The sequence below is a fragment of the Ischnura elegans genome, chromosome 6, assembly GCF_921293095.1.
Source record: "Ischnura elegans chromosome 6, ioIscEleg1.1, whole genome shotgun sequence".
NCBI lineage: Eukaryota > Metazoa > Arthropoda > Insecta > Odonata > Coenagrionidae > Ischnura > Ischnura elegans.
The window spans coordinates 95549111-95621199 of NC_060251.1; the positions used below are offsets into that span (position 1 = coordinate 95549111).

At 42.7% G+C, this 72089-nt stretch overlaps 1 protein-coding gene across 1 annotated transcript; it reads left to right on the forward strand.

The window, feature by feature from the left end:
* The first annotated feature begins 26410 nt into the window (after positions 1-26410).
* On the forward strand, positions 26411-27505 carry LOC124161423 (putative nuclease HARBI1). Its single transcript, XM_046537738.1, has 2 exons — positions 26411-26605; positions 26972-27505. The coding sequence occupies exons 1-2, from the start codon at positions 26411-26413 to the stop codon at positions 27503-27505; spliced, it is 729 nt and encodes a 242-aa protein (XP_046393694.1).
* Positions 27506-72089: the final 44584 nt, after the last annotated feature.

Sequence of the window (72089 nt, forward strand, 5' to 3'; positions counted from 1 at the left end):
ATCAGTACGTTTGTGCATGGATGCAAGGGCAGTAAATGAAATTATTAAGCCAGATTATGCCACATCCAGAACACCGCAGGAGTTGCAGAGTGTTTCTCGGGTTTTCCACCGGTTGATGTCGTCCATGTCTCCCGACGTTTCGATCCGCGACTTGCTGATCATCCTCAGGGGATCTTCCGAATGCCACAGGTTGATTCTTTTTGTGCTTCTTCATTCCACCCTTTTGGGCACTCTGAAGATGGTGCCGAGTTAGTGTCCTGCCTTCCAGGACTGGGATTGTTTATTTCCGGGTTTGTGGAATATTTACAGCATCTCCCGTAGAAGACACTGGTCGACGGTAGCGGTCCCATGGGTTGGGAGTCGCTACTGCCAGGGAAGCAATATCTGTTATTTGGGATGTCCTCGTCGTCTCGTAGAATCTTCTCGCTTCTTCCTGCATACGTTGTCCGATTGGTGACTCCCCCGTTGCTAGGTATAGGGCCTCGTTGCCAGCGAATCTCGGGAATTTCGTTATTTGGCGCAGTATATTCCTGATGGTCTTGTCGAGTTGTTTGGTTGGACCTTTCAGTGCCAGTCCAGACCAAATTGGGGAGGCATATGTTATGCAAGGAAGTAAGACGGCTTTGAATAGTCTCAACTTTAGGTATTGAGGAATGGCGTTTGAATTCAGCAATGGTCTGAGGTATGCTGCATTTTTTGTGAGTTTTTGACGCAGTTCTAGCAGGTGGTCCTTGAATTGCAGCCTTTTATCCAGCTTGACGCCAAGGTAGGTGGCAGAGGAGCTCCACTCTATTTTTTGGCCTCTTAGAGATGTTGGTGTTGCAGGTTTATGAGCTTTCCTCTTCGCGCGTTCAAACAGGACTGCCGTTGTTTTTCCTGGATTTAAATCGATTCGCCACTTAGCGTACCAGTTGGAGACTCGGTTTAGGGCTGATTGTAGATATGTGGCAGCAAAATTTACTCCGAATGCCGTTCTTCGAAAATTTTTCAGTATATATGCACTCCATCCGAGGTCAGGTGTAACCTGATTGGTTCAGGCGTATTGTGGTTTTCCCGCCATTTTTGTTGTATATGTATAATGGACTTCAATATTGGTCTGCAAACATAGTTGAGTTGAGTTCAGTTGAGTTGAGTTAGTTGAGTTCAACAGTTAGTTCAGCGATCTTCTGCGCGCTCCGCGGCAATTGATGTTCTTCCGAAAATTGGATGAAAAATGAATTGAATGAATTAAAAAAGAAGAAACAGCATTACCATCTCCTATCAACCCATAGAGAACCCTTTTTTTTCCTTTTTTTTCCAACCTTCACCTTCACCCGAAGCCTTCACCTTCACCCGAAGACTCCTTCACTCTTCACCTGAAGACCTTATCCTGCCTGCAATCCAGCTGATCATCAAATCATCCTAACTACCGTCCCGGTAGCTTTCTTTATTTTTTATTATTTTTATACAATAATCTTACGTGAATAACATTACTTGCACTCCCAAACAATTACACGTCCCTCAGCGGCGACGTGACAGAGCCCCGGGGGGAGGCGAGCAATACTGGACGCTCGTTCCCTCCCTTCGGGTGGTGTCTGTTTGCGTCTTTCCCTGGGAAGTCTCGCCCAATACCTCAGGCACGGGTAGCGCAAGCACGCCCATTGCACGTCTGGGGGACTTGGGTGGGTCCCCTCGCTAGGTCCCCATGCCCTCCCGATCCCCCGCACCACACCCGAACACGCACACTCGGAAGCAGAGACAACCCGTCAAGAATTCCTCCCCAACAGTGAAAATGACCTCTCCAGCGACGCCACTTGAAGTTCCTTCAGCCCTCTTCAGGGCCGTTCCATCGCCGACCTCCGCCCGAAGTTCTCCACCTGCTCCAGCTCCCTCTACTAGCTCCCAGAGTCCAGTTCCGGCCCCCTTAAGGACCTCTCCATCATCCAACGCTACCCCTGCAGCTCCTGTCGCCGCCAATCCACATCAAGAGAACGCCATTCCTTCCCTGATGTCTGTCAACACCGCTCCTGCTCCATCAGCCGTCAATAAGCCTGCTCAGCCCGTTCCTGCGGCCCAAAGCTCTGCTTCCGTGTGCACACACGCCGCCACTACCGCCACCTACGTTGCGCCCATGCAAAATAACGAATTTGAGGTAGTTCAGAATAAACGTTGTCGCCATATGGCCACCGGTAACCTTTCCTCCCCGCCGCCAATTAAGATCAGTAATCGTTATACTTTAATTTCCACTCCAGCTTCTGCCCCCGTAGCCAATCAGCCTTCTCAAACTCCCGAGGACATGGAAACTTCCGCGCCCTCCCGCCGAGTTCGTCTTCCGCCCTTCAGGCTCGCCAGCACCGAAAACTGGCCAACTTTGTATAGCCGCATAAAAAATGCTTGCACCTTCCCCCCGGCCGCCCATTCAACAGGACCTAATTCAGCCATTATTAAGTGTTCCACCCCTGACGACTTCCGTGCAACTGACCGAATCCTGAAGGAATTAAACATTCCTTACGTAACCTACGCAATATCAGACGAAAAACAAAAGGAGTATGCCGTCACCGGCATACTCCAATCAGTCACGACAGAAGACGTAAAGACTGAACTGGAAAATTTAGGCTTCCCTGTCGTTCACGTCGAACGAATATTTTCTACTCGACCCAGTAACTACGAGCGACAGCTCGGACATAATGCCGTACCAAAATACCCGACCAGAACCTGCCGGGTCTCATTGGCCCCTCATGCCGACCTTCAAAAATTCACTTCCCTTCACCTAATTGCCGGACTAAGCGTCCGTATTTTTCCCTTCCGTAAACCCCTTCAACCTGTTCAATGCCATAGGTGCCAACGCCTTGGGCACACAAAAAACCACTGCCAGCTCCCTCCAAACTGTGTCAGATGCGGTGCTGACCACATTACCGGACAGTGTACAAAGCCCCAAGGAGCCGATCCCACTTGTTACCTCTGCCAAGGCGGCCACACCGCTAGCTACCGTGGCTGCCCCATTCATAAAGACGCCAGGAAAGCACTAATTGCTGCAAAATTCCCCTCTAGGCCCGATTTTCCTACCCAACGTCCAAACTCAATTCATAATTCCCGCAGCTTTGCCTCCGCAGTCGCTAATTCACCTCAGCCAATCACAAGCCCCGAAGACCCAAGTCACTCCGAAATGGTACGATACCCCGAATACCCTCAAAATTCTCATTTTCCGCCGCTTATGTATCAAAAACCCAACCAACTGCCGATGCCCGACAATGCCACCGCCCCGTCAGCCGACCCCGACACCGTGGAACTGCTCCGTTGGTGCCGGGGAATATTCTCACAGCTCCGCCACTGCAATTCCGTGCAGGAAAAGAAGATTTTCATTCTTGAGCAGCTACTTACCCTCACCGCTACACCATGAACAATACGACACACTGCATACCTACACTCAAGTTACTCTCGTGGAACTGTCAAGGCATCACGAACAAGAAAAACGAACTCCTGCAATATGCATTTGATAACAAGATACACGTAATTTTATTGCAGGAAACACACTTGAAACCACATAATACACTATCTAACGCCCATTATAACATACACCGCCTTGACAGGGACACGCGGGGAGGGGGGGTAGCTGTCTTAGTTCATAAATCGCTTAATTATTCCATTCTCAACGTCCCCGTCCTAAATTCCCTTGAGGCCCTTGGAATCGCACTTGACACCCAACACGGTAAACTTGACATCTTTTCAATATATCAACCTGCCACCAAAAAGCTCAGCAGCGACGACCTTGAGGAACTTTTTTCCATGTATTCGAGCGGCCTTTTCATAGGCGACTGGAATTCCAAAACTCCTTCATTTAATTCGTACGCTACGAACAAAAACGGCAAAACCCTACTTAAATTTATTACCGGCAAACCATTCTCCGTTCTTGCTCCGACTTCCCCCACTCATTATTGCTCTTCCCATAGATATGCTGCCGACATTCTTGACTTTGCCGTTTGCAATAACCTTCCCATTACTTCAACTCCTAATGTTATTCATTCGTTTACTTCCGACCACTTTCCAATACTGTTTCACATTCCCATTCAGCCACGTAAAATAATTCCTCCTGCCAAAATTTTCACTAACTGGTCTCGTTTCGCTAATTCCCTCACCATTAATCTAGATTCAATTCCTTTCCTTGATTCCCCCTCCACGCACGACCTTGACCAGAGAGCTTCACTCATCAGTTCCACTTTAACCCGGGTTAAAGATTCCGTCACTCGATCCATTCCAGTCTCCGCGAGCGCGCCCAGTCACTTCGACCAATCAATCGTAGAGCTGATTAAGCGTCGTAATGCCGCACGTAGGCGATGGCAACGTTCCAGAGATCCGTATGACAAGCTGCGCTACCAACATCTTTGCGCAGGCGTTCGTAAGGAAATCTCAAAACACTCTTCCGAGCGTTGGAACACACACGTATCAACACTTACATTCGAAGACAACACCCTTTGGAAAACATCAAAGTCCCTCAGACGCACAGTTAAAGTAATTTCTCCCCCAATCAAACACGATAACAAATACATTTACGATCCGCAACACAAAACCGAAATCCAGGCGGACCATTTGCAGCAAACCATGGCACTAGATCCTTCTCATTCTCCCCTCGAACGACAAATTGCCTTGGTTTTAAGTACTTTTTCCCTCCCAAAACCTAATTTTGATATTACCTCTTCTTCCGAAATTGAATCCATTATTAATAAATTCCCCAAACACAAAGCCCCCGGTTTAGATGGCATCACCAATCTTTTATTGAAAAACAGTTGTAAAGTTCCCCGCTTCAGTCTTCTCCTTGCTGATCTATTTAATAATTGCTTCAAATCCTCCCATTTTCCGGCCGCCTGGAAAGTAGGCAAAGTAATTCTTATTCCAAAACCCGGAAAAAATCCCACCATCCCAGGAAATTCACGACCAATCACATTACTTTCCAACATTTCCAAAATTTTTGAAAGCATCATACTATCGAAATTAGAATTACACATTCAACAAAATAACACATTACGCCCTGAGCAATTTGGTTTCAGGAAACGCCACTCTTGCACTCACCAAATCCTTCGCCTCGTTGAACAAGTTACACGCGGATTTAACCTTCGACGCCCTACAGATGCGGTTTTTCTGGACGTTGCCAGAGCCTTTGATCGCGTTTGGCATGACGCGCTCATCTACAAAATGTATCTTAATCAGTTCCCGATGTCTCTGATCGCGCTCGTCAGAAGTTACCTCCGAGGCCGCTCGTTTAAAATCTCCGACTTCAATATCTTGTCGTCGGAAAGACCAGCGCGAGCTGGTGTTCCTCAGGGCTCGCTGTTGAGTCCGTTATTATTCAACATTTTCGTAAACGACATTCCCACAGACGATGACACTACACTCCACATGTATGCAGACGACACAGCCATTTCAGCACAATCCAAATACACCGACACTAACATCAGAAAACTCAACAGACATCTTAGCAAAATTCATAAATGGACCGAAAAATGGAAAATTCAGATAAACGCCTCCAAAAGCAGTCATTTACACTTCGAGAGAACCCGAAAACACGAACCTAGAAATTCAATACTCATCCAAAACACACGCGTTCCAAGGGTCGATAACCACCGCTTTCTTGGCGTCATCCTCGATCAACGTCTCTCCTACAAATCCCATTCCACTGCAGCAATAGCCAAAGCCCGGCAGGCACAATAAGCTTTGAACGGACTACTATGCAGAAAATCGCCACTGACTAACGACAATAAAATGCGGCTATACAAAGGAATTATTCGTCCCATCCTGCTTTTCGGCGCAGAGATTTTTGCTAATTCCCTCCCACTTCAAAAGAAATTAAATACTTTTCAAAACAAGGCCCTCCGTTTCATCCTGCATTTTCCGCAGAGAACCAAAATTTCCCATGTCCTCCGAGCTCACCACTTATCCACCGTTCAGGAATTTATCAGGAAACAAGCAAATCGCATGGGCGCTCGTCTAACAGCTACACAAAATCCGCTTTTAATTAATATCTGGAATTACAACGAAAATCTGCCTACTACACATACACTGCCTAAGCATATCACTCGTCTATGAGTCTTTCGTATGTCTTTTCTCCTTACGTTGCGTTCTTTTTAATAAAATTCACATAAAATCGTTATAAAAAAAAATTATAAGATACGTTAAAAAACTTAATAGAAAATCTAAATAATACTTCGAAAAATCCATAAAAAAATAAAAAAATATAAAATATTCAAAAATGAAAAGGACTCTAATCTAAAACCAAAAAAATAATAAAAAAAATATACCGTTTAGGTATTGAAAATACAAAAATATTGTTGCGAAAGCTATGTTCATTTTTTTTTTCTTTCTTTTCTCATCAACTTTGTTTTTAATTATTTTTAGCTTTAGTTCTCCTGTTCTATCAACAGTTACTTTAGATTATAAGTTTCCTCTTCTCACAAACATTACACTACACAAGTCACGCAAACCTCCGTCATTTTTATTTTAATTATTTTTGACAACATTGGTAGTGGTGGCAAATAGCTACCGGGACAATTTTTCTTGCGCCTTCGGCGCGTCAGAGAGTCTGCTCGGTCTGCAAACATTGCTGATTTGGAAGCCCGTGTCCCTGTTGAAGTTGTTGCGGTTGATGCGGATCTGAATGGCTTCCTTGACAAGGCGGTCCTAGTAGCCATGTGCCCGGCGTAGCAGTTTCGTCTCCTTCCATTGTATGGCATGGTCCTCACTGATGCTATGCTCCACCACTGCAGACTTTTCCGGTTGGGCCAGCCGTAAGTACCTCTGATGTTCCTTCTTCCTAGTTTCAGTTGTCCGACTGGTATCTCCAATATATGTCTTCCCGCACTTGCATGGAATTTCGTTAACTCCTGGCGTCTTCAGTCCGAGGGGATCCTTCGCTCTCACTAGTTGATCCCTGAGCTTTGGAGGTGGTAAATGGATTGTCTTTATATTATATCTGCCTAGAATGCGTTGTATCTTTCCGGATATTGTGGAGACATAGGGAAGGAAAGCTTTTGCGGTCGGTTCTTCTTGCGGCTCCCTTGTGCCGCCAATGGGCTTGTTAAAGGTCCTTTTCAGGGCCATAGAAATCTAATGTTTGCTATAGCCATTTTTCCGAAATTATAAGCATTGAATTACATACCACGTTTTTTAAGGCCGACAAATCGACAAGTGCCATGAACGTCGGATAGTTCTTCTTCGTCCTTGTATACCTTTGTACACTCATTCGAGAAAAAAATGCCTGACTAAGGCGACGGCAACCGTAATACAACCACTGCAAGACTGAATATGCACCTAAGTATTTCTTTGGATATACTTTGGACAGGAAAACTTCGCAGTAAACAAAGTAAATCTCCTTTCCAACAAAGATGTTTGCCACGATCTCTTAACGATACAGAAAATTTCATCAAACTCACGAACATGCAATCAGTAATCGAGCGAAGTATTGCAAACTAACCTCAAATATCTACTTCCGAAAACGCCGCAATTTCACGCACAGAAGTAATCATAAACTTAAATTTACAAATGGAAAAAGCAGCATGTTAAATTGAAACAATAATCGCTATTATTAAACACAAATAGTTGCATTCAGTGCAAGGCTTCAAATACGCAAATTACAAACCGAAAAAATTCTAAGGGCCACAAAGACATTAGGGCTCACGAAAAAATCATTGCTAGCTGTATAAATCAATGAAGATGCATATGCAATAACACAATATATAGTAGTAGGCTTGGGGTTACGGGTGCGTCGACAGCTAAGGTCATTAGCACCACGCGCAATCAAATTGCGACATAAGCATATACTATAATTTCAGTTTAGTGCGGCACTGTTGACAATATTGATGTAAACGTCAAGCCAATCAAATCGAATTCACAAGACCAGTTTTCTTAATGAATTCTATGACGCGGCATAGGCGGCCAGGGTCATCGCCCAGAATACATTCTAGGTTGCCCCTGACGCATGTCCTAACACAATATATTCTAAGCTCTTAACTTCGAGAACGACATATACGGTGGAACCTGGATAATTCGAACTTCTTTTATTCGAAATACTCTTTAGATCGAATATTCATTCCTCTTAACCCCTAGCATTTTGTATTCAAACAAAGCAAAAAAGTCGTGGATAATTCGAATTTTATTTTTGATAATTCGAATTTTTGTTGTGTCAAATTAAGGCATTAATTAGAATCTGCGACTCAAAATAATTGTCAATCCGTCGGAAAATAAGCCTTACTAACGCTATTGTCATAAGGTTTGTACTAGGTAAAATGTGTGCCAGCGTAGTCTGATGACTCTCCCTTACCCTCCCGCCCGCCACGCCGACCTTGCACAGCAGATCAGATGTTGCTGAGGACATTTTTAGGTTAGCGATTCGTTGAAAAATATTCCTGTTTAAATGCTCCTTTCATTTTGTTAGTAGGCATTATTCAAAGTAATAGGGTCGTTTCCTTCATCAAAGAAAACGAAAGGCATTGATCGCGATTCGTTACCCACCATTAAAGTATTCATAATATACTAATTATTTGGTTTTAGGAATACCGGTAAGGACGAATAGCAAGGGTCAATTTTATCCTCATTTGAAAAAGGCCAGATTGGCGCCCATGCGATGCCACTCCACGTGACGTCACAGGGACCTAGTTTTGTATACGAGTAGATAGGAGTTTTACATCATCTGAAATTACCGATGCATGCATGAGGCACAGAGCTCAGGGAAACATGTATTAATAATCACCTTTTAAAACTGCCCATCGTCGGAAAGTCTCCTTGGTTTGATAAGGTATTAATAATCCTTATTTAAGCCAAGCGCTACCAGCTAGCAGGGCACTCAGCTACCTGCTAGCATCCTGCGTCGTATCAGCGCTCAAAGCCTCGCCCTTAGGTCACCTCACTTGCGGCAGCGGGAATCAGAACGACGTCACACGGGGTTTTCCCGGCATTCATACTTACCCGTTGCGTTTTCGCGCGCTTGAAAATTTTCACTTTTCATTTAATCGCGAAAAATAGATATCGTCATATAAAAATGTAAAACAGTGAAATACGTACTCCAGGAGTATTAATCTTTCGATTTAGGCAATAAAAATAATAGGAAATCACCCTATTATATTTCAAGGGTGTCAATTTAATGAAGAGTTTTCATTGTAAATATGAATTCTATTGTTTTATTTAGGGATGGTCGGATCGGATACCTCGGATCCAAATATCCGCGGATATTTCCCTTCATCGGATACATCGGATCCAAACTCGCGTAAGATCGGATCTGGGTCCGAATTTTTAAATAATAGCTTCATTGAATGCAACGCCCTATAAGGGTGGAAAGAGTTCCGATTATATCTCCGAATGCGCCGTCGCATGCGATTTTTGTCCTACTCATGAACCGTTGTTTTTTGTAGAGGTTACGTAGGAGAATTTCAGCAGTGGAAAATAAAAAAAGGCAAAATACGACTGTCACATAGTGCAACTCTTCCCAAGAGATTGAACAATCATGGGGGGAATCACAGCGTCAGGAATTTGAAAATGCATTTGGATCCGAAAATATCCGATCCGAAAGATCCGGCTCCGAAAATCAAGGATCCGATCCGAATCCGGATCCGAAAAAAATCCTTGATCCGTCCATCCCTGGTTTTATTATTTATTTATTAAGGGCTTCTTTAAGTCGAATGTTTGGATAATTCGAAGTTTTTAAATGGTCCCTTTATAATCGAATTGTCCAAGTCCCGCTGTACTTACATTCAAACGAATATATTTGTGGCGCGTAGCCAAGGACAATAATAGCAGTAAGTGAAGCTCAATTTCTCTGAGGAGCAGAAGTGGTACCGCTCAATTTGTCGAGAAACTTTTGGAAACCACTGTACATCGCAATGGGGAACATGCACAATTTTTTTAATGTACGGTAATAAGAAGGCCTCTACCTTAAATATACTCGTCGAAAATTTCACGTATGCATAATGCTTTTTGGCTGAGTTATGAGTCTTTAAAATTCGATCTTCATCGGCTGCTTGAAAACACGACGTAATCGGAGCGTGACGTCACGGCACGGTATCCACCGATGACAGACTGAGGAAGTGGATAGATAATCGATCTAGGATCATTTGGATCTCAACTTCGGCCGATTAGGTAAAACTATCTAAGTTCCGCAAGGTACGTAACTAAGTAAATACATGAGATAGATTTTCAGCTAGCAATGGATATAATAAACCTTAATGGACAATAAATAAATATTTTAAAATGTTCGTAAAATAATTTTCATTAATCGCATTTTACTCCCGCATCGCGCTAGTAACGCAGTAATCACTGTTTTTCAGAAAATCAGCCGCTAGAAGGAAGTAGACCAAAAGTAAACAGAGGTATTTTGATTTCTTAAATCCCTCTTAAGTCAATTTGTCCTTTTAGGAACTACTACAAAGCTCGACGAAGATTTTAATGCGATATCTTACATTCAAGGCTCTACCACTCTACTCTCTTAGCTAAGTGATTGGTGTACCTACCGTGCGATGACGTCAGAAGGCGTTTCAGGTCACGTGACCTCAAGCGATATTCGAGCATTTTTAATTAGCATTTATTGACGTACTAGGAGAGTTTTGGCTTATATATTTGGACTCGTGAGAAAATTTTCTATTCATTGAGACTAACTAGCATGATGAACAAATTTCATGCATGTTCCCCATTGTTCGCCCTTCCCTTCTCTATGGTTGCGAAATGTTTGCCAATAACAAAACCATCCGCAAAAAACTGGAAATATTTCAAAATAAATCCCTTACCTTTTCCTCAAACTCTCAAGGCTTACAAATTCGAAAGATGTTCGCTGCGCTCATAAGATTCCTTCAATCAATGACTTCATTACAAAATTAGTCACAAAATTTAAGTCCAGGCTCAGGAGAACAAAAAATACACTGCTTACAGACATTTGGAACTATGATCCAACTTTTCCAACAACATTCCTGCCTCATCAAGTCACTCTTCTATGAGTCTTTCCTATGTCTCTCTTCCTTCTAGATTTAGTAATGGAGAACTTCCAAGGATTTTAAACAGCCAATTTAACTCATGCATCGTACAGAAAATCAAAAATATTTAATATGTATACTTTTCTTTGACCTGAGTGACGCATATTAATTGAACAGTAGCGTCCTGAAAATAATGATATCGCTTCACGGCATTTATGACGCGTGACATCATATATGCCGTTCCGTGGCATGGTAACCAGGTATAACAAAGTGTTTATCAGTTCGAGACGCTGGAAAGTGGATTTACCTCGGTATATACATCTCCTGCGCTGTAGTACAAGTTTAAAGAAGTACGCTAGGTGTTTTTATTTCACACTCAAGAGAATTATCGGCATGGAAGCTGGATATATTCGTGCGGAGTCCGGAAATCTGCCCGAAGTCGACTCTCTCATAATGATGGAGTACTTAATGAGCTAAGATAAGTATACATCAGCGGAAATACGAGTAGTAGTAGAGATGCGTTTTTAGGGGTGCGTCGACAGCAAAGTTATTGGGTGCGTTCATTCAGGCTAGCGCTGAGCTAGCGAACAGCACTTCTCGGGATTGAACGCTCCGCTGAGGAGTTCGCTACCTCCAGCGGACGCCATTTTCAACAGCGAAATTTTCCTATGCTCGCGGACTTAGCGGTGATCCCTGATTGGTTGCTATAGCGTGTTTACTGCAGACGAGGTTATTCGAACGAGGTATTTCGAGGTTTTTGTCGTTGAAAGGGAAACTGCACTTTTTAAAAATAATATGGCCGAAGAGTATGTGATAACTCTTGAATTTACCCACAGTGGAAAGACCTACCATTCCAAAATATCTTCGGCGTTGCTTCCATTGATGGAATCCTGTAATCATCAATTTTAACTGTTCGCTCTATCGCTTTACGGTGAAGCTCTCGGATGGACCAGGTTTTATGTATTACCAATCTTGAATTTTATTTTTAAACCCTATTTAATTTTATCATTTTAGACGACTCGTTCAGAAACAGCGTTTTAACGCAAATTATGAAAGCATCTTCGGACGGCGAGAAGGAGAGGAATGAAAAAAAACCGAACAGGAAACAACTAGCACTTCAGCAGAAGATTTATCATTCAAATGGGACGATAGCAGCACCAAACTTTTAATTTCGGAATACAGCAAAGAAGCGTCAAAATTTCGTGGTCCAAAAATAAAAAAAAATCATATTTGGCAAAAAATATCAAAGGAAATAAACTTGTTTGGCCACAAAACCACCCCAGAAGCCTGCGACCGAAAATTTAGGAATTTAAAAGCCACATACAAATCAGTGAAGGACGATGCGAACAAAACGGGACGTGCAAGAGTCAGCTGGCCATATTTTATTAGTATTGGCCATTTTCACATCCAGTGAATTAACTGATACTGTCAGCAATAGCCAAACTAGTGAAACGAGAGAAGTTAATGATGTGAAACGTCGAAAATTGTCAGAATTGACAAACTTTAGAAAATGATTCATTGAAGTTCAAGAGAAAATTTCTAATGAACTGGTTAGTTTGAATGAATTTTACAGAAAGAGTGTTCACCTTCAAGAAGAAAAGAACAATTTGCTCAGGGAAATACTGGAGGAATTTAAGAAGAACAGTGCTAATCGTTGACCAATATTTCAATGTATATTTCATTTTTACCTGTTTTTTTATTCATTTATGATTGGTTGCACAATATTTTAAATACATTACACGTATTAACCAGAGTGGAGTATGATTTCTTTTAATAACATATTTTTAAATTACATTTTCAAGCATTGTTTTTATTTTCCGTGCATTTAAAACTCTTGCCTATTCTCAATAGCATTTAATATTTAATATATTCTACATTATATTAGGGTGCACGTTGAAAAATATCCCTCATTATTCTACTTCTCTTTTTGGCTGCAGTTGGCGCATTTCTCATCAGGGGCTCCGCTAAATTTCTATGTACAGCATCGTCAATGTTTTCTTCGTCTCCTGATGGTAGGTTTTCATAATTTTGATCAACTTCATGTTGAATCAAAAAATTGTGCAAAACACATGCTGCTGATACTGTCAAACTAGCATATTCTAGATTCGTGTCAAGGTATTTCAAACGTCTAAACTTCCCTTTCAGCCTCCCGAACGCCTGTTGAATTTTGCTCCTGGCTCCACTGAGAACGAAGTTAAAATTTGTTTGTTCATCTGTCAAATGTCCATTGTCTTTAAATGGCACAAGGAGATTCATCATGAGAGGATAGGCACTGTCACCGATTACGTGGAATTGCGGAGAAATCAAGGGGTTATCCTCACGATTTGCGTGGTCGTACAAAGGGCTCACTCGAAACACTCGAGCATCATGCACACGGCCTGGCATTCCTATAAAAACATCTAAAAACGTAAGTCTATGATCACACACTGCTTGCAATACAATTGAATGAAATGACTTCCGATTGAAGTAATTAATAGCATTATTTTGAGGACATTTTATAGGAACATGGCACCCGTCTATTGCTCCTATTATTGCAGGAAAACAAGTTCTTTTTTCAAAGTGTTCGGCGATTAAATGCGATTCATTTACATTTGGCCACTTTATGTAATAATTTATCATTCTTCTTAAAATTTTGCATATATCGACGTATATTAGGTGGCCTGTACTCTTGGCTAAATTGAATCGGTCACAGCATGCAAGAAAAGATTCCGGTTTTGACAACATCCAAACGGCAAATGGAACTTTTTTTCTACCGAAATTACCGATTGCTTCTCCATTCTATTTCCTACTTCATCAATCAGAATCTGAAAAATATAATAAACATTTATGAAAAACCCATTCATTGTATGAAGTCACAAGAGTTTAATTAAGCCTGTGTTGATCATATATTGCATTACATTATTAATATTATCCAGATTATTACCCAGAACGGTTCGTATATCTTGGTTTCCAACTGGTCCCCTACGTTCATGAGAGTATTTTGTACATTCCTCCAGGAAGTGTCTCACAGTAAGGAGGCAATCACAGCTATCACAGCGGGGAGGTTGTTTCTCTTCGGTGAAGAGGTATGCATGTGCGAGCGCGGTATGACCAATTCTAAGCCTAGTGACGGCGACCTCTTCCCTACGACTATTCCTGGCTGAGGTGGACCAAGCGGTCGTCTCTACTTTGATGTTTCTTAGTTTATTGCCAGCGATATTATTCCACACCTCTTGCCATTGCTCCATGCACATTCTCTTCAGTGCGGCTCTTAGATCGTCGGAGATAAACCTATCAAAATCGATGTTGGTTTTTCTAAGTGCCTTCTTCGCTGCTGCAACCACTATCTCATCGCCTCGAATTCCGACATGCCCCGCGGAAATACGAAATGTAAAGGCTTTGCGGTAAGTATTTCATGTTATTTACAAGATAAATGAATATATAAATTGTTTCCATGTGAATTCTGTTGCAGTAGGTCGTCATTATTAGCAAAGTTGTGATAATACAAGTGACCTTTTCGCAATGTTTCTTCATGAATATTTATTCCACATCAATGAGAAAAGAATACATTTAGAGCGCGATTGGACGTGTGCGATTACAAAGATCTAATAATTTATGCTGGGTGAAGTGTGAGATTTGTACGGAACATAAAGTTACGGCCAAAAATTATAATGCCACCAATGTGTTCGAGGAAACGTCGAAGACGATTCTAAGAACATTTGGACAAAGCAAGGTAATTCTAACTGTGGATGCTAATGCGAAGTCCACGCTGTGGCTTAGTGAAGATACTGACGAACGAGGAGCTTAACTCGAAGATTTCATCTTATTAAACGAATTGGCAATAGAAAATAGCTACAATGAATCGATAACGTACGAAGGGCATACACTTCTTAAAACAAATATTTACGTTACTCTAACCAGAGGTTTAAAAGATTTCATCAGGGATTGGACGATTAGTGAGGAAGGAACACTAAGTAACCACCGCTTAATCTATTTTAAAATCTCCAGATTTAAACCAAAGACGAAGCCAAAATCAGCGAATAAAAGTTTTAACATTGCAAAGGCAAACTGGAAGAGGTTCGAAGACGCCGTAACTACAAAAGCAGTGGTGCCGAATGAAAAAAGTGATGTGAAAGAAATAAACTTGAAATAATCCATGACGCCTGCGAAGAAACCATACCTAGAAGTCGAAAGAAAAATCGGTATCGGAGAAATGAAAAATCGGTATTCTAAAGGTGTTCCTCAAGCCAAAGAAAAACCAAACTGACCACAAGGTATATCCGCTGATTACCCTACTCCCAGTTATCGGCAAAATTAATGAAAAACTTGTAGCTAACAGACTGAATGATGAACTAAGTGAAAAGAATTATTTTAATGAGAAACAGTATGGATTTACGAAAGGTAAAGAAACCACAGATGCAATTTTTAACTCCGTGAAATCAATCGAACAAACTTCACGAAAATACGTGTGGGGCTAATTTTTAGACATTTCTGGCGCCTTGGACAATGCCTGGTGACCTGAAATTTTAAATGAAATATTAACGCAGAAAAACTCAAAGAATATTTACAATGTGACCACGGAATATTTCACAAGCAGACGAACTAGCCTTGAGCGAAATGAAACCGTGGTTGTTATAACTTCAACCAAAGGTTCTCCACAAGGCTCTGTCCTCTTCACTCTTCTGGAGTATTTTATTTAATGACTTATTAAATATCAACCTATCGGACGATTCCGAGGTCACAGCCTACGCCGGCGATGCATTATTGTTAATAAAGGTGACAATAGGTATGGAATCGAACGAAAAAGCAACGAGGCACGGCTGATAATTATTAAATCTGGTGAACAGAAAAAATTAAACTTCTCTAGAGATACAACGGAATGCATTCTATTAAAAGGGAGCATGAAACGGAAACCAATTGTAAAAATGCATGGAGTCAGCGTTGTGTATAACACAAAAGTAAAATACCTTTGGGTCCTCGTTAATGAGAAACTAAAATTCATGGATGACTGTAATTACATGGTTGAAAAAATACAAGAAACATTCTTACCATTATCACAACTAGCCCGGGATTCACATGGTTACACGAGTGCATCATTAAGAAAACTGTATACCGGCTTAGCTGAGCCAATAACAAGGTATGACTGCGAGGCGTGGAGAAACGAAATTTAAAAAAAAAGAGGGAAAGGCGCCAAAAAATAATAAGAGCCCAACGAATATTGCTACTTATGGTCACCAAAGCCTACAGAACTGCGTCCACCAAGGCCTTATGCGTGTTAGCGGGATGCATCCCAATCGATTTACTAATGGAGAAAGGATGGAGCTTTTTTGAAGATAAAATGACAAACGCTAATGGCGAGATAAGAAGGAAACTCAACAGGTAAGTGACCATTGCCAAATGGCAGGAAGAGTGGGACGGATCTACGAAAGGCAGAAAAACTTGCATGATAGGAACTGTACGAAGGCCTATGACTTGGACCATAACACGGTCCAATTTTCAACAGGCAATGGCAATGTTAACGCTAAACTTAACGATTTTAAATTGACATACTCAAGAGGATGCACCTTTTGCCAAGAAAAGGAAGAAACCGCTAGGCATTTACTAGCGGAATGCGAAGCACTTAAAAAAGACAAGTGAGTTAATTGGTAACCTGAACAAAAACAATCTAATAATAAGTAGAAACAATTAAATAAATGAAAAAATGATACACACCACCAAACGTTTCATCCGCCATACCTCCGCCGCCAATCCACCACGGTCAGCCGCAGATCCACCGCAGTCCGCCGCCAACCCACCGCAGCCCGCCGCCGATCTGCCGCATGTCCCCCACAGGAAAGGCGCAAGATTTATGCGAACTGATTAGAGTTCTGTATTTCTTGGCACGGGGCCCAACAGCAAATATCGTATTCCAGTTGTTTCAGAGCGTTTGAGGTTCACCGAGCGAGTGCGAGTTGTGAGAAATTGAACTTCTCTAAGTCAGTTCCAGGGAGAGCGATTGGACTAATAACTATGCTAAAAAGAGCGATAGCGAGAGCCACTAAGATCTGGGCAGCCCCGCCTCCTCGAGGCCTGGGGCCGGGCAACGTGTGCAGGCAATTAGTCGGGGCACGTTCCCTGCCGTAAGCACCGGCTAAGAGGGCTAGCGCGCGCGTTGGACAGTAATTTTAGGTTTCACCTCAACAAAAGTAATATCTTGACCATCACCTGTGTTCATCAAGTAATGGAAGTGAAATTACTTAATGCAACACTAGTGTGATCTTTACTTTGTGTAAAGAGATTTCCTGATTTACATCCTTGAGTGTGTAAGTTAAGAAAATTTTGGGTTAGAGCACTATTTCTTAAACATTTTAATTGTACTGTTTTCTGGTTCATGGAAAGGGTGAAAAGATCCAAAAATCCCAATTTACAGAGCAGAGCACCGGAAAAAGTGTCAAAGAGTGCATATCTCTGTGAACATCATTTCATAGTTGGCGACTATGTTTGTTCTGATACTAAAAAGCTACGCGTGGGAGCTCTGCCATCCATCTTCCCAATGGCTACCAGTGAATCATCACCTTCAGACTGTACACCTGCTTCGAGTTCAGGCATCCATGCTTCCTCATTGAGTAAACGAAACCCTCCTCCTTCCCCAATGACCCCAGTACCTCTTCTACCCATGACTTCTACCTTGACCTCATCTCTATCAACTACAGCAGCACAGATGCACACAATCAGCCCTCCCTCTGGTAGTTCATCGACTTCAGCAACTGTTTCAGCATCAACCAGCTGAAGTATTGTTCTCTGTGCTCAGCAGCTTTCCATGCCTGAACCTTGTACTTCCACCCCTAGTGGTGGTAAAATATTCACTGATTGTACGGATGAAACCCCTAGCTCTTCATTAATGACCACCCTCATTCCATCTCACAGGGAGTGCCTTTCTGACAACTCTCACAATGTCTACCTCTTTTATTGAAAGCAATACATCGACTACTCCTTTGACACAGACCTCCACTCCTAAAAAGTCGAGAAACCATCCCAATCCTTTAACATACACCTCCACCCCTAACAAATCCATAAATATTTCCTTCCCAAAACATTTCAGCTGCCGAGGCCTAATCGATTCACAGGCGACTCCGAGGAAAAAGTATCTCTATCACAAGTTACGCCAATGCTCTAAACAAATATCATATTTGAAACAAAGACAGGAGAAAAAAAACTCTCTTTGATTTTAAAAAGGGATTAAAATTAAAATTAAATTTTATCTGGTAAGACTTTAAAGTTATTTACCTGCTCCTTTATTTGACATTCTATGCATGCCCATCATTATGATCAATGAAGTGACAGGGGAAGTATATACCAAGGAAAAGGTATCATGGCACCAACCCTTATTTTTGTATTTTTAAGTGGATATGATAATGTAATAATAAGAAATGTTGTATACCTTCTACAAAACTACCCCCTCCAGATATTTTATATGCATGCTTTCTCCACAATTTTTATTTTGCCTGTGGGAATGATGAATGTCATCTCTTCATTGTTTTTCTCTTATTGTTAAAAATGGCTTTAAATTATTTTTCAGTGTTGGTGGGGATAAAATCATTATCCTATATGACCCGCCTCATCTGCTCAAATGTACAAGGAATATGTTTAAAAAATATTGTATTGAGGGCAAGGTATGTATCTAATGGGTGTTATGCATTGTAGTTATTGAGTTACAGCGATTGCTGTCAATTTGCTGATGCAAACCTCTTAATATATCTCTATTTGTTATTAGATTGCAATTGCTGGGGTAGATAGTCCAGCCATAGGGAAATGGCAACATATTGAGGAGGCTGTCAACCTTGCCAGGCAGTATAGTGGAAATATTGTTGCCTTCCCAAAAATTACTGATGCATGCCTTAATCCCCAATGGAGAGAGAAAATGAGTGTCTCTATGGCAGCTCATGTGTTTAGCCATGCTTTGACTTCACAAATGGATGTTTTTGTTTGGCTAGGTATGTTTCAGAGACAATATTTATTCATGGCCATGATAAAAATGAATTAATTTCTTCCATTTTCTATTAGATACTTTTCCTTCCATCAATAGGACTCATGGACTGAGGTGCAGCTATTACTGCTGAGTTCCTAGTTTTCACCAAAAATATATTTAGAAGCTTCAATGGAGATGAGGGAAAGCATAAAAATTCTGATTTGCAAGGTCCATTAGGTCCTGCTAGTCCCCACATCCCCTTTTAGGTAAATCCAATAAAAACATTAAAAACATTTGCTTTCCTGAGCCTGCCCCGTAATGCTGCAGGAGAAATCATATTGCCACCTTCTGGCATACCTCTTGTCAGACAAGTAATCCGCCCAAAGTCCCAGGATGGGTGGATGACCACAATTAGGGGGGGCAATTCAACTGTGGAACATTGTAAAGAGCTATGGCTTTAAATTCCTGGATACAAGGCGATTAAATCAGGATGCCTTGGAAAATTTGTTTGGGTCCATACGTTTTCACAGTGGGTGCAACAGGAACCCACCTGTTCAACAGTTTGCCTCTTCAGTGAAGACGTCCATGTCACATGGGACACCTAAGGTAGGCGCTGCATCTGGAAACTGTGAGATAGATGCAGATAATTTTTTGTCTGACTTGGAGGAGCTGCTGCAGAATGTCCAAAGTTTGTCAGAGGGCATAGACGAAAGCAATTTCTGTGATGCCGCTGATATCCTTCATGATGAAGGAGAGGTGTCACTTGAACCCATTACCCATCAAGTACAATCTGTAAAACTCAGCTATGCTGTTTTAAAGAATGTTATTAAGGGCATCACCTGCAGTGATTGTTTGAAAAGCCTCTGTGCAGGAACTAACATCATCGGTGAGAGTTTTTGCACAGATGCTTTCGACCGTGATGGAGGGAACATTTTCCCTACTGAAAAAAATTCAAACATGTATTTCTGACATAATTTCTAGATTAGATGATGTGATACCATCTGTAGCCACTAAAAGGAATATTAAAAAAGCAATTACTAACAAAATTGATGTGAGAAAAGAATTGTTGTGGGTGAAATGCCCAACACGTGACCTCTCGGTAGATATTTCTAATGCTGTAATTGAGTACAGCATTAGAAAATTTTGCAAAAGGAGAGTGTCAACTGCCTGATTATTTGTAAGTATATTTTTTATGTGATTAAATTTTGTAGTAGGGGAGAGTGGGATAATTATTTTGCTGAAGCCTTCACCAACTAGTAAAGGTTTCGACTCTTTTTCTTAGCTTTTAATGTCTTGTTATAGAGGTTTATGAATTCACCACTCATCAACCTAAGTGAAAAAGAGCAACTCTTGTGCTAATGAATAATGGCAAAGTGAAGCTATTTTGGTATATGCAAGCCACATTAGGAACCTTCTTGTATTTTTGTAATACTATGAATAGGGCAATGCAGAAAATGTTCTCACTTATACTATGTTAATCTACTTAATATCAAATTATGTTTAGTTTTCAGTGTTCCAGTATGTCGATAGATTATAAATATTTGCTACCTTAAAAAATGCATTTGAATTACAATATGAATCTTTCCTGGTGAGTGTAGGAAAAGGTTATTCAGGCTTTCAGGCGGGTTTTTCTCTCCATTCTCCCAAATTTTTTGACATCAGAATTGTATTCCATCATTGGAGCTATTAGTGAATTGGCCTTCTTTGAATGCTTTCCTTATGTGGTATAATTAAAGAATTATTCTATTGCTTTGAATTATCCCCATCGCATTAATTATTTCATTTGTACAGTTTTTGTTTATTTTGCCTTAGATGTAACCACTGTACACTGACCACTCTGGCCAGAGTAAGGCCACAATTTCTGTGTTGACTGGGCATTATAGTCGTTTTATGAAGAAAGAGGCAATAACATTTCTGTGTGGCCATTTGCCATTACTCATAAGCATCATAATTGCATTTTTTCATGTAACTTGAGGAATGATGAATTTAGTGAAAAGACCTAATAAAAAATATACCATAATTGTTGTACGTTATATTTAACTTGCTCCTTTTTTGCAGTGAGGTTCTGTTTTTTATTTGTGCATTTTCTTTGTTTATTAACCTGTTCCCATGATGCTGTATGCATTACATATTTACTTGCAGATTGCTTTATTTACTGTCTATTACACAATATAAAGGCCTGTTTTTATGGTATATGAACACGTGCGGGTTAATATCTAAATGTATGAACGCGAGAATGGATGCCAAAATGCACTGTGTAACAACCACCTAACTTGTGCGAATGCATGTGTAGAAAATAGATCCTGTTCTAATTTGATTCATGCATTTGTGCATGTTCTGCTCTGGTCCACAAAAATCATTCATGCAAACAGTCATTAACTTGTATGTGTTAATGTATTGTGTAAACATGCCTTAAAATTTGTTCTTTTGCTTACAATGCAGTGAGATATGCATATTTACTTAAAAATTAATTCATTCATGTGGTTAGATGCAGCCGGAACCCGCCCACCGGAGTTCGTCGCACACGGAGGGGGACTACTGGGCCTGGCTACAGGAGATGGGACGGAGCCCATGGCCGGTCCTTAGTCCGCTGACACCCCCTGTTTATGACACTATATGCACTGTCATGTTCTTTTGATTCCTATATTGAAATTTTCCAGCGATACAGTGGTTAATTCACTTTTACTTGAATATTAATATGTTAACTGTGTTTCTTACAATTTATGTATGTTTTATGGAGAAAATATTTCAAATAAACATGTTAAACTTAACTGCCTGTTTTTTATTTGCAAGCAATCCTCCTCCACCTTAGTGGGAATTTATCACCTTTCGTGAAATGCAATTTAACTTCGTAATTATGCAGTTCAGCTGAATATGAGTAAAATAATGGCAACCCGAAAGGGAGCCTAATAAATGCACAGGATTTAATTAACCCGCGTTGAATGACGTCACATCGACGGTAGTGACAATCGTTGCCAGCTGAAGTTACTAACCCCCTCCCCGCGCTGTCGGCGGCCCCTCACCCTCCGTCGACTCGCCGTGCCGAGACCGTGGAAGGCACTTGGGTTGAGGAGGCCTAAGCTAGAACTAGAGCGAGCATATCCTCATACCAATAGGCATTGACGTTCAGTCCCTCAATCAGCTGGATGCCCCGTAAACTGCGGGTCGACCGGCGCTGCTCTGGCGCGCTGTCCCCGAGAGGAGCGAGCACGCAGTCCCCGGGGGTACCCTCCCAGGACACCGTCGCAGCCGGAACCCGCCCGCCGGAGTTCGTCGCACACGGAGGGGGACTACTGGGCCTGGCTACAGGAGATGGGACGGAGCCCATGGCCGGTCCTTAGTCCGCTGACACCCCCTACTGCCAGCGGCGATTGGACCCGATCCCCACGCCGGCGACCCCAGAGTTGCCGCGGAGCAGCGGAGACCCCCGAATACCCCCGAATACCCCAGGACCGAAGCCCGGGGCGATCCCGGACCACCGTCGAGACCACCTGCTGGTCGTGGCTCCAAGAAGCAGAGCGGGCTCCGGTTTCACCCCTCAGCCCGCTGTCGCCGACCTATAGGTTGCAGCTCTTGGACTCCCCGCTGTCCCCATACCTGGACCTGCCCGCGCCGCCCCGACGACTTCGAGACCCCCGGGTCTCCAGGGTCCTGTTTGGGTCTCCGGAGAGGCCTACCCGGACCGACCCGGTCCCAGCCCCGCGGGAGCAGTAGCTGTGCCACAGTCCCTCGCCCGCCCTTACTGGCGGGCCCATTAAACCATTTCACTGTTCCTTGTAAGAAGGATCAATAAACACACCCTCCGGGTGTTTTTAAACTTTACTCTGACACGTCTTTCTTTCCATGATGCTTACCCGATTCCGTGTACCGGGGTGGGTCTCCCTACCACCTCCGGAGGTAGCTGAACCCACGACACGTAAAAAGCGAAGTGAGACCACCTTACTTTCTATCACCTTGGACATCGATGACGTTTACCAGGAGGACGGGGAGGAGGCCGACGTCCACCCGGTGAGGAGACAGGAGATGACCTGACAACCGAGGATGCGGACAAATCCACTGCCATGGCGGGGACCAGGCCAAGAAAACCATTGTTGCGGCTTCACAGGGCACTTCGTGCAGGTTTCGCACATTCAGATGTGATAAACGTTCAAAATTCGGGCACTTAAAAGGCAATGTGCAAAGAAGGTATGAATGTTAAATTCTAGTCTAGATCGTCTAAGAATTCGACAAGCATCAAAATTGCCAAGTATAAAGCTAAGGATATCGGAGAGGGTGCCTCTTCCGGCGAAAACTCGCTTTCATCCAGGAAGTCCAAATCACTACCGCAAAACAAATGTTAGAAAACCTGAACTCGTGGAGGACGCCATATCGGATGTTATGATGGATGCCGATCCCTCCAAGGTCGCCAAGCACTTCGAATGCTCAACTAAGACTCCAGAAAGGGGGATTATGAGACTACAACGATCGTAGTCGAGCGCATAGCGAGACTTTTAAATGAAAAGTTTTAATGTACGTATTTCTATTCAATATGAATGCATTTTATGTTTATAACCATACAGTTGAACTGTAACGCATCCAATAGAAGGGGAGCCCCAAGGCGACGAAGGCAGGAGTACGACAATCAACTAGTAATGTGATGTCATAACGATAGTTCGGCCGTTCAAAATTATTATTAGAATTTAAAAAAGGGGGGAAGATTCTTATAATTTTCAAACAATTACGGTGGTTTTGATACATGTATGTTTCAATCTCACGGATTTCCTAATGAATTTAATGAAGCATGATTATTGTACTCACTGTTCGCAAGTCTACCTATTAATTAACTATTTGATAAATGTATTTTTAATAATTGCAGTTTGTAGGAAGGAGAGAGAACGAGCGTAGGTTTACGCGCTAAGATACGGGATGACCAACGCTAATGGCCTAAGGGGTTCGGACACGGGCAGGAGAAAGGTCGAGTAAGGCGATTAGGGCCCTCAGAAGGGGAAGAAGATGATTCAGCCTCGAAGAGCGAGGGTGGTGACGCAGATATATCGGAGGTATCGGTAGTTAAGCAGGATATCTTCCCCCTTAACCCTTCCTAAAATGACTGCGGTCCGGCCTAGCACCAGTACGCATCCGAAACCCGAAAATGTATATTCGAGGCACCATCACCATACACCCCCTGAGTACCGTAGGCAAGATGGAGGGCACGGTAAGGCTACAGAGGCGGCTACGCGGCATCGGGCAATACCGACTGCAACCATGGGAGGACGGCTGTAGATGGCGGCGGCACCCGCCGACGAGGCCCGCATTAGGTTCTTGCTCGTGGTGCAAGTCCTGACGGAGTTGGCAACTATATCGGTGGTGCCCGAGGCGTTACCGGATCCCCCCAGCTCCCAGTTTTCCCCAGTGCCACATTCCCACTCTTCTCCTAGTGGACCGGCTGAGGCCGCCTAAGAAGGAAGGTAGGCTACGATTAGTGGGAAAAGGGAACTAATTGGTGCTCGGTGTCGAATATAAATGACCCTAATTTTTTGTATCTTGTATTACCTCGAAATATGATGTGTCCCCTAAGCAAAAGTAGTAGTGATTTCAAGTGGTATAAACGTGTATACTTGTGTCGTGTAACCTTATTACTAGGGCAAGAGAGAATGATAGATTAATGCTTTGCTAATATGTGTGTCGATGAACATTTAATGGTTTTTAACCTTTTGCCTTTCTGAAGTTGATTCTGAAGTCTTTCTGAAGAACTTGATATTAATAGCACAATTGTTGAATAAAATTGTTAGTCCGATTTCAGAGCTCCAAAGGTGCTCTATAATGTCAAAAAAGTAAGATTTCAGGGGTATTCGCGTAACCAACTACATTTATCAAAGAATGCACTACAAAATGTCTAACTATGACCAAAAGGGTATTAACTATGGGCGCCATCCGAAATTCACTGTCAGTACCGACTGTGCTGCCGAATATCGGAACGGATTGCAGTACTGCCGCTGCGAAGAATACAGTAATTTCGGAACGGTGGACAGCAGACGCTTTAGGGTAATTCCGCGGGAATTTTCTTATAATTACGAAAATAATAATAACATCAACATTGGAAGTCTGATGAATGCATCAGATATAATCGATGAGGAGGAACCACGAAACTGATGGAATGGAGAGTGAAAGTACACTTACAAGCAGTCAAAGTGAACGAAATGCTAAAAACATGAAAAAAATATGTAGTACATACGCAATGAAAAGTTACTTTGGAGTTAGCGTTTGTGGGAATATTATAAATGGATAACCGTATTCACCATTGAAACCGAAATAATTGACGATAATTGAAAATTATTATATGTATCTGCATGTCGTTAGCATTGCCGTATCCATATAGTTCATGAAACGGAAACCTGTGAATGTTGTAATAAATATTTCCTGGAAATTATTCGGAGGATAAGGAATGAATTAAGCAGTTAGCAAATTTTATTTACCACAAGTCGATCATTTCTGTCAAAGGTTAAGTCTGAATACGGCTAAAAAGATTGGTGTAAAGGGTGCGCCCGAAATTAAAAAGCCATTGTTTTAACAACCCATTCGATTGTTTAATACTTCTTGTGTCTGCTATAAGCGCGGCTATTTCATTTCTAGGCAGGGCTTCTCACGAGGAAATGCAAAGGTGGATGGAGATTGCCGAAATTATATTAAGCTCGAGCAAATCCTCCAGCGAAGAGGATTTGGCAATGGAGGAAGTAGCGGCAGAATCTGCCACTTTATTGCAATACTTACAGGCAAATTTTCAGGAAAAGGACCCAATTCCGCGGCAGGAAAATATTTTTGGAGAGCGTGGTTCCTGCTTTCTCCCGGCAATTGTTTAAGGAAAAATTTCGGTACGTAAATTCCATTTTTGAAGATTTATTATTTCGTGTGAATTTATTCATTTCATTGCTGAATGTCAACTTGTGTGAGCGTTTACATCGCCTATTCTCTAAACAATAACCTGGATTTAAATTCCCTAAATTAGGCTTTTATAACCATAATTTTGTACTAAATTCACTGTATTTTCATTTCAAAATGCAATTAGCATGTATCCAGAGACTATGGAGCACCTTCTTGCCTTGGGTGGGCCCATTATTAATAAAAAGGAAGGGCCTGGGCGAATGACCATCACACCAAAAAAATAGCTTGCCATTGCCATTTGGTACCTTGACACTCCAGATTCATACAGGTAGGTGCAATGGCAATATTATGGATCTATCATATTTATGCTTTGTTCCAATTCCAAGATTAACCTTTTGAAAACATGACATGTTGCTTGTAAGGTAAACACTGTTTATTTCTCAATGTAATTTCTAAACCGCCACCCTTTTTTAACCATCTGATTTACCTTTATTGTCCATGTTAATCACATACTGCCCTCTCTTTGTTATGGGATAATGAGTAACTGCAAAAAAAGTCATTCTTCCTTTTATGTTATGTATGGTTCTTGATTACAACCACTGTTAATAACCTTTCCCCATTCTCTTTAGGTTTGTTTCCAACACTTTTGGGATTGGGTGAGCCACTGCATGAAGAGCCGTAAGAAGGGTGTGCCATGCACTCCACATCTTGGCTCCTCAGTTGTAGTCATGGTGATGCTGCGCAGGAGGTAATCACAGGATTCCACCAAAAAAGTGGATTTCCTGGAATCCTGGGTGCCATTGATGGATGCCATGTAGCCATCATAGCACCTAAAGGAGAGGGTGCTGTCTACGTTAATAGGAAAGGCCACCACTCCATACAATTCCAGGTACTGCTGGAATACCTATCTTCTTTTGTATCTGCATGTATTTTTTTCTAATATACTTTAACCTTAAGTATTTTGTACAGTTAAATTCTTGATGTGCCATGTAAAAAGTATGTCTTTGGTCGAATACAACATATTATTACTATTATTGTTTTAAAATATTTGAGATTATGCAAGAGAATTTTTTGAATGAGAAGAGTTTTTGGAAAACTCATGGCAGTAAAGTATCTAAATCACTATCATTTGCTTGTGAAATTTTCCATTACTGCATTTCTAATCATAAATTAATGCATTTCAAAATTATGAACCTGAAATTCAACTAAGTCCATGAGAAAATGCTAGGTCAATATTTACCATTTCCTTTTTTAGGGTATATGCAACCATAAATGTGTTGTTACACATATTTATGCTGGCCATGCCGGGTCTGTGCATGACCAGCGTGTATTTAATATTTCCGAAGTGAGTGACTTCCTCCGAGGAGGGGAGGAATTTTTCCCAGGTGATTCACACCTGATAGCCGATGCGGCATATGCCATTGACCCCCACTTTATGGTCCCCTACAAGGACCACGGTCACATGACAGAGAGGCAAAGGTTCTTCAACCGCTCTTTGTCACAGGCGAGGATGGTGATAGAGAGGGCATTTGGGCTCATGAAAGGGAGGTGGAGGAGCCTGCTAAACTGTCTCCCGATGACATGCATTACAAAAATCCCACAGTATATCATTACATGTGCTGTCCTTCACAATGTTTGTGAGGTGATGAAAGACAACTTTGAGGGAGAGATGCCCTTAGGAGAGGGACATCTAATAATGCATGACGATCCTGCAGTTTTGCCTGATGCTGAAAGAAGACAGCATGGCAATGCCAAAAGGGAGAGAATTGCCTGGGCTCTCATGCCCTAATTGAATAAAAAAACATTTCAAGAAAACTATTTTTTATTTTCATCATCCCCACCCCTTAGCGACTCCACCATCAGGGCTAAAAATTGTCTCCGAAGCTCCATCTTCTCCTCACGCCTCTTCTGCCTCGCTCTTTCCTTCTCCCTCATTTCCTCCATCATCTCCTCACGATCACTTTTAAATTTTTTGTATAGGTCATCCATCACCTCCTCTGGCCTCTTCCTCTTCTTAATCAGTGCTGAAATGAAGGCATAAGTAATTCAAAATATCATATTACCCAGTAAGAGGTGTTGAAAGAAACATTTCCCCAATAATTAACCTGGGTATCAGAACATGAACTAAAAGTCCGGTTGTCATTTGCAAGGATGCAGTAACACCATGGAAGTAGCTAGGAGAGTCCTGGGGCAAGTCAAGCCACCCAGAGAAATTTGACAAATCAAGATGATGGTGATCGGTTGTACAGTGCTAGAAAATTTCATGTAAGAAATATCCAAGGGAGAAACACCTATGACCCCCTTCCCCTAAGCCAAAATCCCTGGATATGCCAGTGACTACTCCCACAGCAAACACTTAAAAGTAGACAAAGGTACTATGTACTACCTTTGCCCATGATTATGATTTGCTATGTCCTATTTTATTCCAATTATCAGTTCCCTCTAAGCTTTCACAATCAGTAAAGCTAGGCTTAGAGGTCCCTATCAGAACTTAATCCAGGGCCTATCTGCATAACATTGTAGATTATAAAGGGCACAACGATTCAGGAAGTTCACATCTTTGACAGCCAGAACATTAAACAATTTTTCTCAACTACTTCAAACGATAGTTGACTAGAAAAACTTTTAGGATATCATTTATGTTACTGGGTTATTTAAGGGCCATTATACAAGTAACCAATATGAATAAAAAGGAGGTAAAATACCTCTTTCTCCACTGCTACCACTTTCAGTAGAGTCATGGCTTGTGGATGGCCCATCGTTGCTGGAAGCGGTGGAGCGTGGAGCCACCCACGCTTGGCCTCTAAAAATATCGTCCATAGACTGAAAAATAGATGTAATTTGGGTCATAGATCATGGGTGATAGCACTCTGCTCTTTCTCTCATTAAAATGGCATTAGTTGGTTTCAAATCCTCAGTTGCACTCAGATATTTATTCCCACACTCTGCTATTTAATAACTTCAGTAAATGTAATGAAGGAACATTATCCTAACTTGGCATTGCATCAATCAAAATAATAGGGAAGTGCAGTACATACCTCAGTACCTTGTACTCAGTACCTACCAGTTTACCTCAGTAGCAGTGCTAAAAGAACCATTCGGAAATATAATTTCAACTAACAAATAGGATGAAATAAAAGTTGATAACCCTGGACCGGGCGCGCTGGCGTATAAAATACGTCAATCTTTGAAAACCAAGGATTTCGACATTGTACGTACATTCTGGGCTATAATGGTCTCGTGTATTCTTACAATGTACTTTGACTGCCTATATTGCGAGTTTTCAAAGTTCGAGGTATTGTAGCTAATTTTTTGGATCAGCAAGATGAACCCGTCACCAGTGGAGTACAAATTACGCCGCGCGACCTGCCGTGTACCTTTATATCTGTATCACCTATAAATGTAATAATTTCAACAAATAAAGATTAACTTTAACAAAAATCGTTTGTTATCATATATGCACATATCATGGGCAAAGTACGCATTTTGCCCGGTCGTGTAAAAAAACAGTCGCGCCATAATTCTTTAACCAAACTGCTTTCAGTTTATAAATTACGTAGGTCTACGCGGAAGATGCTATATTTTGACTCAACACACTTTCTGCTGTGACTGAGGTACCTATTAAGTAAATTATTATAATATAAATATCAATTTGATCTTACAATACCTTCAAATGATCTTCAAAACAGAATATCATCGATAGGTAAGAGTCAGGAGCAGCCTTGAACCATTTATTCCGTACAGCTTGTGCTTAAGGCACGGGAATGAATATCTTCTCCAGGCTTTTGTTTCGACGTCGAGATGAAATTTGGAACAAAAAATCATTTATAATTCTATTTTGAATTCATGTTTTCGGTACTAGACGACATTTTTAGGAAGCAAACTCCACCGATTCCCGGAAACTCTCGCCGCGCTAAAGAAGGCGACGGAATTCAGCGATACTCCACTGGTGACTACTGCCTTGTGACGTCACATCTCAATCAAGATGGAGGCACTGTGTTTCAGCGCAACATGAAATTTTCCGACTTTCAAAACGTTTTAAAGTGCATACCCCAGATGCAGAAAATAAAAGTGACTATACTAATGTTTCTTTTTTAGGCTAAACTTTCAAATTCAGCAATAAAAAAAATTAGTGCACTTCCCTATTATTCACAGATGATTTGATATCATGATTGGAATGAGTAACAGTGATGTTTAAATCTCTGCATACCTCAAAAAACTCCCAATGTGGGGGAGCACCATTGCCACTCTTTGACTTGTGGTCTTTGATGGCCTTATACCTCCTCTTGAGCGCATCCACTTTACTTCGCACTTGCTGCAATGAGTAATGGTGCCCCAGTGCAGCAAGTGCAGATGCCACTTCTCCCAGGGTATCTTTCATTTTATTCCCCATCTCTCCTGGCCCTCAGCTCTGCCAATAGAACCAGAACAGCGGGTCGCTCCCAAACTGCATTGGCTGCAGTAAAAATAAATGGCTTTAGCTCATATAGAGAAAGATGAAAGAATAGGTAATAGTTAAGTTTTTGTTCTCACATATACTTCATCAGCTGGGAGTACTAACCCTCTTCCACATTCACGGATGGCCCCTCAGCTTGCCCTCCTGGTCGGCGAATTAATGCCAGCTCTCTGGCATAATTAGGATTTAGAAAAAAATTGTCTTGATTTAAGTAAATGATAAGGCAACTTTATGATAGTTCTAATGTATATGTCCTTGTAATGATTTTAATGCCTTGCCTGATTTATAGATTTTTTTTAATCGAAATACATTTAAATCTTATTCATGCACCTGACAAACATCTTTTAAGATTTCCTATTTTTCTTATTCATCAAAAAGTCATCAACAAAAAACATGGACGTACCCAGAATCAAAACTAGGCGGGGTGGGGGGGGGGGGGGCAAACTAGCTGTGGTCGTTCAGTTGTAACTTTTTTGCACAGAAAAGGTTAATGAAACCAAAATTTTAAGGAAATTATGACAACAATTTATTAGTTTTTATATTTATTTGTTTGAAGAAATAATGATTTTTATTTTAGCTCTATATGTCTTATAATAAAATCATTTTTCTTCAAAAGGAATATTTGTTCACAATTTTTTTTAACTGAATTTATTTTCGCTTCTAGGGGGGTGGCAGATGACCTCACTGCCCCCCGCTGGGTACGCCTATGCCTACAAACGTAATTATCGTAAAGATAAAACAGTTATTCATTATTTACAAAACGAGAGTCCCTGATATTCAGCTGAAGCGACAGAATGGACGGGCTTTTTCCAAGGAATTATTATGTGCATAACATTTTAATAAAATTTGATTGGCGTACTAATAACTGAAATATAGCATAAATATCTTCCATAGCTTAATGCAATTGAATCATGTACTTGGTAATTAAAACTGGATAATCCATTCATGGGGTAGTAGAGGGAAAGTATCTGCAGGCGTTTCGTCCGCATTGTAAAGGAATAGTAAGTATAATTTAATATCTCTCCACATTCGGACTCTCTTCCACAATTACACTCCCTTCGCAAAAAATACCAATAATCCTTAATTAGACGTAATGATATTGACGTATTTTTTCAAATGCAAAAATATCTTCACTCTACGGAAAGATGACCTTCGATTACCGCATCCACGCTCCGTATTTGGGCCAACCACACTTTTGAAAATCATTTCCTAAGTTGTGCTTCAAAAATGTGTGTCAGATCAGTAAAACATTACTAATGTCATACCTGCCATGGCCCTATTTAATTCTTCCTGGGTCACATTTATTACAATATCCTCCCCCGATACGTTTATTGCTACGGGAATACCCTCCATTTTTAAGCGCAATAAACAATAGCTCGTCGATTCGCGTTCTTTAATTTCCCGTCGATTCCAAAATTTCCCGCCATTTCGCGCCTTTACTGCCTTCACTGCTACTCTCGGCTTGCAGTAGCCGCAGTAGACCTCACAGTGGGAAACGTCATCAATTGACTGACGTCATCGGCTGCTGTGCCGTACTGCCAGTTGAATTCGGAAAGGTTTGGCAGCACTGTCAGTACCAGTCACTGTCAGTAGGAGGTACCGAGGTCCAGCAGCAGTAACACTAGCCATATGAAGTTACGTTCTAAAGATCCGAGATCCCAGGACCTATTTGAGGAGGACACAGAGGAGGAGATTAGAATCCAGGCAACCCTTGAAGAGTTAAACGAAGAAGACGAACCCACCATGGAACAGCAGATCCAGCAAATGTCCCAACAGATCCATCAGCTGACCCAGGTGATAAACAACCTCCAGGCGTCGCAACCAGCCGCGCCAGCACCTGATACGTGGGAGTCGTTGCGCCCAGCACCTCCTGCACAGCATCTCGAGCTACCAGAGGATCAAGAGGTACTTAAGTTATTCATTTTATTACGTACTCATCAAAATTCTATAAAACTTAAGCCCCGTGACCTGCACGAGATCGGCTTCCTGCTCGGCCTGGCGGCCGACTGGGAGCGGTTGCCTGACGCCCCTAAACGCCTGTTATACAACAGGGGGCGAATCCTCCTAGCGGCCTCCACCATGGGTTGGCCGGATACAATAAGAATGGCTCCAGATGTCCCAGCCGACATCTTACGTCTTCCCCAAGGCTTCCAACCCTCGATGTCACAGTCCCAGCCGGCTCCAGCTCCAGCCCAAGGCCCGTGGAAAGGGGGACCACCACGAACACAGCCTAGTCAGCCCTTTCGGGGTCAGCCCGGACGAGGTCGGGGCCGTGGACGCCGGACGACTTACTGAATGCCCCATCCTGTCACTCCCGGAAGGCTCTGTCTCCCTGGACGGGGAAGCCCTCCTGCGCTGGGTGGACTCCGGCGAACCGGCGGACACCATCTCCCTCCCGGACACCAGCAGCGAAACAGATTCCAACCCAGAGTCCCAAGGTGAGTGCACTGAAACCGATCAAGATAGCGGCCACCATTCAGAGGACAACGAGGACACAGACGACAGCCCATTCCGCTGGCGGACCATCCCACAACCGCTCCCCGCAACAGAAGTCCTGCCGGCAAACACCCCAGAGGAAGAGGAAATCAACATCGATATCCTCCAGGCCCCGGAAGCGGAGGAAACTTACCTCCAAGACCACGAAATACCAGCGGTAAGCCCAATTCTCCCTTATGAATATCATTTGCCAGTGAACTCTAAGATTTCTAAATTAGGCGCTTCAATGCCGAAACCCAGTGATGCCCCATATCGTAGTAGTAGTATTTGGATTTAGGGTGCGTCGACGGCAAGGTCATTTTGCACCACTACTGTGCGATTTAATTACAAAAGTTATGTATAAAGTAATCTACTGCATCTGATGTCTTCGTTAAAAGAGTGCATAATTAGACTTTATTAAAAATATTTATTTCTCTGAGAAACCGAAATGTACAGATTAAGTTGGTAGGGTGGTCTCCTAAAAGGGTTTTTAGGTCTCCCCCTAGATTATTTCGTCTTCGCGCTTCGCGGTACTTAACACAATCTAGCATGATGTGTCTAATACTTAATGGACACTTACAATCCTCACATTGGGGAGGTTCCTTCTCTTCAGTAAAGAGATACGCATGGGTCAGGGGGCTGTGCCCTATCCTCAATCGTGTAAGTACTACTTCCTCTCTCCGATTACTACGAGCTGAGGAGGGCCACGCTGCTACCATGTCCTTGATGCCACGGAGCTTGTTATTATTTAGAATCCTCCATGACTCCCTCCATTTTCCAAATACCACGTTTCTTAGAGATGCTCGTAAGTCCTCGTGGGGAACCAGCGTTGAGACAAGAACTTCGTTATTCAGAGCTTCCTTGGCCATAGCGTCTGCTATCTCATTCCCGGCTATCCCCTCATGTCCCGGTACCCACAGAAAATGGATATTCAAACCCTTTCTCGAAAGGGTCAGCAGGAGAGTGTATTTCTTGCACGATCGGGTGCACGGGTGAGAAGCCAGAGATGGCTTGTAGCGAGCTCCTGGAGTCAGTGCATATGACAAAGGAGCCGCCGTGGTCACCTAGGGCTTCTAGAGCTGTCCTTATGGCATAAAGCTCCGCCGTGTACACACTGCACATCGGGTGAAGCTTTGCTCTGATGTTCCCGTGGATAGGGGAGAACACTGCACATGCACAAGCAGAGTTATCTTTCGAACCGTCAGTGTAAACGGGGGTAAGGTTGGGGTGATTCCATCGGAACATGGCAAACAAACGCTGGTACTCCGAGGGAGTTGTGGAAGACTTCGGTCGAGATCGTGAAAGAATATTCACCACCGGAGTGGGAGTGATCCAAGGGGGGTGTTCCGAGAATGAAACAGGATACACTTCAGGTAGCGTGAATTCGCATCCGCGAATAAAATCGTTAAAACGAACGCTTACTGGTCTGGTTGCTTTAGTCCTTCGGTTAAAAACATTAATAAAACGGGGTTTAAAAAGTAAAGATGCCCCATATCTTAGTTTTGCCACAAAAGTAACAGCAGTGCTAACAAAATATATTGACGGCCTAGTTAAAGCAGGCATATTGGTGAAATGGAAAACAAAGTGTAATTTTCGTGTATTTTTGATTCCCAAAGCGGACAAAGGCTTCCGCATGATCTATGACCTTTCGCCATGGACAAGGTTTTGCAGAACTCCCAAGTTCTCATTAATGGGCCCAGGGCGAGCCCTATGTAAAATACCTTCAAACTCCTATTTAGCAAAAGTTGACCTTAAAAGTGCTTTCTATCAGTTGCCTATTCATTATAAACATTGGAAATTCTATGGTATAAAATATGGTGATGTAACTTATGCATTTACACGATTGCCCATGGGGCACGCATTGAGCCCAGCAATCCTGCAAAGGTGGGCGGATGATTAAAAATTGTTCTTAGAAGATAAGTTTCACGTGCATATTATTTGTTATTTGGATGACTGGTTGTTTTATGCAAACAAAAGGTTCTGTATGTATACAATTTGTGACTATTTACAAAGTGAATTTGGTGTTCAGGTTAACACTACAAAATCAGTGATGTCTTGTGTTAAGAGTTTGAAATATCTTGGTGTGTTAATCAATACGGAAGAGGGAACTATCACCCTCACTACCGGGTCAAGAAAACGGGTTTACTCAGTGATTCCATTAGTGCCGAGGCTAAGAGCAATTGACATACCTAAGGCGGCCGGATTCCTGGCATGGGTATGCTATGTGTTGAGACTACCAATGTTCTTAGTCTCGCATGTATACCGCAGAAACATAGTGTGGTGGTTAAAATTGCAGGAATCAGAAATATTCAATCGTAAAATGCCATACATCAGAGCGTATGAGCCAATTGAAGTGTACACCGATGCTACCCTTGACCAAGGAGGTGTGGTAGTCCCCCATTGGGACTTAAGTCAGTCCTTTCCCATACCGCCCACAGATTCGATTAACGTGGCGGAAGTGTATGCAGCCACAGTAGGATTAGATAAAGTCTTTGATCTATTGAATGCCCTGTCTTTAACTAATGTTTCTATAAACATGTTTGTTGATTCATCTGTTGCAATGTATAGTTTAAGAAAAGGACAAGGAATTGTGTTCCGAATGAATTCAGATCTGGTTGATATGTACATGAATATTTTAATAAAATATGAACAGTCACACAATGTGACCTGGACCTGGGTACCTTCTGCCGCCAACCTTGCCGACGAGCCCTCGCGGGCCGTGCGCTGAAGTTTATATGCTGCGTCGTCCATATTGGGCGGTGGCGGCATATAAGCGGACGCGCACGCGCGCCCGGGGTTCGTCTTATGCAAATTGGTTCGACTAGAGGAGGTACCGAGGTCCAGTAGCACCAATTTCGGAACGCGCCCTATGTAATGTTGTACTGTATTACCTCGGGTGAACAAGCAGCTCTCACCGTTTTTTAAATAACGACGAAGTACTAATGAAAAAGGAAAATGTAGTCAGCCCAGTGAAGCGGCAGACTAATTTTAATGAGGTGGGAGTGTAATGGCACGAAATTCGGAGGTCATTTACAGAATATTTCGCGAAGGACAGGGCTATTTGCGAGGTCGAGGACGGTGCGCAAACAGCCCTGTTTGTCATAAAATAGAAGATCCGGGAGGATGGAGAGGGAAGGCGATGACAGAACGGCTGGCAAATAAGAATAAAAACCATTAATAGAACGCTCGCGAGTTCTAACCTTTCGAAAGGGGGGTTTAGTTTAAAAGATAGGTTTCCGCGAAATACCTTGGCTTTTTGAACGTCTCTACGTCATTCGAGAGACACCTAACAGGGTATACAGGGCACAGATAGGATTTTATGCAAATGCTTAAATGCCAGCGTTCTGATAGTAGATCCACATGCCGTGAGCTTTTCAACAATTTTCTTGTGAAATGGGGGATTACACACCTCAAGAGATCGCTGAAATAATCAAAGTCGTCGGGAAGTGTGACAACAATTATAAAGCTGCTGCAGATCTCTACGCACGCAGATTCCCAAACTCACGTCATCCTTGCAGGAAGACGATACGTAATCTTGTCACAAGAGCGCAACAAAGGTCTCTGGTTGTCGCGGCTCCAGCGACACTCTCGGTTGCGAGGGAGACCTGGGATCGGGTGATCATGGCGTTTAGTAAAGGAAAGGCCGGGATAGGAATTTTAAAACACCCGGAGGTGCGTTTATTAGTATCAGAAAGTTACAGGGGGGGGGGGGGGGTCTGTAAGGACAAGCGAGGTCCGCGGCTGCTGCTTCCGCGTGGCTGGGTCCGGCTCTGTCCGGAACTGCCTCTCTGGGAATCTCCGTGGATCCGCGACAGCTCTGGCGGAGTTCCGGCGTTGGCGGCGGGTCCAGGCGCTACGGCGGGGTCATGGGCCTCGTCCTCCGTCTGCTTCCGCGGGTGATGACCTCAGGCGGGCGGCGGTGTCCGGGGAGAGGACCCTCTGGGACAGCGTGCGCGCTCCTCGCGGAGGGTGCGAGTGCGGCGCCGGTCCACCCGCAGTTTACGGGGCATCCGGCAGAGTGCGGCGCCGGTCCACCCGCAGTTTACGGGGCATCCGGCCGATTGAGGGCCTGTGGTAGGAACTATGAGGATATGCTCGCTCTTAGTCCTAGCTTCGGCCTCCTCAACCCCGACTGCCTTCCATGGTCCGGGCAGCGTGTTTTATATCCAACCCTGGCCTCCCTCCGTCCAATGAGGGTGCTTCGCTGGGTCACGAGGTGACGCTTTCGATCAGAATGGGATGGGAAGGTTCGTGGTGTGAGAGCAGGTGTGAGACCAGGTGTGCGTTTAGACGCGGGAGTGGGGGAATCGCGTGGTGTGAGGGGAAGGCAGCGGGCTGGAGTGGGGAAGGTGAGGAGATGAGGAGAGCGTTCCGGTGGAGTGGGGAGGGTCACGTGGTGACGCGTTCTTCACCGGGGGCGCGTGTTTCAAGTGGGTTTTGCCCATGTTCCAATGCAGCACAACATGGTTCAGAAGAGGCGAAAAACAGGTACGAGAGAAGACATTTCTGTAGCTGTTCGGGCAATTGTCTTAGAATATCCGAATGTGTCCACACGGGAGATACAACGTCGACACGGTGTGCCGAAATCAACGGTAAATCGAGTGCTCAAGTCAGCCGCTTTCCATCCTTACAACGTTCAGCTCACGCATTTACTAGAACCCGTGGATTACGTGCGGCGCTTGAATTTTTGTAGATGGGCGGACAATCAAATGCTGCGAGACCCTAGTTTTTCTGACTTAGTTCTATTTACAGATGAAACAAAGTTTAATAATATGGGTGGTGTCAACCTGCACAGCCCATTAATACAGTGAACAGAATCCCCACGGGCATACAGATCACCGAACTCGAAGGAGACGGGCTGTAAATGTATGGGCAGGTATAATTGGAGATCATTTATTAGGTCGAATTTTCTATGATGAGAATTTGAGTGCCCAACTGTACCTGGACATTTTGAGCACCCGTGTGCCACCGTTGTTGGAAGATCTGCCACTTGTTTTGAGGAAGAGAATGTGGTTCCAGCATGATGGAGCTCCTGCACACCATTCACGAGCGGTGAAACTTTTTCTGAACCACACATTTCCTCGTCGATGGATCGGGACCGGCAGTCTAGTCCACGAATGGCCAGCAAGACCCCCGGATCTAACTCCCCTTGACTTTTTCCTCTGGGGACTAGTCAAGGAGAAATATTTGCTGAAGCGCCCACAACATTGGACAACATGAAGGAGAGGATAAGAGCTGCGTTTCAAGGAATTTCCATCCAAACCCTTCGAAAAGTTAACGCTAACATTCGTAGCCGTGTACAAAGGTGCATTGACCAGAATTGACACGCAATTGAGCATTTGATGCTAGAATAACACCTAACAAAACGCATTTTTCAATAAAAAGTTTCCATCAAGTACTTTGTATTTTTTTCCGTAGAATACTATCCTGCAATAAAAAATATGGCTTTCAATTTGAGAAATGGAAGTTACCCCTTCTTTGACCTTGAAAATCGACTTCAAGGTCACCATCGTATGTCTCCCTCTAAACCCTATAACTTTTGCCTGAAACATTTTTTCTTATTTTGCTCAGATTTCGAGATATTCGGGGTGGGAACTTAAAATGGGACGCCCTGTATAAAGGTAAATCGTACAGAATAGTTGATCTTCGACTTCGGGGTGAAGTGCTGCTCACGTAAGGCGTGTTTGTGCACGTGATATTTCTCACTCTTGTCTCGCGCCTTCTTGGCTTGTCAGGACTCGCCTAACGGGCTCTCTTTCATTTTGATTTCTCTCTCTTCGTTCCTTGCTCTCAGGCCCTTCTGGTGGGCGACAATTTTCCGTACCTGCGAAATTCCGAGTTCACATTCCCTTCCCCCTCCGGGAAATTACTAGCGCTCTATCTGCAGCTAGGCAAATATTTGCCAGTCCGTCCGTAGCCGCCGCCCAGCGCCAGCCTTCTCCTGCCTCCCGCATCTCCGAGGGTTTCCGGTGCCAGCCCGCTACCAAAGGTAGAGTTACTTTTTCTTCTTATTAAAATGCAATCCATGTGCTATCATTGATACCCGACGCGAAGGGCTAGAGCTCACGTTAAACTCGCTCGGATTCGACTCCCGGCTTACCCCGGGGCCAGGTCGCGACAAGAGTATTGTAATATTCCGCTTCTCTGAATAATAGTACATCCAAGGCAAAGGCAGCATCACGAATTTTCCGCTAACTTCCAAAATTTTCCGCTCTTTTGTCTTATCCCCTTCCCTTCCCGCGTGGTTTCGTTAAGTCTTGGGTCTATGACACAGGGCAGAGCGATCAGCACGTGAGAAGGGGAAGTCCTCTGCCAGTCATACGTTCTCCTTCGATGCTTTCTCCCCCCCCCTCGCGGTCGTTTCCTCCTTTCCCTCGGATGCTCGGCGTCGGCCGCGGATGACTACTCGCACGGACGAGCGCGGGGCGCGTGATAGTCAAAGGGCGCCTAGAATATTCAAGAGAAACCTTCCTCTCTTTTCCTTTTTTCTTTCTTTCCCTAAACTGACGACCCCTCTTGGAGGTAAATAAAAGGGAAAGTCTTTTAGGAGAGGGGAGAGCAATTTTGCGACGACTGGGAGGCTGCCGTCCGACGAAGGGTTGGTCCATTGCGAGTGGGGCCGCTAGCACGGGATTCGACACATCTGAGGGAGACAAGTAACCAGTGAGAGCTGCCTAGCGCCTATCTGTAAAACGTAAGAATAAAACTTTGTTATTCTCGGGGGAATGAGATCTCTCTTTCCGCTGATCTAACCCCCCCTGTTTCGAACTCGAGTTCGAGCCGGAGCGTAGCCACCGAGAGACAAGGCCTGCGCAAGCGAGCAGAGAACGTCGGTGACGTCAGGATGAGTGGGGAGTTGTTAGGGCGTTGTTGATGAAGGATAGTGGGGTTGTTACACAGAAAAACAGAAGTCGCTTGAATGAGTGAGACGTGAAAGTAAAACTATAATTTGAGGAAATTAAAGAGGTTTTAAACAGTGATTCGTTCTAAAGTAGCAGTGGATGTTACTGAAATTCTACTTAAGTGTAAAAAGTGGTTCAAGTATCCTAACTACCGCAGTGTTTCTAACTGCCGAGAAAATTACAAGACGGGGCCCAAGGTGTCTGTTTTCAATTTCCCGAGCGATCCAGAAGTTCATGCAAAATGCATTCGTGCCATTATGAGAGTATAATTTGAGCCAACAAAGAACAGAAAGGTACGTATTATAGAATGTATTGATGAAAGTGTTGTTAAAAGAATTTTCGGTTTTAAGTTGCCTACTAATTACCTCGATGTAAGGCCGAGTTTAAATTTTAAGGGCGTGAATCGATGGATACTTTAAAAGTCTCCTGAGTGACAAAACATTCATTAAACGCTCCTGCTTTAGTTATTGAAAGTCTTTTCGTGATGATCGCAGTGAGGGAAAAGTTATTCCTTGTTAAATAGGTACCTAGTTCGGCAAATTGAATTTCATGATGAATCCCATTCGGTGGATCGAAGGATATCATTTAAGTCAGATTGATATTGCTTTAAGCAATTAATGAAAGGTTGTTAACACGGTAATAAGTAAAGGTAACACAGTCATGGTGAAATTACTCTAGTACATAAAAGATCTGTTTTTATTTCACTGTTTGATGTGAATGAAATATTTTCATGATTCAATTTAAATATTTACTCTTATCATTTCATTGTTAAACTGCCTGACATCGTTATTGTAGACGCCCCATAACGGATTTTCTCAGAGGTCCATGGTGTTTTTTGTACAGCTCTGTACAATTAATCTTGCAGGTTATAAATAAAGAGGTGCGGAGTTGAATGGCCACATTCACTTACTACTCACAAAAAGTAGAATTTATTTAAATTGAATTGACAGCAGTCCAAGATTTCCTCCCAAATAGCATGCAAACTTGTCATAGGCTTGTCATCGGCTTGTCACGACAAACCTTGTCGGGTCAAGTTTGCAGCAAACTTGCTGTGACAAACCTTTTCTGCCTTGAAAGCTATGTGCAAGCTTGAATAAAGCTTGCAAGTTATGTGAACACATACAAGCCGTAGACTTGTACATCACACCTGCAGAATACATGCCATATTGCACCCATAGCAGATTTGTCATATCATTCCTGCTGCAGACTTGCCATATCAAACCTGCAGCAAACTTGCCATATCAAGCCTGCAGCAAACTTGCCATATCAAACCTGCAGCAAACTTGCCATATCAAACCTGCAGCAAACTTGCCATATCAAACATGCTACTATCCACATAGCATGTAAGCTTACGTCAAGCTTGACTTTTCCCTGCCATCTCAAGGTTGAATTTTTCAAGCCTCTGTCCAGCCTATATCAAGCTACCTAAATGGATTTTCTCTTGCCATGTCAAGGTTGAATTTTTCAAGCTTGTGTCCAGCCTATGTCAAGCTACCCAAATTGATTTTCCCTTGCCATGTCAAGGTGGAAATATTTTCCGGTCAGAAAACTCAGTCATAAGATGACCGTCAAGTAGGGATGAGAACTGCTTAGATTTACAAATATAATTTCTGGAATTAATATCCCACCTAAGACACTGCCTCCAAAAGGCCCCTTGAGGGTGCCTTTCAGGTGATATGGCGAATTTTTTTAAGCACAATTTCTATACAGGATGCGAACATTTTACACATTTAATATACATTTTTAGAGCCTATATACTACTTTATACAGCGTGAACACGGTATAAAATTTACACAAGTGAATACAGTGTACATACAAAAATTTATGAGAAAGGGTCCATTTAAAATCTATTCCAAAATCAATTACTTACTTCCATTATAACGATAAAACTGGAAGCTTGGTTATAAGGTTTTAATAATATGTACTTAATGAGAATTATAGTGATATATCAGTATAATGTCATTTGATATTATTATCTTCATACTCATAAAAACTCAAGTAAAAAATTCAATTAGAAGCCGTGTTTGCAGAGATCAGGAAGGACGTCATCCTACTTGATCACGCATGGGAGAGCACGATACACAATTTGCTTAGCCCTTACTTCATTAACCCCGCTGACCTGTTAAGTTCTTTAAAACAAATCCAGCCACACCTTGCGACTGGAACAAAATTTCCCTTCCCCCTCACCCCCGCTGAAATTTATAAGTATTACGCATTGGCACGCGTATCTTACGCCATTGTATCGGGAAAAATTAAAATTATGGCGGAAACCCCGATGCAATCGGGAAATCAATTATTTCGGCTCCTTAAAGTAGTGCCACTTCCCGTCCAATTATCAAACGTAAACGCCTCGATTGTAATAGTCCCGGAGGCGCCCTATTTAGCTGTTTCAGAAAATCGATTGAGACACATGCTACTGTACGAGGGAGACATGAATACCTGCACTTATGGCCCCTTGACCATATGCCCCACTAGGCAGCAAGTGACTGAGTATCCGTATTCATCATGCCTCGATGGTATTTACACGGGGGAAGACGAACCCCTTGACTGTGACACACGGTTCATCACCCGCCCCAGTCCCCGATTTTTTCGAAGCCGAGGCACTAACCGCTGGGTCTTTAGCGTGCCGCACCGCAGCCGCCTCCTGCAGCGATGCCCCGCGGGGAAGGAGTCACTCAACGTCACAGAGACCTTCCTCGCCAGGACGGGCATCGTGGAGCTGAACGACGGTTGCTCTGCCTACTGCGAGGGCCAGGTGCTGACGTCATATCAGCACCGCAGCCAACGCGTCTCGCCGAGAGCGGAGGAGGTCTCTATGCCAGACATCCACCGAATTTTTCCGGCAGGACTTCGCGACTACATCACCGCCCCCACCATCGAACGTCAGCAACGGCTCGCATACATCATCGCGGCAGCGGCAGCAGCGCACGGCGAAGGAGCTGACATCCCGACGGCACAGGTGGAGAGGATGCTGTCGGAGGCTGAGGACCTGGAGGAGACGACGGGGATAGGCGTCACCGCGTCATTCCTCCCTAACATAGGAGGGGCACTGCTGCTACTCGTCATCCTACTCATCGTAGGCGGCCTGATCATCCGCCGATGGAGGAGGGCGACGACGCCGACACCAATGCCAGCGGCACGGGAAGAGACGGAATGGCTGCAACTTCATTCAGCACCTACCCCAAGGCTCATCCCAGCGGCTACCAAGGAGACGGTGTGGCGGCACACGCGCGCCCCGCCCCCCCCCCCCCCAGCCACAGCGCAAGAAGTAGTAGTAGTATTTGGATTTAGGGTGCGTCAACGGCTAGGTCATGTTGCACCACTACTGTGTGATTTAATTACAAAAGTTATGTATAAAGTTATCTTCTGCATCTGATGTCTTCATTCAAAGTATACATAATAAGACTTTATTAAAATGCTTATTTCTCTGATAAACCGAAATGTACAGATTAAGTTAGTAGGGTGGTCTCCTAAAAGGGTTTTTAGGTCTCCCCCTAGATTATTTCGTCTTCGCGCTTCGCGGTACTTAACACAATGTAGCATGATGTGTCTAATACTTAATGGACACTTACAATCCTCACATTGGGGAGGTTCCTTCTCTTCAGCGGAAGCAGAAGAGACGAAGACGCCCCCGGAACCAGATAGCCCCCTACCCCAAAGGGGAAGGATACCCCCAAGATGGTTAAGGAGAGGTGGTCTCAGTTACCTCGCCGAAGTCCTGTGACGTCACGGCAGACACCAGCCATTTTCGACGGATGAAACGCATGGTAATTCAGTTTATTCAGCAACAAATATTGCGCTCCCTGACTAATACTTCCGATCTACTAATCTTTTTGCGTGCTAAAAGCATCATTAAGAATGCGTTGTACGGTGGCTACTTGTAGTAATAGCTATAACAAAGCTAAGAAGAGCGGACTTCAAATATCCTTCCATAGGTATGTAAATCGTTGCGATGTTGTGATTATATTATTTGAGGCATTATTCCTATTATTAATCTATTTATCTTGAATAGTTTTCCGAAGGATCCTAGAATAAGGAAGGAGTGGATTATTAAATGCAAGAGGGACGGTGCGTGGAATCCCGATTCTTGCCATGTGTGCTCGGAACACTTCTCCTTGGAAGATTTTAAACGGGATTTGCAAGCGGAGCTTCTGGGTTATCGACCGACTCGGAGATTGCATCCGTTTGCAATTCCGAGCTTTAATTTGCCTGCGAATTTAAAAGGTCTTCACCCAGCTGCTGCCAAACGGAAGGCAAAACATGAGGCGAAGAAGCTGAAGGAAGTAAGTTCTTTATGTTTTTTAAGAATATGCTCACAAAATTAGTTCATTGGACGGTGAATTTTGTTCGTAAGCATACAGAAAGTTGATAAAGGTGTCCATTTTATCTCTCGTATGAAGGATCGAATTGCCTGAAATTGAAAGAAAAACCTAGTAACCAAGACTGACTACATAGATATTATTGGAGAAAGATAAGTGTTCGGGCCGGAACAGCCTTATGTTTTTCTTTTCGTTTCATTTGAATTTCCCTCCTAGTTTCTTTTTTCCCGCCTGCCTTGGTTTTTGTTGTTTGTCGTTCTTTTCGCCTATAGAGGGCTCGAGAAGCCCAGAAAGAATCGTGCAGGCCTGGCACCAGTAGTCGTTCATCTGTGTCCAGGCGAAAGGGACGCATCTTCTTTCGCCTGATGTCAAGGCGAAGGGGACGGCTTTTATCTCGCCGAAGCTCGGGCGAGGAGCGAGTGATCAACGGACGCCAAGGTAAGGCGGGATTCTTATTTTCTTTTCCACCCCCGTCATTTCTTTCGTTCACTTTATTTAATTCTTTGGTTTCCAGTCCCTCATTTCTCTTTCTAATTATTTTCGTATATATAAGGCCAACTTCCGGCCCTGCATGACTTGCATTTCGGGCGGGACGCAACGACCCCGTGACGCGACAATAAGAAAAGTGAGAAGTCCTACTTATAGCTTTGTGATTGCTTATTTAACACGAAGTTTTTCTTCTACTTATCTGTAGTTTGCTCTTCATGCCATGTATTATTAAACGTGTGTGTTATTCGGCAATATTTTAATTTCCTTATTAATTAGAATATTGGCAATGATGTTTTTTTTAAGGTCCATGATAGCACAATAGGAAATATACTGCAAGAGCATGTAGCGACTGAAGAGAACATTGCCTTGCAAAGTCCTCTGCCAGCTAATTACCAAGATTTGTTTGAAAAGGAAAAGGAGCGTGCAGCAACTCTGGAGCAACAAGTGGTACATGTAAATAAGAGAATTGTCGAGCTGGAAAGGGAAGTTGCAATGCTCAAAAATAAAAGCGAAAAAAGCATGCAAACGGAAGTGGAAAATGCTTTACAAAAGGATAGTTTTCATTGTAGTGATTTTGGTTTTTGCTGAAGTATTTCCATCAATTGATTGTGATACTTACGTTTTGGTTTTATGCACAATTCTTTTTTAGTCTTGCATACGATAAAAGAATCTGGAGGTGCATAAATTACAGAAAAGTATAAGGTTTTAGTAATGCAGTGTATATAGTAAACAATGTATGCTCTAAACAATTATAAATGTGAATATTAAATACTAGAGTTTTTCAATATTTCAGTTCTCTTAGATAGAATTTCTTAAATGTCACTCTTGATGTAGCTGAAGTTCTCCTTATGATTTAGACTTGTGTGTTTAACTTGCATGTTACATTTTAAGTACTATAGTTATGTATCCAATTTTTTATGAAGGCCATCACTTAAGCTTGCTTGAACTCTGGCCACCCTTGACCTACTGGGGCGTGGATACATTTTCTTGGCATACATGCGGACACTAGTTGAATCTCTCAGCTTCTTTCTCAAAACTTTGGTCATAATGAATATTTTATTTTTTAATAATTGCTCATCCATAATATTTAAATACCTATTAATATTCACTGCTTGCAAATATTATTGCTATTTATGTCCCAGATGTTGCTCTTCTTGTGTGGCTGGCCATTATAAATAAATTTTGCTGTACATGTTCACTCATCACTCAGTCTCACTTTTACAGTGAGCATGCATATCTAATTATGTTGATTTGAAAGTGGGTTTCCCATTAGCCTAACTAGAGATTCAATTAGCTGTCTTTCTGAATTATGAAGTGATTTGTGTAGAGCATAGCCGTTATTGAAGCGGTGCTATTGGTGTACATGCTAGTGTCATTATAAACTTCTTTCATGGTGCTAAATTCATAATTCTGTAAATGTTTGTGAGTATATAAAAATATGAATGTTGTACTTTTATATATATCCAACATAAACTCTTACTGCATGATAGAAAAAAGTTACAATTCTTCCAGGGAAGATGATTTACTAACTGAAGATAGTTCTAATACAATACATTGCTTCTAATTGGTTCTAATACATGGCACGAGATAGAGGCGCATCCAAGGAAATGAAACCATAATGAGATTACTTCTAACACCTCCCCTTAATCAAGGTTTTTGCTATAAAATCAAAGGCCGTAGGCACTATTAATATGTTTTTGTTTGCTCAAACTCTTCGTGTTTACATCAGCAATTATACTTTCAGTGTGAACATATTCATCACTTACAACTATATCATCAATCACTTTTCTATTAATCCCTTCAGTCAATATATTTAGGAAAAATAGCATCTTCAGCAGCAGGAAAAAGTGCCAGATACTCTGCTTCAGTGCTATACCCAATGCAATAGTGCATTTTTTCATTGTCCCAAGTATTTGGACCTCCAGCTAATTTGAAAATGAAGCCAGGATATGATTTTCTATCAGTCCTGGTAGTGCAACTTGTAGAGCTTTACAATTACATGAATCTTTTCAATCATCAGTGTCATTATTTATTGAATGAAGTTTAAATACAGTACTACTGTGCATGGCTCTAGGAAGATGCCCATCAAAGGAAACTAAGCAATAGTGATAGGTGATAGAGTTTTTCCAGCAACTCTGAATCTTTTTCCATATCATTTGTTTACTTATCTCTGCTAATAATAATTATTGAGTACTACTATTGTTTGCAGGTGTTCTCCAAAAATCAAGTGGCACTTCTGTTTAAGAAGAAGAAGCTAGTGCATTGGACAGGAGATGAAATTTCCCAAGCCTTTACCCTACGATACTTGGGAAAAAGGGCATATATATATTTAAAATCAGAGCTCAACTTCCCATTGCCCGGTTGGTACATGTTTCATATTGCTGGGGTAACTTATATAAAATTCAGTGCCCTGGAGTGAATCAATATTGATGTTAATGAATTTTAGCATTATGACTTTAAGTGCCTTCAGAAAATAACATTATGCATTATCGTTACTTTCAGGGTTATCAAGTCTGCAAAGGTGGGCATCTAGGATCGAAATGCGGCATGGTATTTTACCTGATGTTATGCGTGTCCTCAAAGTGACTGGTGAAGGTATGGACAATCTTCAGCGATTGACTGTACTGCTATTTGATGAGATTGTTGGCCCTAACTCATCAATGATGGTGGTCATGGCAAGAGAGTCAGCTATGGCAAGAGAGTCAGCTGTGGCATATGGAAGCAGCCAGTATATGTGGACTTCGATAAGAAAATGACAATGTGCATTTTGTACAGAATTATAACAGACCTTCAACATGCAGGGCTTAAAGTGGTGAGCTGTGTGAGTGACATGGGTGGAGGTAATGTTGGGTTATGGAAAGAGTTGGGAATTTCACATTTTGACCCATCTTTTGACCATCCTGTTACTCGGGAACCAATATATTACTTTCCTGATGTCCCCCACTTGTTCAAGCTCTTAAGGAACTGGCTGCTTGATACAGGCTTTGTGCTCCATGGTGGCAGGTCAGTAACCCGACAGCCTTTGGATTTCTTATTGAACTTAACCTCAACAGAAATGAGTGTGCCACAAATTGCAGGAGACGCATCTAACATGCGAACGAAGTCAGCGGCAGAATGTGAGGTTGGCAACACAGCTGCTATCCCACACTACTGCCACTGCTTTCTTGCACTATCTGTCTGGCCCTAATGAAGAGGTCGCAAGGGAGACTGGTAGGTTCATAGACTTAATGAACGACTGGTTTGATTTAATGAACGTATATACTCCACTTCATTCACTTCGCCCTAGTCGATGTGCTTATGGCAAGCAGATGGAGCTGCAGAATGCTCTGCTTGATGAGGTTTACCAGACCATCAATGGTATGAGGTGCTGTGGAAAACAATCCCTCCAGCTCTTTCAGCGGGGTATTCTGATGTCTGTGACATCTTTAAAAATGTTATTGGGACATTTGAATACATTCGGTGTGTCCTATATTTTGACGACTAAATTGAATCAGGTGCTCTGGAAAATTAGTTTTCTCAGCTCCCGACAAGGGGAGGGCTGCATGATCACCCTGCAACCCTCAATGCTCTCAATCGATTGAGAATGATAATCCTTGCGAAGAATCCTGGTGCCGTGCAAGTGCGGGCAAACACAAATTCTGCTGCAGATTAAGAATTTGTTTTTGCAGCAGCAGTCCAAGCAGCGGAATTAGATAGTTGCGATTTGAACAAAACCTGTTCTAGAATCACCAGCAGTGAAACAGACACGGATAAAGATGTGGCTAGTTATTGCAAGACTTCCAACTCAGCAATGGCAGGAGTTTCTCCTGGGCAAGGCAATGAGGCTATGAGGCAGCAAGAAACAGTTATTGAGGCTACAGAAGATGCCTTAGAATACTTTGCTGGGTGGATGGCCAAGAAATTTAAAGGCACTCATCCTCATCTTGGCAGCATTGGTGAGAAAGTGAAATGCCACGATTATGCCTTGCCCTCCTGGATAACACACCTTACATATGGTGGCTTGGTATCCCCCCCAGCAGTTTTCAAAAATCAGGTTTTGAAATTGGAGAATTATTTCCAGGAGTTTGCTGGCCCCTTGCTTCCGAGAAGAAGGAAGACAGTGAAGAGTATTACAAAAATAATTTTGGAGAAACTTGATGAAGGGGAGTTGGATCAAAAAATTGTTAGAACTTTTGTAAAGCATAGAGTTGGTATTGGACTCAAGTACCTGAAGAATAAAGGACTTCTGGGGCTGGAGAAAACAAAATAAAGACTGCAAAGTCTAAGCAAGGTGAAGAAGCAAATAACATATGAGTCTATTACTCCCTGCTCGACTAAACTTAAATAATTATTCAGTGTTATTCCTCTGTTCCAATGCTACTTTGCGGACTCTTCAATGCGCCAAAACTTAAATATTTTTCAGTGTCATTCCTCTGTGCCTCCATTTTTACTTTGCGGACTCTTCAATGAGCCAAAACTTAATTAATTGTTCAGTGTGATTTCTCAGTGCCACCATTGCTACTTTTCAGACTCATCAATGAGCGAAAGCTTAATTAATTATTCAGTGTGATTTCTCTGTGCCACTATAGACATGTGCTCCTGACTATACCCTCCTCAGTGCCACGACTGTTACTTTGCGGACTCATCAATGAGCCATAACTTAATTAATTATTCAGTGTGATTTCTCTGTGTCACCATAGACATTTGCTCCTGACTTTACCCTCCTCAGTGCCAAGACTGTTACTTTGCGGACTCATCAATGAGCCAAAGCTTAATTAATTATTCAGTGTCATTCCTCTGTGCCATCATTGTTACTTTGCGGACTCTTCAATGAGCCAAAACTTAATTAATTATTCAGTGTGATGACTCTGTGCCACTATAGACATATACTCCTGACTTTACCCTCCTCAGTGCCACGACTGTTACTTTGCGGACTCATCAATGAGCCAAAGCATAATTAATTATTCAGTGTGATTTTTCTGTGCCATCATTGTTACTTTGCGGACTCTTCAATGAGCCAAAACTTAAATATTTTTCAGTATCATTCCTCTGTGCCTCCATTTTTACTATGCGGACTCTTCAATGAGCCAAAACTTAATTAATTGTTCAGTGTGATTTCTCTGTGCCACTATAGACATGTGCTCCTGACTATACCCTCCTCAGTGCCACGACTGTTACTTTGCGGACTCATCAATGAGCCAAAACATAATTAATTATTCAGTGTGATTTCTCTGTGCCATCATAGACATGTTCTCCTGACTTTACCCTCATCAGTGCCACGACGGTAACTTTGCGGACTCATCAATTAGCCAAAACTTAATTAATTATTCATGCGGACTCATTACTTATGCGGACTCATCAATGAGCGAAAGCTAAATTAATTATTCAGTGTGATTACTCTGTGCCACTATAGACATGTGCTCCTGACTTTACCCTCCTCAGTGCCACGACTGTTACTTCGCGGACTCATCAATTAGCCAAAACTTAATTAATTATTCAGTGTGATTTCTCTGTGCCACCATAGACATGTGCTCCTGACTTTACCCTCCTCAGTGCCAAGACTGTTACTTTGCGGACTCATCAATGAGCGAAAGCTTAATTAATTATTCAGTGTGATTTCTCTGTGCCACTATAGACATGTGCTTCTGACAAACCACTCCTCAGTGCCACGACTGTTACTTTGCGGACTCATCAATGAGCCAAAACATAATTAATTATTCAGTGTGATTTCTCTGTGCTTAATTAATTATTCAGTGTGATTTCTCAGTGCCACTATAGACATGTGCTCCTGACTTTACCCTCCTCAGTGCCACGACTGTTACTTTGCAGACTCATCAATGAGCCAAAACTTAATTAATTATTCAGTGTGATTACTCTGTGCCACTATAGACATGTGCTCCTGACCCTACCCTCCTCAGTGCCACGACTGTTACTTTGCGGACTCATCAATGAGCCAAAGCATAATTAATTATTCAGTGTGATTTCTCTGTGCCACCATTGTTACTTTGCGGACTCATCAATGAGCGAAAGCTAAATTAATTATTCAGTGTGATTACTCTGTGCCACTATAGACATGTGCTCCTGACTTTACCCTCCTCAGTGCCACGACTGTTACTTTGCGGACTCATCAATTAGCCAAAACTTAATTAATTATTCAGTGTGATTTCTCTGTGCCACCATAGACATGTGCTCCTGACTTTACCCTCCTCAGTGCCAAGACTTACTTTGCGGACTCATCAATGAGCGAAAGCTTAATTAATTATTCAGTGTGATTTTTCTGTACCACTATAGACATGTGCTCCTGACTTTACCCTCCTCAGTGCCAAGACTGTTACTTTGTGGACTCATCAATGAGCCAAAGCTAAATTAATTATTCAGTGTCATTCCTCTGTGCCATAATTGTTACTTTGCGGACTCATCAATGAGCGAAAGCTTAATTAATTATTCAGTGTGATTACTCTGTGCCACTATAGACATGTGCTCCTGACTTTACCCTCCTCAGTGCCACGACTGTTACTTTGCGGACTCATCAATGAGCCAAAACTTAATTAATTATTCAGTGTGATTTCTCTGTGCCACCATAGACATGTGCTCCTGGCTTTACCCTCCTCAGTGCCAAGACTGTTACTTTGCAGACTCATCAATGAGCCAAAGCTTAATTAATTATTCAGTGTGATTTCTCTGTGCCACCATTGTTACTTTGCGGACTCATCAATGAGCGAAAGCTTAATTAATTATTCAGTGTGATTACTCTGTGCCACTATAGACATGTGCTCCTGACTTTACCCTCCTCAGTGCCACGACTGTTACTTTGCGGAGTCATCAATGAGCCAAAGCATAATTAATAATTCAGTGTGATTTCCCTCTGCCACCATTGTTACTTTGCGGACTCATCCCTGAGCGAAAGCTTAATTAATTATTCAGTGTGATTTCTACGCGCCAACATAAACATGTGCTCCTTACTTTACCCTCCTCTGTTCCACAACTGTTACTTTGCGGACTCATCAGTGAGGGAAAGCTGAATTAATTACTATGCTCTTGACTCTACCCTCCTCAGTGTCACCACTCGTGGATTATTCGTTGAGGTAATTATTGTTTTCATAATGTAAATTAACTCCTCTTCTTAGGACCCTCATTAAAAGTTGCTTTCCTTTCCAGGATTGGTGATAACTAGATCCTGCTATGCATTATACTATGTTGAATGAAGTAGATGAGGAATGTTTACGTCACGTTCTGTGCTGGTGTACATTGAAATTCTAAGGTTGTCATCATCATGGTGACAAGATTCAGTAATTTGAGGATTTTGATTGACTTGGACTCTTTGGGGAACTGCATTATGACATTTGAGGTCACTTCTTCATAAATGAGAATATTTTCCTTTTATAGGTAAGTATTGTTTTGATAATGATAAATTCACTGCCCTTCTTAGTATCCTCATTAACAGTTGCTTTCCTTTCCAGGATTGATGATAACTAGATCCTGCTATGCATTATACTATGTTGAATGAAGTCGATGAGGACTGTTTACGTCACGTCATCGTCATACATGACTAGGTTCAGTACTTTGAGGCTTTACATTGACTTTGACTCTTTGGGAAAAATACAATGGTCATTGTTAAGCAATGTAATATTGTTTATGAATGTAATTAGAAATGCGTATATCTTGGTAAATGTTGATATCTTTGTGTCATGAAATAATTGTTGTGTGTGAACGGTAATATTATATAATGTGCATATGAATTATTATTGTAGGCAATTTTAATATCGGCTTAATAATTGTTTCTTATAGTAAAGCTGGATGCTCTTTTATGCCCGATTCACTTTGTCTCCTTTATGGATTTTTTGGATAAATGCTTTTCAGGTCTTAAGCTGAAGAAGGGAAGAGTCCAGGAGATAGAGTGTTGGCAGAAAGAGCACCATCTTCGCATTAGATTACATTTGCAGAATGTGTTCTGCAAATTGATATTGCTCAACCTTAGTTTTCCTGTAGCACAGACCGTGAATTATGAAATAGAAACTCGAGTGATATCATGTTTGATACAAATCCAATGAATGATTTGATGAGACTGAAAATTTGGTTTACTCTGGTGCTATTCATTGAAATTGTTGAATAGTTCATTTTTTAGTTCCTCTAGTAAAGCTCACCAATTTATACACATTTTTAAATACAGGTTCGGCTATTCCAGTAACAATGGAAGATTTGTGGTGGCTTTCATCATGTATTCATGATTCTTTTACTAATTTGAAACTATATAAATGTTCCATCTATTATACTTTATTTTTAATTTGCATGCCTTGCATTGGTTGTATAAATAATAGTTTCAATAGCAATCTGAAAATGTAAAATTTGCTGTGTGTACATTACATAAATTTGAAAAATGTGTATTGTTTTCCTTATTAATTCCTCCATCTGTGATTTTATTTGATGCAGCTTTTATCCATGCTGCAAATCTCTTGAATAGCACTTACACTGCATACCTGCTTGTGGTTTGCGTACATGTTCATGTCTAATTTTGGGGAATGATATAGTAATGGTTAACCCTTCAAATTGACCACATATTAAATTTCCTCGAATTATGTTTATTGTGCTATCTTAATGGAAGTTTCCCTGAAAATTCTGTGTGGAAACCCTTCGATCTTGTTCCTCAGGTAATACTTTATCAAGTTCAAATTATTCCATATGAAGCATTGCTACTTCAGAGCTATGAGGGTAATATCAGTACTTCTACAAAGGATTTACTCTGTTTACTATTCAAATATGTACGGAAAAATGTCCTGTAAAAACATCATAACTTAACTGAAGCACGCTTATAGTTTTCCCTTCATTACCTTTTTTTAAGAAGAAACTTCTATTGGTGATTCAAATGACTCTTAAAAGAAATAATCACCGTTTGCACAAATGCATATGATTAATATACACAAATTTTACTGTGTACATTGCGTAAAAGTTCTACATGGTATCATTATGGCTAGATGGTTATAGTTAACGACAATGGTGCAGAAAATTTAAGACAGTATATATAAGAATTCACTCTTGTAGACGAGAGGGGAAGAGTTGGACTCAACAAATGCTAGTTTTTAGAAACAACTCTTAGTAGTTAAATTTTATATTCACGAGTTTCTAGGATTACTTTTCGAAATGGCATTTTCAGTTATTCTTCGGAAATTCCGCTTTTTCAGTTCAGCCAAGGTAATTCTGTTTGTAAATTAAAAAATAGCAGCCGTTCGGCGTCGTCCTTTATTTATTCACTTTAAAAAAATACCTTTCGTTCATGACAAGCTATTCTATTGAACCCATTCAAATGTCATACATATAAATTCCACCACCTCACAGCCGTTTCATCGACATATCTAGCCCAAAGGCGAGAATGTGAATAAGTATGACAGGAAAACCCGGGCATAGCATGTTAATCCTGCCAAGCGGCTGAGCGAGGTGTCGGCCGTGACGACACCGCCGAAACGTAAACAGCGAAGTGAGGCCACCTTACTTCTATCACCTTGGGATACCCCAACCCCTATAGATTCATTTTTTAATATTTTTTTCTCTTCTTTCGTCGTTTTTTTTATTGCATGTCATCCGTGTCACAGCCTGTGGGCACGTGATAATAAATCGTATTTTTATATGTATGTATTTTTTTGGTGGTTTGCTGTGATCAGTACTCATTCCTATTTTTTTTCTATCTCCATTTATAGATCTAATCTTGTAATAATAAAATGCCAGTGCCCCAGGCGACCGAGCGAAGGTGGAGGTCAGCGGAGCTGTGGGGGGAGTACTAGGTAGTGGTGGACGGGTTAACATGGGAGGCCGACTCATACCAATGGAGGGAGGACCTAGAGTACGCTGCCCGCCCCCTGGAACACCGAGAGTGGGGAAATATGACCGGCCCCACGTTCTGGCTAAGTTTCGGGACTCGGGAGGAGACAGAAGCAGTCTTCCTCTTCGGCCAGATACCGGTGGCGGGGGCACCGGACCTGGGTGTACAACTGTGCCATCCCCTCGATGTGCGGGGAATCTGAACGATGTGTGGGGGGGGGGGGGTTGTGAGAAATGAACTGGAAAAAAAAAAATTTGTGGATACTGTGATGTTTAATTTTAGGAATTTTAGGAGTTTAGTATTGTAAAATGTTATTTGGGGAAAAGGGTAATAGAAATCATCTTATAGGACAGCTTAGTGTAATTTTTTTTCTCTTCGTCCTGGCAATATTACTTCTTCTTTGGCTGTCCTTTTTTTACGGGAACCGATTAGGAACCCGTCTACCTATTTGTTTGTATTTTCTTTCTTCTTTCTCTGTATTGTACTGTCTAAAAGAGGAATGAGTGTGAATAAAATGGGGAAAAAGGAAACCTACCTAAGAACTAAAACGGCAACTACAGGCACATATAAATGCGAGTAGCCTCGTCGGAGGCTGCTCGATTTCGCGAAAGGAGGGAGTATTGTAATGGCCCGAAATTCGGAGGCCATTTACAAAATATTTCGCGAAGGACAGGGCTGTTTGCGAGGCAGAGGACGATGCTGTTTGTCATAAAATGGGAGATCCGGGAGGATGGAGAAGGAAGGCGATGACCGAAAGACTGGCAAATAAGGATAAAAACCATTAATAGAACGCTCGCGGGTTCTAACTTTTCGAAGGGGGGGTTTAGTTTAAAATATATGTCTCCGCGGAATACCTGGGCTTTTTGAACGTCTCTACGTCATTCGAGAGACACTATATAAGGGTAAACTGAGAAGACGAGTGGGTCTTCTACTTCGAGTCTTCCACTACTTCGGGGTGAAGTTGTGATCGCGAAAGGCGTGATTGTGCACGTCTTGATTATCGTAAACTCTTGTCTCGCGCCTGCTTGGCTCGTCAATACCCGCTTCCCGGGCAAGTTTGGCTTTTACTTTCACTCTCAGCGTTCCTTGCTTTTAGGCCCTCTTGTGGGCGACATTAGCCTTAACTTCCGCTACTTGCGAAATTCCAAATTCATAATCCCTTCCCCCTCTGGGAACTTGGGAAATTCCTCGCACTCTATCCATCGCTAGGCCAGTATTTGCCAGTCCGTCGGTCGCCGCCACCCAGTACGCCGCCTTCTCCTGCCTCCCGCCTCTCCGAGGGTTTAGTGCCAGCCGCTGAAAAAGGTAGTTCCTTTTTATTTTTATTAAGATGCAATCTGTGCTATCATTGATACCCGACGCCAAGGGCAAGAGCCCACGTTAAACGCGTTCGGATTCGAGTCCCGGCTTATCCGGGGCCGGGTCGCGACAATAACATTTAAGTGTTAGTCTCAACCTCAATTAACTCGTTTATGAAGGATTTTTCTTCAAAATAAATAACTATTGGGAATATGTCGTAGAATAATAGTAATTAACAAGCTGTTCTAAACACAGCCATCAGTTGAACTCTCTCCGATCATTTTACTTTAGGCATTGATTCTTGCTTTAATACCTTTTTTACAAATGCCCATGCATATATCGTACATTTCTGCCAGTACATTTTTAACCGACATGTTGCACTTCAAGGCATAAGTAACACATTTCTAAGCTGTTTCTGTGCAATAAGATTGCAATCCATTTTTGATATGTAAAGTAATCAATTACTCGTGTTTGTTGACAGAAAAATTAGAGGTATATTAAAATCTATGGTTAGCACCTGTTTGATAAGCATCTATGCTGTACCATGACAATTGTGTTCATTTTTTAGTGAATTTTTCTTCTGGCTGTGAACATGATTTTTGCTATTCTTGTATTAGCTGTAAACTCTTCATTGATCTAGTCTTTTTTATCTCTAGATGCAATGTTTGGTATCAGGTGGTAGAAGAAATGAATGAGCACTACTACAAAATATTCTGCGTCGTCTTAGAATGACGATGTAGCAGAGCTGTATTCCCTCACGGGCAAACTTCAGAAGAATTTGGTTAAGAAATCATTTTATAGCAATACAGTATGTCTTGTTATTTTTCATGAGTGCATCCAATAAGATATTCTAGGATTATTATAATAATTGATCATTGAAATGAACTTTAAACATGTTACATTAAGTGACATTAAGTATGTTTTTTATAAGTTCATATAGGTGAATGCAGAAGGGTCTACCCTGCTGCATCAGATGTGGTGCTGAAAGGGTGTCCGAGTGATAGGCTGAACCATGCTTAAGTCAGGTAAATAAGAAAGTAAGCCCCGCACGGGGGTAAGAGACTAATCTCTTCCTTTGGGGAGCCGCGCCCCCACGGACCCGAGCCCACCAAGGGCTCGTTAAAAAACCCCGTCGCTCACTCGGATAGTGTCCAGACAGCATGTGACTCTGCTGTTCTGAGTAGCCGTAACATCTGGCGTCCTGAATCACCCACGTGTTTGCCGTGCGTGGAGACCCGTACAAGGGGGAGAAGGGGATCCTGGTGGGTGAGTTCTCCGGCACCCAGCTGGGCGTCGGAAACCCGGTATGGGCCGGAGTTCAATACCCCACTTCGGCCCTGGATTCCCCGAAAAACGGGCGGCCGAGAAGAGCCCAGCTCGGTCAATCGGCTCCTGGCGGCTGGGGAGCTTGGCGGCTGGGGAGCTTGGCGGCTGGGGAGCTTGGCGGCTGGGGAGCTTGGCGGCTGGGGAGCTTGGCGGCTGGGGAGCTTGGCGGCTGGGGAGCGTGGCGGCTCCTTCCGAGCGTACGCCAGGACGGGTTAGTGCTGGAGATATGGGGGTCTCCGTAGGGCGGCCGAAGGCGTGTGGGTTCAGGGGGCCCCTGCGCTGGAGGTTCTAACCCGAAAGGGATCCCCTGTCAAAGGTTCCTATATCCCTTGGGTAGCCCTGACGTCCATTCCGGCTTGCGGGTGGCGTCCCAAATGTGTGGCTCCGTGGTGGGTGGGGAGCCCAGGGGATGAATTCTATATACTTGGATGGCTGAAGAAACTCTACCTCCAACCAAAAGATCCCGTCCAGACGACGGGAGAGTTAAAGTTCACGGCGCTAGTCAGCGCTACCTAGTAATGAGGTGCCAGAAGGAAGGGGAGAACCTGAAAAAGGTTTCCCCCTTCCTTATTCGCAAAGTTTGCCGGTATGAATGGTCGCACTTCCTTCCAGTGCGACCATTCATACCGGCACCCCTGAGATGTTTCCAGTGCCAGCAGTTCGGTCATATGGCCACGAGGTGCCAAGGTAAAGCCACCTGCCCACGATGCGGCCTGGACAAGCATGAGGGTGAGTGCAATGGTGACCAGCGTTGCGTCAACTGCGAGGGTGCTCATCCCGTGTACTCCCGCAAATGCCCGAAGCTGATAGAAGAGCGGAAAATAATGGAGATCAAGACGGTAGAAAAGATCCCGTACTTTGAAGCGAGGAAAAAGTACAGAGCTCAAGTAGCTCCTACTTTTTCCAGATCTTTCGCCCAAATAGCTTCCGCTCCTATCGCCAAAATCACCATCTCGACTCAGACGGAAGAAATTTTGAACAAAAAGGCTGGAGAACAAAAATCGGCCGCGCCGGCTAAGGCCACAGATCCGGCAAACAAGGATTAAGTCGTGGGAACGAAATCTCCAAATAAGAAACCCAACAAAAACAACGCCGGGGCTACACAAACCAAACGCGGGAACTCTCAGTCCCCCGGCCCCTCTGATAAGGCTCCAAAGAGCCAAACCAATTTAATGTAGTTGGAATACCTATCCGATACGGATATTTTAAAAATTGAGAGCAAAGGGAAGAAGAGTCACGGCAAGCGCCTCAAGCGCCCTTCGTGACTCAACTGCTCCTTTTAGTTTTAATCCTCTTTCATATTTTAATCATGGCTTTTATCGTGCAGTGGAACTGCAATGGTTTTTATAAGCATAAGGAGGAACTTGAAATTTTAATAAGAGATTTTAACCCTTCCTGTATATGTTTGCAGGAAACGCGTTTTAAAGATACAGACAAGGGATATTTAAAACATTTTAACGGTTTTAGACTGGACGATACTAGTGGCCAACGAGCCCATGGTGGAGTTTCGGTTTTTGTCCGGGAGGCTCTTTACACCTCCCGAATAAATCTTAACACACCGTTCCAAGCGGTAGCGGTGACGGTGCACGCTCCCGATGCGATAACGGTGTGCAACGTTTACCTGCCGGAGGGTGCACCCATCACCCGTTTTAATCTAGAATCCCTTGTTCACCAGCTACCTCAGCCTTTTATTTTACTCGGAGATTTTAATGCTCACGATCGTCTATGGGGAAGCACCCCGGGACAGTGCTACCGCAGGGGACGTATTTTATCCAGTTTCATTAGTGATTTTAACCTATTTTTACTCAATAACGGCGAGAAAACCCGTTTTAACTCTTTTAGCGGCGATTTCTCCTCCATTGACTTGTGTATTTTATCGACTAGTTTGGTCAACAAAATTTCATTTCGCGTTCACGACGACCTTAGTGGAAGCGACCATTTCCCTATTTTACTCTCCAAGGACCGAAATTTTAACCCTGATTTTATCAGACCGGGCAGCTGGGTTATCCAGAAAGCCGACTGGTATAGTTTTAAAGAAAATTTTAAGTATAATTGTGATAAAAACCGCGATAGCGTCTCCAATGTCAAATGTTTAACGGCAGCTATCATCAACGCGGCGGACATAAGTGTTCCACGGTCTCGGGGCATTACGTCGAGGCCTGCCGTTCCATGGTGGAACGATGAATGCGCCAAGGCTATCCGTCTTCGTAAGAAAGCGTTGAGAATTTTCAACAAGTATCCCACGGCTAATAACCTGTCCGCTTTCCGACGCCTAAGAGCGAAAGCCCGCCAAGTTGTGAAAGAGGCAAAGAAGAACTCTTGGATGAAATACGTCTCTAGTATTAATATTAGGACACCACTAGATCAGGTATGGCGTAAAGTGAAGCAAATTTCGGGTAGCCGTCAGCAATGTGGGGTCTCCTACTTGAAAGTCAACGGAACCACCATAACTTCACTCCCTGTCATCGGCGACATCTTCGGCCAGCTACTCACCAAAACAAGCAACGACGAAAGCTACGACCCATCTTTTTGCTCTTTCAAGCGGCGCCTAGAAGCCATCCCTATTTGTTTTAAGGAGACGTACATGACGGCAGATTACAACGTTCCGTTTTCTATGTGGGAGTTGCGTTCTGCCATCCATGAATCACACGATACCTCTCCAGGACCAGACGAAATCCACAATGCCTTCCTTCGTAACCTCCCGGAATCCGCGTTGCTGGAAGTCCTGCGAACCTATAATCAACTATGGGTGGCAGGCACTTTTCCTTCATCCTGGCGGGAGAGTGTCATCATCCCCATACCCAAGCATGGGAAAGATAGGACTGACCCAAATTCTTACCGTCCGATCTCACTCACCAGCTGCTTATGCAAGCTCATGGAGAGAATGGTTAATCGGAGGCTCATTTGGTGGTTGGAACGCCGAAACCTTCTCTGCAATATTCAAAGTGGATTTAGAAGGGGACGCTCCACCTTGGACCACTTGGTGAGGATCGAAAATTATATCCAAGAAGCCTTCATCCTCCGCCAACACGTGGTTGGGGTATTCTTCGACATAGAGAAGGCCTACGATCGGGTTTGGCGCAGAAAAATCTTACGCACTCTGCATGATTGGGGTTTTAGGGGTAACTTACCAACTTTTATTCAAAATTTTTTAACAAACCGTATTTTTAAAGTAAGGACGGGGCAGTTCCTAACGCGTCCCTACCCTCTTGACAACGGAGTCCCCCAGGGGTCCGTCTTGAGCGTGACGCTTTTCGCTATTGCGATCAACGACGTAGCTAAATACATCCAGACGCCGATAATGGCCACTCTGTTCGTTGATGACCTGGCGATATTCTGCAGGTCATCTTGAGTGGCCAACATATCGAGATTGATCAAACTCACGTTAAACAAATTAGACCAATGGACCCATAGTGGCGGTTTTAGATTTTCAACTGATAAAACCAAATGCGTTCACTTCCACCGTGTCAGAGGCGTCCACCTTCCTCCTACACTTCGTCTTAGCGGAAGAAATCTCCTTTTTGTGGAGTCAATCCGTTTTCTGGGGCTAACATTGGATCAAAGACTCAACTGGCGAGATCACATCAATAATCTGAAGGCAAGTTGTTCTAAGTCTATAAATATTTTAAAGTTTTTGAATCACATATCGTGGGGAGCAGACCGTACCACCCTACTCCTACTATATCGCACATTGGTGCGGTATAGAATAGACTACGGCTCCTTTGTTTATGCATCTGCCCGCCCATCGTATCTACGAGCGTTAAATTCTTTGCACAACGCCGCGCTACGACTCTGCACTGGGGCCTTTCGAACCAGCCCAGTTCCAAGCATCCACTCTGACGCAGGAGAACCTCCCTTTTACTACCGTAGGACTTGGCTGCTTTGCAGTTACGTATCCAAAATTTTATCTATGACGAGTCACCCATGCTACGACATACTTTTTAAACCTCGGCTTTTAAATGTTTTTAATCGAAGGTCTAGGGCAACGAGACCTGTAAGTATTCGTTTTAATGATTTTATTCTCGGATGTGATTTTGAACTACCAGACGTATACCCTGTTGCGTACTCAACTTACGCACCTTGGTTGACTCCCACTCCTACAGTTAATGTCTTTACTATCTCGGCCAAAATCCTCCACTACTCCCTTGGAATACCAACGTGAGTATTTTAAGTTTCGGTGGAACCACTCCAATTTAATCCCCATTTACACGGACGGATCGAAATGTAACTCTGCCTGTGCATGTGCAGCGTTCTCTCCTCTACATGGAGCCATTCAGGCGAAGCTGCATCCGCTGTGCAGCATTTATACGGCGGAACTCTTCGCAATTAAAATGGCTTTGGAAGCCTTGAGTGACGAAAATGGCTCGTTTGTCATATGCACCAACTCCCTTAGCTCCTTACAATCCATTTCTGGCTTCTTACCCATGCATCCATTTGTTCAACACATTCATGCCACGCTGCTGACTCTCATGAACAAGGGAGGATAGGGCACTGCCCTCTGACTCATGCCTTTCTTTTTACCGAAGAGAAGCAAGCTCCTCAATGTGACGAGTGTAGGTGCCCTTTAAGCATCCGACATATCTTGACAGAGTGCGACAAATACCGTGGTGCGCGGACACGGTTCAATCTGGATGGGGACCTAGAATCTATTCTAGGAGACCACCCCACCAATCTAAGTAGTACAATTTTGTTTCTCAAGGAAATAGGTCTTTTCAACAAAATTTAAAAGCTTCCCTCTATTTTATGTTAAAAATTGCGTAGTAAATATCCATTTATAATGAGTGTTGAATCAAACGATTGAGTAGTGGTGCAAAATGACCTTGCCGTCGACGCACCCTTTATCTCAATTCTACTACTCTACTAAGAAAGTAAGTAGTCGTTTCTGATTTCTCTGCCACATTAATTCGATCATCCCAGACATTTTCTTCATATTTTCCATTCCCTCGTACAATAGGTACACACTATAATGTCCCGTGGAAGTTGAATCATTTACCGCCATTTTGAGAATGTGGGGGTACAATATGGACATCTTACTTATTAAATCTGATTGCTTATTCTTTTTGGAATATTAGTCAATAATTTCTCAGTTTACCTCCCTGATTTAATCAAATGATACATGATATATCATTTCACATGGAGTAATTACTATTTTCTCTTCAAGGATTGGCAGGATAAACAGATCAGGCTGATGAAGACAATAATTTTGCTTAATAAGTTCATCACTAATGATCTCTAAATATGTAACCATATAAGTTCCATGCACAACCTTGTACTCCCATAACTAAACATGAATTCAAAAGAATGAAGCTTAAATTTTACATCCTCAAAGCCAATCAGCATACTTTTGAATGTTTTGATAAACTTTGAGCAATATATTTTTACCTTTTGAAGATTTCTGTATTTTAGTTATCACCATGTATGGCCTCGGGGGTCCTAAATATTTTAAGTGATTCCGTCTTTGATGTTTCCTATTCAGTTTGTAAGTATTTCACTCACTTCATTAATAATGAATAACTATCGATGAATAGATATCTATCTTCGGAATGTCTACCGCTGCCTCAACATGTACATAATTAATGAGGCAAATTAACTCTTCAGCATTTGTTGCCCATTTAATTAAAAAAATTTAGCAGCCAAATTCTGTGCATGCGAAATGACTAACAATTGATAGAGAAGAAAATTTTCAATTTTGTTGTTGTAAATTGATCATTATTTAGGAGAGTATTTTATTTAGCATCAAGTAGTAGTAGTATTTGGATTTAGGGTGCGTCGACGGCAAGGTCATTTTGCACCACTACTGTGCTATTTAATTACAAAAGTTATGTATAAAGTAATCTACTGCATCTGATGTCTTCGTTGAAAGTGTACATAATTAGACTTTATTAAAAATGTTTATTTCTCTGAGAAACCGAAATGTACAGATTAAGTTGGTAGGGTGGTCTCCTAAAAGGGTTTTTAGGTCTCCCCCTAGATTATTTCGTCTTCGCGCTTCGCGGTACTTAACACAATCTAGCATGATGTGTCTAATACTTAATGGACATTTACAGTCCCCACATTGGGGAGGTTCCTTCTCTTCAGTAAAGAGATACGCATGGGTCAGGGGGCTGTGCCCTATCCTCAATCGTGTAAGTACTACTTCCTCTCTCCGATTACTACGAGCTGAGGAGGGCCACGCTGCTACCATGTCCTTGATGCCACGGAGCTTGTTATTATTTAGAATCCTCCATGACTCCCTCCATTTTCCAAATACCACGTTTCTTAGAGATGCTCGTAAGTCCTCGTGGGGAACCAGCGTTGAGACAAGAACTTCGTTATTCAGAGCTTCCTTGGCCATAGCGTCTGCTATCTCATTCCCGGCTATCCCCTCATGTCCCGGTACCCACAGAAAATGGATATTCAAACCCTTTCTCGAAAGGGTCAGCAGGAGAGAGTGTATTTCTTGCACGATCGGGTGCACGGGTGAGAAGCCAGAGATGGCTTGTAGCGAGCTCCTGGAGTCAGTGCATATGACAAAGGAGCCGCCGTGGTCACCTAGGGCTTCTAGAGCTGTCCTTATGGCATAAAGCTCCGCCGTGTACACACTGCACATCGGGTGAAGCTTTGCTCTGATGTTCCCGTGGATAGGGGAGAACACTGCACATGCACAAGCAGAGTTATCTTTCGAACCGTCAGTGTAAACGGGGGTAAGGTTGGGGTGATTCCATCGGAACATGGCAAACAAACGCTGGTACTCCGAGGGAGTTGTGGAAGACTTCGGTCGAGATCGTGAGAGAATATTCACCACCGGAGTGGGAGTGATCCAAGGGGGGTGTTCCGAGAATGAAACAGGATACACTTCAGGTAGCGTGAATTCGCATCCGCGAATAAAATCGTTAAAACGAACGCTTACTGGTCTGGTTGCTTTAGTCCTTCGGTTAAAAACATTAATAAAACGGGGTTTAAAAAGTAAACTATAACATGGGTGACTCGTCATTGCTAAAATTTTGGAAACGTAGCTACAAAGAAGCCAGGTCCTTCGGTAGCATAGAGGAGGCTCGCCTGCGTCGGTATATATGCTGGGAATCGGGCTGATCCTAAAAGCCCCAGTGCATAGTCGTAGACCTGCGTTGTGCACTGAATTAAGTGCTTTCAAATACGTCTCGCGAGCGGACGCATACACGAATGAGCCGTAGTCTAATTTCGACCGCACCAGTGTGCGGTAAAGTAAAATTAAGGTGGTGCGGTCTGCTCCCCAAGATGCGTGGCTTAAAAACTTTAAAATGTTCAAAGACTTCAAACAGTTTACCTTGACAGAATTAATGTGCTCCTTCCAGTTGAGTTTGTGGTCGAGGGTCATCCCCAGAAAACGGACTGATTCCACAAATGGGAGGTTTCTACCAGCTAGGTGTAACGTGGGATTTACATGGACGCCCCGAGTGCGAGAAAAGTGAACGCACTTTGTTTTCTCCAAAGAGAAAAGGAAGCCGTTATTTTGGGTCCATTTGTGAAGTTTATTGATGGTGAGTTGCGCCATACGCGATGCATTCACGACCCTAGATGATCTGCAGAAAATCGCGAGATCATCCACAAACAGTGACCCTAACACTGGCTCCTTGATGCAGTGAGCTATGTCGTTGATCGCAATAGCGAACAACGTCACGCTCAGAACGGAGCCTTGGGGAACTCCGTTGTCAAGAGGGTAAAAATTTGACAACAACTGTCCCGTCCTTACTTTAAAAACACGGTTGGTTAAAAAATTTTGTATAAAAATGGGCAAACAGCCTCTAAAACCCCACTCGCGTAATACGCGTAGAATCTTACGTCGCCAGACCCGGTCGTAAGCCTTCTCTAAGTCGAAAAATACACCGACTACGTGTTGGCGGAGAAGGAAGGCTTCTTGGATGAAATTTTCAATTCTAACCAAGTGGTCCATTGTGGAACGGTTCCGTCTGAATCCGCATTGTATCCTAGAGAGGAGTTTTCGACGCTCCAGCCACCAAATGAGGCGTCGATTTACCATTCGCTCCATTAACTTGCACAGGCAGCTGGTGAGAGAAATCGGCCGGTAAGAATTCGGATCAGCTCGGTCTTTTCCATGTTTTGGGATGGGAACAATGACGGACTCCCGCCAGGACGGAGGAAAATCCCCATTGGCCCAGAGCTGATTAAAAGTTTCAAGGATTTCCAGCAACGCCGATTCCGATAGATTTCGGAGGAAGGCATTGTGGATCTCGTCGGGTCCTGGGGACGTGTCGTGGGAGTCATGGATGGCAGATTTCAGCTCCCAAATGGTAAATGGCATATTGTAGTCTGCCGTTGTTTTAGGCTCCATAAAGGATATAGGGACGTTCTCGAGCCTTTTCTTGAGGATCGCAAAAGAAGGTTCATAGCATTCGTCGCTGCTCACTTTGGCGAGTAATTGGGCGAATACGTTCCCTATCGCAGCTGGAGAAGTGATAACCTTTCCTTCGACTTCTAGGAAGGATATACCTAGATGCTGGCTGCTACCCGATATGCTCCTCACCTTACGCCATACCTGTGCAAGTGGAGTCCTGTGGTTGACACCGGAGACAAAATTCATCCAAGAAATCCTCTTTGCGTCCTTTATTACCTGACGCGCTTTCGCTCTTAGTCGCCGAAAAGCGGAGAGATTATTTGCTGTAGGATACTTGTTGAAAATTCGGAGAGCTTTCTTACGTTTTTTAATGGCTTCTGCGCAGGTTTCATTCCACCATGGCACAGCATTTCTTGGAAGGATGCTTTGAGATCGTGGTATGCTAATTTCGGCGGCTTGAATGATGCTGGATGTCAAAAGATTTACGTTTGTTACACAGTCGTTGTTTTTATCCCACACGTAGTTAAAATTTGAGTTAAAAAGATGCCAATCAGCTTTCCGGACAATCCAACAGCCTGGTCTAATAAAATCGGGGTTTAAATTTTGCTCCCTTTTGATTAAAAGGGGAAAGTGATCGCTCCCACTAAGATCCTTATGCACAGAGAGTTTGAGTTTATTGACCAAACTAGTCGATACAATACCCAAGTCAATGGAGGAAGAATCGCCGCTATAAGAGTTAAAACGGGTTTTCTCGCCGTTATTGAGCAAAATTAGGTTAAAATCACTAATAAAACTTGATAAAATACGTCCCCTACGGTTGCACTGTTCCGGGGTGCTTCCCCAATTTAGCATCAATTTTAAGCCAGTTTTTCCTCAGCAAGTGTCACTACAGAAATGGTAACCAGTTTTCCTCTTATATAGCAGGTGTGTCACTACACGTTTTCAGCAGGTGTGATGTGACAACTTTACAGCAGGTTTGATTTGACAAGTTTGTAGCAGGTGTGATGCGACAAGTTTGTAGCAGGTGTGATGCGACAAGTTTGCTGCAGGTTTGATGCGACAAGTTTGCTGCAGGTTTGATGCGACAAGTTTGCTTGTCATGACAAGCTTGCTGCAAACTTGCAACTTTGTCGCGACAAGCTTGTGGCAAGCTTGCAGCAAGTTTAGAATGCTATCTGGGCTATCGTTGGAAGTGCGTAAATTATTTTCATGTTATTGTTTGGTGGAGTCAAGGTGTCAATTAAGCCTTGCTTGCCAATTATTCAAGTAAATAATAACTTAATCGTGAATAAATTAAGCACAGCCGTGGTAACATTTAAAGAAATATAAAATAATTCTACCGGTTAGAGTAGCATTTATTAATCGCTCTTTTTTATTAGAAGGCTTATATTACTGATCGCAGCGAGAGAAAAGTCATTGCTTGCTAGCTAAAAAGTTGGGCAATTCGTCAAATTTTATCTATTCAAGACTCCTATTTGGTAAATCAATTCTTATTAATTCCTGTAAGTCATAATTCCCAATTATTTATAGTTAGAGAAATATTTTTGTCATTGGTGTCCCTACACACACCTTAGTTTTCTCAAGGTTAAAAATTAAAGACATGAGGGGTAGAATAGATAAGTAGGGAAGACTAGAGAATCAAAAATGCTATAAAATAAATTAATAGTCATCCAAAATATCATGTAATGGGAAGTGAGGGACTACATTTTTATATGAGCGTAAAGATGTAAAATATTTAATTTGATTGTTGTACTGAGACCTAAATAATGAATTTAATTACTTTTACAGGTGTGTGTGAAGAGAATTTTGCTCCTCATGGCATAATTCGTGAATTAGAGAAGTATGACGAGAGGACAGCGAGATTACTTTCCACACCATTGAAATGGTCACGACCACGGACTTAGAATAATCAGGACTGGGCGCTTGAGACTTCATCTGTCGTCGCTATTGCCGCTGAGGAGAAACTATTCGCGTAGGTGGCAGCACTATTGATCGCCCTAAACATCTTAGGAGCTACATGGTGATTGTATGGGAGTATACGGAAGTGACCTTTATTAAGTGTACTTTCGGATATAGTAGCGAGTTTAGAACGATCAATTTTACTTAGATTCTTGGAGAATTGTATAAAGATGCCAGGACATCGATGCAATGCTCCGGGATGCACGTCTGGTTACGACAGTAATCCGGAGAAGGTGCGATTTTTTTTAGTACCCCGGGACATGTTGATGCTGAAGAAGTGGGCTGATGCTATTCCCAGAAAAGATTTTATCGTCAAACCGGGACATAGGGTTTGCCAAAAACATTTCTTGGCGGATGAAATTATTTGGAAGAAGCCCCTATATGACCGAAATGGGGGAAAAATATGTGAGGTACGTACCGTTAGCGTTATTCCGTAGCAAGTATTCGTTTGCTTAACATTTATTATGACTATGTTAAAGCTGAGCGGAATAAAGGCCCTTTAACCCCTTAACGTCCAAGGGACATACGTCCCAAATTTTTTAAATTCTCTCAAATCCAATTGATACGGTCTATTATTGTATGGATTGGAATTATTGAAGAATAGGATCTTGGCTTCAAGTTTTATATTATTTTTTTGAGATCCTTTAGATATTGCACTTTTCACATTGTTATAAACTTTCACTTGAAATGCTGTTTTAGAAACGGAAATTTGATATTTTATAAAAAATTAATGATGAGATGAACTGGAAAAGGACTTTCGGTTTATCCTTTATATGTATCTGGTCTGTGGAACTACAGCCAAAAACTTCGCATTTGTGCTTTAGTTTTGACAAAATTAGTGTTTTTATGCAATGGGACATATATGTCCCTATGGACCATAAGGGAGCGAGACTTGGTATTCTTTCATGAAAACTAGTATATAGTAACTGAATTGCTAACGATGTTAGCACCCCCTGAACGGTAACTGAGGTTGAACACAATGCTCCACATATGGAGAAGGGTTTTAATTTTTGATTTTTTACTGTTCTGGATATGGAAACTTGTTTGCTGTGTCCCAAATAAGAAGTATTGTTTTCAAGTATTTCGACTGTCGCTGGTATGTATTATTATAAACTCCTCTCGGCATCATATTCGCTGGCAGAAATATATATATATATATATATATATATATATATATATCTATCTACATCTACATCTACATAATACCCCGCAAGCCGCCTAAAAGGCGTGTGGCAGGGGGTGTTAGGACACCAGCCGTTTACAGCAAAAAATAAAATAAAATAAAGTGCTCAAACGAAGTTGGGACTAGCGTTTATTAAAGTCCTTTATGGTTCGGGGGAAAAACGATTTCGCGTATCTATCCGTTCGGCAAAACATCTCTCTTAATTTATCACTTCTATCGGACCTGGAAATATAGTGTGGCTCTAATATTATGTTCTCTGTGTCGCTCTTAAAGATATCCATTCTCAATTGTTCAAGCAATCTAAGCCTAGCGCGCAGCCTCCGAGTCTCCAACGGCTCCCAGCCTAATTCGCTTAACATCTGGGTAACACTGTCTGTACGCCCGTAGCAGTTTTTGACGAAACGCGCAGCCTTCCTTTGAATTTTATTCAGTTCGCGGATTAAGTCTTTCTGCACCGGATCCCATATGCTCGCTGCATATTCAAGGTGCGGTCGGACGAGAGCGAAATAGCACCTTTCCTTTACTTTCTCATCCGAAAATCTTCCCACAATACGTTTGACGAAACCTAATTTCTTCAGTGCTGTGCCGCAAATATTCTTTATATGTGTTCCCCACGTGAGGTTCGAGGTTATCGTAACTCCCAGGTACTTCACTTCGTCTGTTGCCTTTACATTAATGCCATCCACTGCATAAACATGGTTAGAGTTGGACGAATTCCGCAAGAAATGTACCGCCATGCATTTGCTCAGATTGAGTTTGAGTCCCCACTCTTGGCTCCACAAATGAACGTTGTTTAAGTCAGATGATAGAATTTCATAGTCAGAGTGATCACTAATTTCGCGATAGATGACAGCGTCGTCAGCAAATAAACGTATTTTACTTCTAATGCGGGAGCAGAGATCATTAATGTATATAATGAACAACAGGGGGCCGATTACGCTTCCTTGTGGAACACCTGATGTAACGTTTACAACATCGGAGCTAAGTCCGTCAAGAACAACTTTTTGTTTACGATCTCTGAGAAAGTCGCGTATCCAGTTTAAAACTGTCTCGTTTAATCCGCATGACTGTAATTTGTATAAAAGTTTGTTGTGAGGTACAGTGTCGAAAGCTTTCTTAGGTATTTATTTATATTTCTTATATATATATATCCATGTTTTATTTCATAGCGTAGATAGTATTACTATTAATAAAAGTCTAGACGTTGCCCCTTAGAAAAATAGATGTATGCTATACTGACTTGCCGGCGCTGACCCCAACTATCCTCCGTGGTTCAGAACTTCTGCGCCATTCCAACGGGGGTAAAGACCCTCGAGATTGTGGCTGTGTTCGCCTTCTAGAAGGCATACAGTGAATCTCGTGTTTTTTCTTACTTTGTAAGCGCTATGACGTAGCTTGGGAAAGACACATTCGACCAAATAACGCATTAGGCCTGGTATAAGGAGCGAGAAATAGAGGGAGGGTAAAAAAAAGTACATTGTAACAGGGGCTTGGGGTTCCTCTGAAGAAAAGGTACACCATACCGCTTTGCTGGTGCCGAATCCCCCCTTTCTTCTGTGTCAATAGTTCTCCTCCCACTCTAGTGGGACGGTCAAGGTTCTCGACTTTTAGTCTGCCCCCTGCTGTGTTTTGATGCAGTTCTGTGCATAGAATACCTTCCTACGACGCAAAAGTATCCGCTGGTTGAGTGATTCTCTTCGTGTTGCTGTGGCCTGATACTGAGAGTAACAAGGTGAGTAAATATACTTTAAGTATTTATCCCCTTTTGCGAATGTAGTTCATACATTTTACAATAATTGCGGTGCTAATACGCTTGTAGACTGCTTCGTTGCAGTGGTTAGCCAACTGAATAGAATGCCGATAATTGATCGCTTATTCGCCGTATCTGACAATGCTATCGAGCATATTCTGCTTGCTGATGAGAGCGATGATGAAGACAATCTTCCGCTTGACGAAGAAGATTTAGGCTTCCTTGGTGAAGATTCTGATATCGTGGGCGTTGAAATAATCATCGAACGCCCAATTCCAGAATTATCACTTGCTGGTCCCTCTTCTACGCCGCAACCATTCTCATCTGTGAAATCAAAATTGATACCGACTTCTGTCCCACCTGCTATCATTTCAACTTTGCCATCACCTGACGACCCACCTGAAGCAAAACGAAGCAAACGCCATTCAAAAATAATCCCAAGCAAAGACATTAAATTCACCTGGAAGCCACGTAAATCACATTTCCAAATGAAAAAAATTGATTATGAATATGGAGCGGTAAACCTAGATGTAGACTTGAGTTTAGAACCCAATGCTTATGATGCATTTAGGAAAGCTTGCGGTTTTAGTAGTAGTATTTGGATTTAGGGTGCGTCGACGGCAAGGTCATTTTGCACCACTACTGTGCTATTTAATTACAAAAGTTATGTATAAAGTAATCCACTGCATCTGATGTCTTCGTTGAAAGTGTACATAATTAGACTTTATTAAAAATGTTTATTTCTCTGAGAAACCGAAATGTACAGATTAAGTTGGTAGGGTGGTCTCCTAAAAGGGTTTTTAGGTCTCCCCCTAGATTATTTCGTCTTCGCGCTTCGCGGTACTTAACACAATCTAGCATGATGTGTCTAATACTTAATGGACATTTACAATCCCCACATTGGGGAGGTTCCTTCTCTTCAGTAAAGAGATACGCATGGGTCAGGGGGCTATGCCCTATCCTCAATCGTGTAAGTACTACTTCCTCTCTCCGATTACTACGAGCTGAGGAGGGCCACGCTGCTACCATGTCCTTGATGCCACGGAGCTTGTTATTATTTAGAATCCTCCATGACTCCCTCCATTTTCCAAATACCACGTTTCTTAGAGATGCTCGTAAGTCCTCGTGGGGAACCAGCGTTGAGACAAGAACTTCGTTATTCAGAGCTTCCTTGGCCATAGCGTCTGCTATCTCATTCCCGGCTATCCCCTCATGTCCCGGTACCCACAGAAAATGGATATTCAAACCCTTTCTCGAAAGGGTCAGCAGGAGAGAGTGTATTTCTTGCACGATCGGGTGCACGGGTGAGAAGCCAGAGATGACTTGTAGCGAGCTCCTGGAGTCAGTGCATATGACAAAGGAGCCGCCTTGGTCACCTAGGGCTTCTAGAGCTGTCCTTATGGCATAAAGCTCCGCCGTGTACACACTGCACATCGGGTGAAGCTTTGCTCTGATGTTCCCGTGGATAGGGGAGAACACTGCACATGCACAAGCAGAGTTATCTTTCGAACCGTCAGTGTAAACGGGGGTAAGGTTGGGGTGATTCCATCGGAACATGGCAAACAAACGCTGGTACTCCGAGGGAGTTGTGGAAGACTTCGGTCGAGATCGTGAAAGAATATTCACCACCGGAGTGGGAGTGATCCAAGGGGGGTGTTCCGAGAATGAAACAGGATACACTTCAGGTAGCGTGAATTCGCATCCGCGAATAAAATCGTTAAAACGAACGCTTACTGGTCTGGTTGCTTTAGTCCTTCGGTTAAAAACATTAATAAAACGGGGTTTAAAAAGTAAACTATAACATGGGTGACTCGTCATTGCTAAAATTTTGGAAACGTAGCTACAAAGAAGCCAGGTCCTTCGGTAGCATAGAGGAGGCTCGCCTGCGTCGGTATATATGCTGGGAATCGGGCTGGTCCTAAACGCCCCAGTGCATAGTCGCAGACCTGCGTAGTGCACTGAATTAAGTGCTTTCAAATACGTCTCGCGAGCGGACGCATACACGAATGAGCCGTAGTCTAATTTCGACCGCACCAGTGTGCGGTAAAGTAAAATTAAGGTGGTGCGGTCTGCTCCCCAAGATGCGTGGCTTAAAAACTTTAAAATGT

What these genes read in the sequence shown, in the direction of transcription:
- LOC124161423 (XM_046537738.1), top strand. Translation starts at nt 26,411, where the DNA reads ATGCACTCCACATCTTGGCTCCTCAGTTGTAGTCATGGTGATGCTGCG. An exon ending in ACCACTCCATACAATTCCAG is followed by an intron (nt 26,606 to 26,971) that starts GTACTGCTGGAA and finishes TTCCTTTTTTAG; the next exon opens with GGTATATGCAACCATAAATG.